Raw genomic sequence first — 72089 nt, 5'->3', positions numbered from 1 at the left:
AGTCTTGGTTGATGGTACTCAGAGATTCGATAGAAGATGCAAGACCGCTGTGAATGTTAATGGAGGTCGTGTTCTGAACTGCAGCAGTACTAAAACCACCAACACCAGCACTTGTCGATGAAAGAGGATAATTAAAAGTCATCAGAGAATTAGAGCTTCCAGATGGATCGAGGGTAAAACAAGGACCAGTGACACCTCCAGAAGCAGCAGCGAAAGTACTCGAAACGTCTCCTAATGAGGAAAACTGGTTGTAAATACCTGTTGTTGGAGGGTGAAGTCTGGGGTATGATAACCCACCAAGCTGAAAATCCATCGCCGGGGATAGACCATGGAAGAATTTTAATCCACCGATCTCTGAAGATGAGATCACTGTGTCTTTGGAGTCCCCGGAGAGCCTCGAAGATGACTTTACCTTCTTGTTTTTCCGGCAACCCCCGCCGATGGGAACGTTGCGCAAAGCCCCACCATTTGTCCAGTACCTTCTACAAGTCTTGCAGAAATGCCTTGGCTGCGTGAGGCTGTAATTGTTGTAGTAGCAGAATTTGGTGTTAGGCGAGTCGCATCGTGGGCACTTTGGGCCTTGCTCCGCTGGCCTTGTGGACGCAGTTTTGCGGCTACCTGAGCCTTGGCTGTCATCTTTCTGGATCACAGGCTTTGCCGGGATGTTATCCGGTGACATCAGAGAGAGAGCGATGTGGGGTAAAATTAGATGTGGGTGTTGCGGCCGGGTTGTTCAGTTTCCTTTTGCAGAGGCAATGGTACCATTCAATGGTTTCATGCACGGGAATGAGAAATGGAGGGAGCTAGAGATGTTGATGGATGGGTGCTTGTGATCTTCATCAAAGAGAGGGGATTGGGACTACAGAAAATAATATATATATAACAGGAGGGTTATTAGAGACTTCAGAACGTTGCGCAAAGCCCTTAGCTAGTACATGAGAGAGAGAGAGAGAGAGAGGCTAGATGATCTGAAACTGAACTGCCAGAATGATAGATCCACAATTACAAGAAAACGATTAATGGGTAGAAATAGTACTAGTTCTTCGTGGGTGATGATAATGAGAGATCTATGACGTTGGTCATTGATGAATCATAATGAAATAACATCTACTGTAGTTCTGGAAGCAGAAAACTGGACTAGAATATATAGGCTAGGAATTGTGGATTACATTTTTATTCCCTCTTCAATTTATACAATAGTATATACAGATTCTTAAATTAAGCAGTACTGTACGTTTAGGTGCTTTAGAAAAAAAAAAAAAGAAAAAAAAAAAGAAAAAGAAAAAGAGGAGTGTATATATAAATCATGTAGTGGAGAGGTTTGGATAGTGGGTTGATCTGATTAGATGAGATAAACGTTGAATAAAATATTATTTTTATTTTTGAATTTAAAAAAGTTGAATTAATGTTTATTGTATTTTATGTATTTTATATGAGAATTTAAAAAAATATATAATGATTAGATGAGATAAGATGGGTGGAGAGGTTTTTTGTATCCAAACCTCCCCTAAAAATAATTGCTAAAATTTAATAACTATATGGTATAATTACTGTAAAGAAAAAACTCAAAGATCTAGAAATTTCAAACTAAATGTTTTTTTTTACTAAATAATTATAATAACAAAATTCCATATTGGGTAATTGTTTACAATTTATGTTGATTTGAATACTTTTGGATAAAATTGAAACATCTAATATAGATTCCCCTTTTGAAAAGATTCTCTCAATTTCTAGCTTAAACTCGAGAGTCTCAAGTAGGAGAGAGATACACATAAATATCTTCAATTTTAAAGTTCATTATTCCAGTGGTAAAGCGGATAAGAAGAGGGTAAGTGGGCACAGCCCCACCAGCAGCCCTATAACATTCCAATGGAAGACTCAAACCACATGACTTATATTCTAAAAATACTAGTCAATGATACAATTAGAATTACAGTAGAACATTATAAAGAATAAAAACTTCTCATTTTCAAATAATGTGAGATCTTATACTCTACTTACGTACCTTTATCACTTTTCAAAAAATGGGGAAAGAAGCGCCCTTGCTTACTTTGTATGTCTTCGGCTGAGCAAATATATTCCCTTCCCACTACATCTTCACGTAATCTAAACATTATCACCATGCATGGCTTTGAGTTTTAATGCCGTTAGACTTAAGTTTATCTTATATCCAATTCCCGCATCAGCTAGCTAGCTAGCTTATCCTACAATATTGTCTTTGATCAATATTAACTACAACAATTTTGAGTTTTTAGGACGATTTTTCTTTGGAGCGAAATTAAAATCATCCCAAAATGTAAGATGTAAGGACGAAATTTTGATTTTGTTCCAAAAAAATTTTGAAACATGCTTCCCGTTCGAACGCATTTGAACGCTATACTTGGGGATGATAAATTTTGTGCCTAGTGAAATAATGATTCGTGGTTGCGGGAAAAATTGGCGGGTAATTTGCGGGAAAGTAATTTGTCGTTCAAACGTCCATTATAATCGTTCAAACGTGTAAATCACTAGTTTCGAACGGTCAGTTAATGTTCGAACAATGACTCTAATTTAATAAAAAAAATTAATCAATTAAAGAATTAATAATAGTAATCAACAATTAATTTATAAAAGAAAGATATAATGCATAATTAATGAAATTTGAAAACATCAATATTGTCCATATAAAAAATAAAACAAAATACAAATAAAAGATATAAAATACTATGTCCCCAACTCTTTGAAGATATCCTCGATTGAATCTACTTTTGCCTCTATCTGTGTCAATTGAGTATATATCGTCTCCTGAGTCTGAGACATGCGATCAATGGCACTCATGAACTCTATACATAAGCCTCCGAAGGCAATTTGGATCTCCGTACGTACTATATCAACAATCTGATCAGCAGTAAGAGTGCGTGAAGCTTCGAGCTGCATGGATGTCTGACCGACCGATACTTCATGATCAGTCAGGTGTGCATCTCTGGTCTGAGTATCGACTGGCTCTATAGTAGGAGTACGAAGACGAAGTCTCGAGTGCCCCATACTCCGTGACAGGGTGGAGGCGTTGATCGATCCAATCGACTCCCGAATACGCTCATCAACATTAGGTAAGACCCCAACTGACAATAAGATTCATGTGATCAGGAGGCCGAACGGCAAAATACCTGTCGTAACGTATGAAACATCTGATCTCATCCTAGTGAATATATAACCCAGTAGGTTGTCATACGAGTGACACGTATCATAAATCTCGCCCTATCCATACCAACATTCGTCTTGTGTTGCAGAGGGTCAATGTTGTGGGTGATAATTAAGTTCAGAATCTTGAAAAAAATATGATAAATGAACCTATTTTATGCTCTTCATCCCATCATAAGGAGGAGCATCTGGACCAACAACCAACTGTCTCACCTCTTCATCCGAGAGGCCATAAAGTCCATCAAGATCAGTGCCCTCGTCCTCAATTGTCAGCTCACCAACTGTAGACTCCCTGGGCACTACGTTTAGATATGTAGTCTCCAAACGTGTGATACCAATAAAATCAGCAAGTATGTCTTCCGAGAATGAGAATGAAATACATTGCATGCCGATAATATATTTATCCTCAGCATCTAGACTGGAGGCACCAAGCCCTCTATAGAAGTAAGGTGACAAGATCAATATATTAAACGAACTGGAACGCCTTGTCCCTATGGTCCAAAATCGGTGACCAACTGCACTCCACGAATACAGATGTCAAGGAGCGGCCCTCGAAGAAAAGATCCTGAAAATTGTCGATCTTCACTTGACGCTCCAGTAAAACTTTACGGCCTAACAATGTGTCGACCTACTACTAGAAGAACCTAGTTCCCCTGTTCTGGCATGCTTTGACCTTCTCCTAGTAGACATTTCAACCTGAAATTTAAATAATAAAATTAAAAAGATTAGTTGCAAAATATAATATACAAAACAATCATAAAATTATATAATTAATAAAACAATATAAATCCATTTTCTGTGTTCAACCGTTTGAACGCTGCAAATAGCGTTCGAAATGTTTTGATTTTGGGTTATAAATGTTTGAAAGCTTACAAAGAGTTTGAACGGTGTTGTATATAAACAGTCAAATGGTAATGTGTATAGGCAGTCGAACGATTGAGACATCGTTCCCAAGAAAATCTTTTCGATTCTAATCATTCGAATGGTATACAACCGTTCGAACGATAATGCGTATAGGCAGTCGAATGGTTTAGACACTGTTCCCAAGAAAGTCTTTTCGGTTCTAATCATTTGAATGGTATACAGCTGTTTGCGAACAGTGTTATATAGGCAGTCAAACGATTGAGACACTGTTCCTAATAAAGTATTTTCTGTTCTTATCATTCGAACGTGATTTAAAACGTTTGAATGGTAATTGGATCGAGCTCAGCAATGGATGAGTGGACTCAATGGCCATTGAAACAAAAGGAATCCACTGATTCGTTTCGTTTCTTTAACAAAATAACACACATGCAAGGCCGAAATGTTCATAGAACCATTTCGACCTTGTGTTTTGCAGCCCTAGAGTACTAAATCTAAACTTAGAATAAGTTTTATATAAATTCTAAATAATAATGAAAAATAACAACAAAAATACGAAAGAAAAAATGTATCTCTTTGATAGTAGTAATTCTGGTCGACGGTGATAGTGATTCAACGGTGAAATGGCGTCGATACGACTATTGTTCATAGGTTTTTAATGTTTGAAAGGAAATGAGGCGGTTCACGGTGCTGGGTCCCTTTATAGTGCAGTACTGTTTGAACGGTTTTATATCTTGTTCGAACGTCCATCCTTCTAAATTCCCGGTCGAACGCTCAGTTGTAACGTTCAAACTTATATACACTATATTATTACATATTACTATATAGTTTAATATATGTTACTAATAGCTATATAGTAACTATATATAATATTTATACTATAGTAGCTATATAATCATGTTGACTATATATATAGTATTTATTAATATATAGTAATTATATTAACTTATATAGTAATTATATATAAGTATAGTAACTATATAAGTATAACTATATTGTAATTATAGTTATCATAACTTATAATAGTAACTAGTAACTATACTTAGTGTTATATTATCATATGACTTAATGAGTATAGTTATCATAATTTATACTGTAAGTACGTTTGAATGTGATATAACACCGTTCGACCATATGTAATATAGTTCGAACAGTAATATGCATAAAGAAGAGAGTTCGAAGCTTGCGCCAATTTTTCGATTGCGGGGAAATTTTGACGCTCATTGAATTTTATCATTCAAACACCACAACTAACTTTTCGAACGCTTCAATCAAAATTTTTCCAGTAGGGAAACTTTGGCACCTACTGAATTTTCACGTTCGAACTTCAAAATTAGTCGTTCGAACGGTAGGTGACGACCCATGTGACAACTTATTCCGCTGTAATAAGTTGTATTTTAATTAGAATGGCGTAGTTTCAAGGTGTGGGGAACTTATTACAATGACAAAAGTCTCTGTAATAAGTTTTAAAACCTACTTTCCCTACAAAACCCCTCAACCCACCAACTTCTCTCATTTTCTCATTTCTTTTTCTTCAACCAGCTCCTAAAACACTCTTATCCACAATCCTCCACTTTTCTCTCTATATAAATCCTTCATTCTATCCACAAAATCTATAAACATTAGCACGTTATTGATTCAAGGTAAGTTTTTTTTTAAAATTTCTATATAAATTAACTCATTTTCTTCATTATAGTGATACTATTTGTTTAAACACCATTTTGTAGGTGTTTCTTGAGTTATTTCGGTTTGCACAGCTCAAGGTATGCACATATTATGAATTTATCTTCATTGTGAACCGTATATTTGTGTGTTTATCTTCATTGTGTATTGATGTTTGTGTATTTATCTCCATAATAGTTTTCATCATCGAATCTATATATTTGTGTATTTGTCTTCATAATATTTATCTTCATCGAATTGGTGAGAAAACATCTGTTTGTCAAAGGTATTGACCAAGATTATACCGATTGAGTCTTACACGGAGAACCATATCCAACATCATTTGAACTTCGAGATGAAGAAGAAGACATCGATGAAGATGTACATCCCGAGGTTGTTGGTGATGATCCTGAAAAGGATATGGAGCAAATGCTGGGCGACATTGGTCCGAAAATGTTTATGGATGAAGGTGATACGGACCCATCCAATTCAAATGATCCGGGCCATAACACTTTTACCCGTTTGTGGAATGATTCACAGCGTAAGTTATATCCAGGGTGTAGAAGGCACAATAAGCTGTCATTTACATTTAGACTGTTTCATATAAAATCTATGTGCCGAATATCTATTAAGGCTGTCAATATGTTGCTCGAGCAGTTTACAGAGCCACTTCCATCAGACAATATTTTACCCTGTAAGTTCTACGAAACAAAACAATTGAAAATAGGACTCGGATTTAATTACAATGTAATGCATGCATGTAAGAATGATTGTATTATTTTGGCGAGAAAATTGAGAAGCAGAATGTGTCGCGGAAGGTAGTACGTCACTTTTCATTGATACTTAGATTACAACGGTTATTTATGACACGCTCAACGGCTGTTGACATGACATGGCACTCATCATTTAGAGTCAAGAATGATAATGTTTTGTCACATCCTGGGGACTCTCAAGTTTGGAAGGAATTTGACCTAGAACACCTATGGTTTGCTGAAGAACTTCATAATGTTTGACTTGGGTTAGCAAGAAATGGATTTAATCCGTTTGGGAACATGAGTACTAGTCATAGTACTTGGCCAGTTGAACTTATATCGTACAATTTACCACCGTGAAAGTGTATAAAAGATCCATATTTCATTATGAGTTTGCTCATTCCAAATTTGAGATCACCGGGAAATAATATAGACATATACTTACAGTCACTAATTGTATAATTGAATGATTTGTGGGAGAATAGGGTCTTAACATTTGATTCATCAACATGCAAGTCGTTCACTTTGCATGCTGCGGTGTTATGGACAATAAATGATTTTTTCACTTATGGAAGCTTATTAGGTTAGAGCACTAAGAGGAAAATGACATGTCCGACTTGTAACAAACATACATAATCTGAATGGCTTACGTATGGGAGGAAACTATGCATCATGGCTTATCGTCAATTTTTACTTGGTAACCATAGATGGTGTGGAAATGGTAGGATGTTGGATGACACTGTTGAATGGGGGCACCCTCCACCATTCTTGTCTGGCAAAGATGTTATTGCACAATTTGTGGATGTCGAAAGTAATGATTTTGGTAAAAAACAACGGAAGAGAAAACGAAGCACAAATGAGTTGAATTAGATAAAGAAGAGTATATTTTTCGAATTCCCCTAAGGGTTGACATTAAAATTGTGGCATAGTATCAATGTTATGCATACTGAGAAAAATATATGCAAGTCCGTGTTAGAAACATTGATCTCAATTGAAGGCAAAATGAAGAATAATATAAACTCATGGAAAGATCTAAAGCAGTTGGGAATCAGACCTGAAATGCACTTGCAACAAAGTGGTTCGTTTGTCTACATGTCGATTCAGTGGTATACATTGTCAAGGAACAAAATAGTTACATTTTGTGAGTGGTTGTAGAAGATTAAATTACTGGATGCGTATGCATCGAATCTAACAAGGTGTGTGTGAACAAATGACTGGATTAAAAAGCCATGATTATCATGTATTTTGAGGCTGAAATAGTTGTGGATTTGAGACAGTATGAGATGATAATATTACATAGGGAATATATTGAGGCTGAAATAATTGATGCGACAGTTGATCAAAGTGTTGAGTCATCTGAAGTATCTACAGATAATGAAAGCGAATCTACAGATAGAATTGATACATATGATTGATCGGTATTGTGTTCACATTACACAGTATCTTGCAATTCTGCCACCAAAGAGGAAGGAAGTTCGATCCCATCTCCACCTATTCCTAGCTCTCCGTCTAACTCACCATTAGAGACTGATTCTATGCAACAAGATAAATAGCTAATACTCATTTTTTTCAATTAAGATAATTGATAATTGATACAAGGTAAATAACTAAATATTATTTTTTAGAGATAATAAGCTCTTTCACATATTGCGGAACTTTATGCCATAAACTCGTTAAGAGAGGACCGTAAGACTGTCAATGAGTTGATGTGTAATGCATTCCTAAAGTATAAGGCGAGAGGTGTCATGAGCATTACAAGAAGTGCAAGAACAAGGAAGATGCAAACCAGCATCCTTTTTAGGATGTCCAACCTGAAGATAGGGAAAAAATTTACGACAAGTTTGAGGAACCATTATATAAGGTAAATTAAATGGATTATTTATGTGTCCTATTTAGAATTTTTACCTACTAATTCTTACAACTTCTATGCAGGAGCGAAGTTCTATAAACAAAACAAATAGATCGAAGTTGAAGATTCATCATCATACAGGATCAAGACCTTTCCATCGCCTTTCTCTGAAATTGGTAATTTACTCTTTTTTTTAATATTCTGTATAGTTTGTTTTTTGGAGGTACGAATTTTAATATTGACTTTATAACTTAACAATGTCTCTTGTAGCAAGAGTCAGACACCAAGTATGATCTGACTAAATTAAATGCTGCATCACACACTAATAATAATGGAGAGTTGGCTTATCCCGATACTCATGAGAATTATGTAAGTATTATAATTTGTTTTAATTAAATACATTTAAATTATTGTCTAAATATTAATTTTTTATGTTGTGTGTAGGATAAAATGGTTGCCCTCTGTGCTGCAGCTGCATTAGTTAAGAATTTATCAACAAGTGATGTTGAATTTTTACACAAATTCTGGGTTAACGTTCATGATATTTGAGGGGTTTGGGTCACTGTGTAAAACCTTTAGCCTCTTCATCAAAGTCAAGTACTACTGTCATTGCGTCAGAGAATGCGAATTTTAGGATCGAAAAATTGATTGTAAAACAGCATGAGTTAAAGGCTCAATCGACAAAATAAGCAGACATGAAGATGCGCATAAACCAGCAAGAAGATTAACAAAGAGAAATGCAACTCCAAAGGCAGATGCTTATGCAACAATTTAGCCATCCAAGCAATTGATTTTCGTGTTTTGCATAAATTTTAGGATTTATAAAATTTTGTATTGATAATATTATTAGTATTATTACTATTTTATATATTTAGTTCTGACTTATTAGATTAGTTTTATTTATATTGAGCAATTTGTAATGTATTTTTGAAATATAAATATCTATTTAGTTTTAAATTAGTATACTCCATGAAAATACTAACTGTTCGAATGATCATTAAACGTTCAAACATATATACATCGGATATAACTGTTCAAACACGTTTGAACAGGCAACTCACTCTTACCTATCCAAACATGTTCGAATGACTTGTTCAATTATAAAAATTAATATAATTAACTTTCGATCATCAATTTTTTTGTTCAAACGTTTTTTCATGTCTATTTGGTCGAACAGACTGATATCGATCGACCAGCAATGAATTAACCATTCTAACAGACATATTATTCAAACGATTTTTTGGCCGTTCGAATGACTTCCTGAGACAAAGTTTAATCGTCCTAGAATAAAAATTCTATTCAAACATGATCGAACGGTCCAACAAAATTTCACTCCAAAAGTTATTTTTTGGAACGAAATTGTGATTTTCGTCCCAAAATACCTTTTGCGACAGTTTTATTGGGATGACCTTGAGACGCTTTATTTTCATCCCAAAAATTAATTTGGGACAAAAGTCCAATCTTTTGGGACGAAACTTTTCGTCTCAAAAGACCATATTTGTTGTAGATATTTCTTCATCCTTTTTATAGAACTGTCAATGAATTTAATATAGTTAGCAATCGAAGAAGGAAACTAAGTATGATAAAATGACATAAAATGATAAATTTAAAAGTAAAAAAGGGATCATCGAAGCTTAGTACTCGTTGTTTAAATAAGTATGAAATTCTTCTGACAACGTCTTGAACTTTTTGTTTAGGATAGCTAAACAATGGACAATTGAGGACATATTATCCTCTACCGATTGCATCGTTCAGGGTTAAAGGTTCATAGTATGGACTATGAACGTAATCGAAAAACTCAAAACTATGGTGTGTTGGTCAAGGGCGGTCATGCAGCATAAGATATTGACTACTATGATTTCATACATGACATTATTGGATTGAAATACCTTGGTGGAAATGTGATATATTTATTTAAATTTGATTGGTGGGATCTAGGTGGTGGTAGGGTATCGATACATAGAGATAGCCACTTCATGAGTGTCAACACTATATGTATATGGTATGAAGACGATCTATTTGTTTTGGCTTGCCAAGCGACCCAAGTGATTACTTGGTTGATTCAATGAAAGAGGCCGATGAAGATAGTAGAGAGATAAGTTGGTGAGTTGTAAAAAAAGTTTGTTCATTGGAAAATTTATGGTGCTAGAATGGTAGTGGAGGATCTTAGTGATCTTGAGGATGACACTCTGAGAATAGAGGCCTACCAAGACAGTGGACAAAGTATGAATTTATTTATTGACTTTGGTATGTACGAACTAATACCGTTATGCAGAGATGACGTTCCACCCAGACATCTCAATGCATTTGTATTAAGTGATCATCATGTTGAAGACTCCGAAGAAGAAGAAGAAGAAGAAGAAGACTCCGAAGAAGAAGGCTCCAAAGAAGAAGAAGACTCCGAAGAAGACTCCGAAGAAGAAGAAGAAGACTCCGAAGAAGACTCTGAAGAAGAAGAAGAGGAGGAGGACGAGGAGGAGGAGGACGAGGAGGAGGAGGAAGAAGAAGATGAAGAAGAAGAAGAAGGAGGAGGAAGAAGAAGATGAAGAAGAAGGAGGAGGAGGAGGAAGAAGAAGATGAAGAAGAAGGAGGAGGAGGAGGAAGAAGAAGATGAAGAAGAAGGAGGAGGAGGAGGAAGAAGAAGATGATCCCAAAGATGAGGCGGATGCCGTGAATTATGTTATTGAACAAAATTATGAAACAAGCATGGACAATACGTCTAAGGATGATAGGAAAGAAATGTAGTAAACTATTTGTTTTAAGTAGATTGATGTATATATTTTCCATAATTACTTATACGCTAATTCATTAACAATGATAGTAAATTGCAAGAATATCATCCAAAAGGCAACGAAGAAATGTGTCTCCCCTGCCAATTTCGTAATCGAAGCCAATTAAGGAATCGCCAAGTAAGGACAATACCCCTAATCTATACACTTGAGGCAAACCAATCGACTCCTGATAGTAAGTATATTGTTTATTAAAATTCACTATTTGCATACTACTTAGTGAGAATTATATGTTTTTAATACATTTAAATATATTAGTTGATTCCTTGATACGTTGTGGGTGTGGCATAACACGTGGTCTGACAGGGATAACATCCCTTATTCACGCCTTCAATCTCTCCATCATTCTCTTGCAGTGCACTAAATGGCTGAATTTGTTTCCTTTATTTCCTCTTGTATTCTCTCTCAATTGTATTTATGTTAGTTTACATTAGTTTCCATTACAAATGTATATTCCTTAGTTGTTCATTCTTTCATTAAGTCTATATTGTAATATGTAAAGTTTATATATATGGCAATACATAAGCCTAGCAATCTGCAGGCATTTACAGATTTTACATGGTCTGGGGTTGAAAATTTTGAGATGACATGGGAAAGTTGAGGTCAATATCCCCAATGACTGCAATAGAGGTGTGGATGATAGTGGGACGTGGCTTTCCTCCTATATCGGGAGAATAGTTAGAACTCATACACCTTTTAATGTGTGATCTTGGCGACATGTTCCAAATGATTAAGGATCATATTCGAAGTCATATCCTGGTGAGTCTATATACCTCTATTTATTTGAATAATTTATTATTTTATTTGTGTGTTGATGTTATTTTTGGTATATATGATATCTTAAGTATTTACTTCCTAGTATGAATTCAAGCTCAATTTCGATCATAAAGATAATGTACGAACTGTGAATGAGTTGATAACTATATTATTTCAGCGTCACAAGGGTTGGTATCATGAACACTTCAAGAGATCTGAGACGTTGGAGGAGGCTGTTTAGACACATTTTCAACAAATAAATTTAGACGATTGGAGGAATTGATGTGACCTTTTTTCAAGCTCTGATTATCAAGTAATTGTGTTTTCCTATAACTTAGTTAAATATTGTCATGGTTTTATAGGTTATATTTAACATTGTTAATTTCTCTTGCAATACTAAAATTCTATAAATGCACAAAATAGATCAAAATTGACAATTCACCATCGCGCAAGTTCAAGGTCATTCCAACGTCTTGCTGAGAAATTGGTAATTAGTTATTATATATTTTTATGTTTTTATTTAATTAAGTGCTAATATGATTTTGCTAATGTGACTTAATTAGAAACGCGATGATCATGAAAATTTCTCCTTCATTCATATGCTACGATCCATACTGATGCTAATTGCGAGTGGATTGATCCTGGAGCCATAGAAAATTAAGTAAGTTAAATTCAGTTTTCGAAACATTATGCGATTATAGATAAAATTCATTTTGCATGTTTTTTTACTATTTTTTTTTTTACTGATTATAGTTTTGTCATTCTTGTATGAGAAAATGATTGAGCTGCAGTCTGGTTATGAAGAATCATCTCTCAGTGATATTGACATATTTACCTAGGTTCTTGGGACCAAGTCTGGTTTGGTGAGAGGGTTGAGACATTCTTTCAAGCATGTCAGTTCATCCTCCACGGCCTCGAGTTCTGGAGCAAATAATCTTACCAAAGATTTGGACGCTACGCGTCAAGAGATTAAGCAAATGAAGGCAAGATAGCAAGAGTTAGAGGATCTCCTACCTCGACAGTTAGAGTTGGAGACGCATTTGCAGAAGTAACATAGAGAGTAGGAGAAAAGAATATGCATTGAAGTGCAATAACAAATACAGAGGGAGATGTTTGTCTATATGGAACGTGTGATGTCATTGCAGTAGGATCGCAATGGTTGGGATATGAAGAAGAAATGAACTTTAATATATGATTCAAACAATTTTGATCTTTTTCATCTGATTTTATTTTGTAGCCCAAGTCTCAAACAGTTTTTAGAGATTGCCTATTATTTGTGCATGACAGAATTTGGATAATTAGTGTGACATATAATTTCATCTATTTATTGATTTTGATTGAATTTAAGTTGAAATTTAAACCACACACATTCGAAACAACGCCCGAATAGAAATTAGTTGATACGTGCTATAGTAAATGTTCAAATGTATCAATGGTCGAACGTAGAATATCACATTCGAACATGTAGCTAGTGTCTTATAATGTGCAAACGTATCCTTGCACATTCAAACGTGTATCTCCGCACCTTCATATTAGGATAAACTAACATTCGAACTAAAAATATTGTATCATTCTAATGTCACATTGCCAATGTTCGAATGACATAAACATGTGAACGTGCTGTATTAACCCTTCACACAACTATAATCGAACATTAGAAAATAACGTTGGAATGTGAGTCGGCCGGATTCATGTTCGAACGTGAAGACATACATTCGCACGTACTTTCTGTGAAGGAAATGAACCGTCACAAATTGGTAATCACGTTTGCATGAAAACTTGAACGGCAAACTTCCGGCCCTCACAAAAAATGTATTTTTGTGATGGTCGAACAATAAACCAACACAATAGCTCATTCAGGTTTTGATAATCTTATGTGACCGTCACAGAAAATATCTTGTGATGGTTCTTTTTTTTTTTTTTTTTACGGTTTCGTCCGTCACAAAACTAAAATTTGTTGTAGTGGTGCTAGACCTCATTCAGGTTTTGATATTCTTTCCTTTCGATGATTGTCTATGGGAGTTCTCATCGTTCATGTCTTCACACAATGATGTTAAACATAAAACAAGCTTCCAAATCTAGAGGAGAATCTTTAAGTACAAGAGTATATAAAACAAAATTAATATTTTAAGCTCTTTGATTTTAAAATAGCTCAGCAAACTATGATCTACTTGTAGAAAACAAGAAATAGTTGGTGTACGCATCTTACATTAGGAAAATGGTACCTTAACACTTCATTTTACTGCTTTACTACCAAGCTATTTTTTTTTTCTTTTTGCTCTTTGAATTTGAATTGAAAATCCGAGAACATGACTTTCTTGTATAATTTAAAAGAAAATAAATTCAATCAACCAATGTAATCATATAATTTAATTAAAAATAAATTTAATTTTATAAAAATTGACCTTTTTTCGCTCTTTGAGTCAATTTTTATAAAAGTGAATTTATTTTTAATTTAAATTAAGTGATTACATTGGTTGATTGAATTTATCTTCTTCTAAATTATGTAAGAAGATCATGTTCTAGGATTTTTAATCTAGATTCAAATAGCAAAAAAAAAAAAAAAAAAAAATAGCTGAATAGTAAAGGAGGTGTAAGGGTATCATTACCTCTTTACATTAATTAATGTTAGAAACTCGTTAAAAGGAAAGATCAGGCTAATATGTTATTAACAACTCTAACTCTGAATCTTATTCTATACGAACTATGGCTATTAAGAAACAAATATTGTATATATTTAATTTCATTAATGGAATCTACCCACAAATATATTTTCGTATGACTAAAGTAGATAATGGCAAGAAAAGACATTTGCAAGTTTTCAAGACTCTTGCTCTTTAATGACTTTGCAAATGAAACAATTGCAAGTCAAACTCGAAGGCCCCCAGCCCATTGGTGCATTGGAAACTTCCTCCTATATATAGGGAGAATGAAGTTTAATATAGATATTGGTTCATCTATTAGAAATCCAAGACCTGCTGGTTGTACAGCTAGTATTAATCAAGTTACTGGAAAATTAACAAACATATATTATATATATGTTGCAGCTATTTGGCTGTAGCCAAGGAGAAAAGGACAATTGAAGCTTTCTTTCATCACTTCCAATCTTGGTGGTGAGAACGCGCGTACGGCCACCTCTAAGGTGGCCGACTACACCCCAACTTAGGCGGTTAGCCACCCATGAGGTTGATAATGTATCAGCACAAAATCAACCACAGATGAGAGGAAATCAGCAGCATATCCTCCTACGGATCCTCCTTGATAGAATGGTTTCACAATAGTTGAAAAGTCAATTGTATATGTTAGGAAAGTCTAGCTGTACATTCAGATTCTTACCTTATATTTCTTGCATATTGTACAGAGCTATTGATGAGCTCCTTGAGTCCTTATAACTCGTATATAAGCAATACAATACTCTCTATCTTCACCCCCGTGAGATAGACTTTTCTCAAACTTCTTCATAGTATCTAGAGCTTACGAGAAAAGATAGAGATTTTTTTTTCCACAACATGTCGAGCAACTCTTCTATTTCATTCGGTTCTTCTGAGGAATACCCCTACATATGACACAAAACATTTCAAACTTTGTGTCCATTAAGCTCTCATCCACCAACTTTTTTCTATGCAAAACCCAAATGATCAACATCTTTGAAAGTTATGATCTTCAAGGCTTCCTTACTGGTGAGATTTCTACTCCACCAGAGACCATTGTCATCTCTGATTCTAAAGTGCAATCAAATCCTGCGTACCATAAATGGAGTAGGACAAATAGATTGGTCAAGGTTTGGCTTATTGCTATCCTTTCAGAGGAAGTGTTGGGCATTGTTGTTGGCCTAGGCACTACTGCCGAAGTTTGGCATGCACTCTTTCATGCTTTTGCTTGAGTGTTCTCAGATCGAAGCCTTGCACTGAAGCAAAGGCTCACCTCTATTACTCGTGCCACTGATAGCCTGAGTACATATCTTATTTGTTTCAAAAATATCTGTGATGAACTGGCTGCCATTGGCAAACTTGTTCATGACCACAAGAAATTTTGGTAGTTGCTCAATGGTCTTGGCAAAGATTTTGAAATTTTTATTGCTACCATGTTACGTCCTCCTGTTCCATCCTATACTGAAGTCTTAACTCTCCTTGAAAGCTATGTTGAAAGGCACCAAATCGATAGCCCACCAACCCCTGCTATGGTGTTCTATGGCCAGAAAACCTACAAACACAAGAAGGGTAAAAGACAGTCAGGCTTTTTTAATTCGAAGGGGAGAGATTTTGTTCAAGGGAACCAATCTGCCAACAAGACTTCCTGTTCTTCTCGCCAATTTTCTGGTAGCAGCTAGCCTCATGGACACACACACTACACCAAGAAGGATGACATTCCAACCTGTCAAATCTGCAACAAAAAAAATTATGCAACTCTAAAATGCTTCAATCACTTCAATCATTCCTTCACTACAGATAATCTTCCTCAAGCATTTGCTGCGGTACAAGTTGGTGACTCACAGGACTCTTCTTGGCAACCTGATAAATGTGCTACTGATCACATGATAGCATCCACAGGTAACCTACAATCTGCAACTCCTTATACAAAATCTGATGGAGTTATAGTTGGTAATGGACATATCTTACCTATTACACATATTGGCACTGCGACACTATCCTCTGGTTCTTCTTCTCTAAACTTAAAAGATGTCTTAGTTGTGCTAGACATACAGAAGGATTTACTATATGTTAGTAAACTCACTTCTAACTACCCTCTTATTTTTGAGTTTAATGGCCTTGACTTTGTGCTAAAGGACATGATCTCCAACCAGATCATAGCGAACGGGTGGAAAAATAAGGGGCCATACACTTTTGAGCAAGTCTTGTGCTCACACGATCATTCTACCTCTCCAACTGCTCTATTTTCCATAAGGTTCAGACAAGCATCTCTTAACTGTTGGCACCATAGACTCGGTCATCCTCAACAATGTATCTTAAATTACTTACATTCCAAGAAGTTTATCAATTGTACTTCTTCTCAATCTATGATGTTTGTACTAGTTTTCAAATGAGCAAGTCTTTTAAACTCCCATTTACCTCTAGTAATAATAAAATGACCACTCCTTTCTCTAAACTCCATTGTGATCTATAGGGACAAGCCCATGTGCCTTCTCGGGAAAAATACAGATTTTATGCTATATTTATTGATGACTATACTAACTTTCTGTGGCTTATTCCCCTTCGACACAAGTTAGAGTTCCTTTATGCTTTCAAACAGCTACATTCTTATGTCCAATGTCAGTTTGATGCTAAAGTACAAACTTTCCAAAACGATGAAGGGGTGAATTTGCAAGCAGTTTATTTGCAACTTATCTCCAACAACATGGTATTCAACATGAATCTGCCTACCCCAAGACCCCAGAACAAAATGACAAAGCTGAGCACATGCATCGTAGCATCACAGAACTTGGCTTAGCCATGATGTTCCATGCAAAACTCTCGTCTCGTTTTTGGCTTGACTGCTTTTCTACTGTTGTTTTTCTCTTAAACATATTGCCTTCAATCACTCTTGGTATGGATTCTCCCTACTCTTGGCTATATGGAAAGACACCTGACTATGGCATTTTTTGAGTTCTTGGCTCTCGGTGCTTTCCTTATCTTGGTGCATATCGTAGCAATAAATTGGAACCAAAATCTCTGCCTTGTGCTTTTATTGGCTATAACAGTAAACATAAAGGGTACAAATGCTTATATTCGCCTACTGGTCGTGTCTATGTCTCAAGACACGTTGTGTTTGATGAATCTCTGCTGCCATACTCCAAACCCACTGCTTTGTATGGCAATTCTTTTGTTATGGGGGAGTTCAACACCTTTGCCTAGTGTACTAATCTAATACCTCCTTCAGCTTTTGCATCTCCATCAAACTTATGTGACTCGACCTAAATTTCTCTTAGCATACTCTCTCCACCTGCTGCTACATTAGCCTTGTGTCATGAGTCTTCTCAATCTACTGTTGTATTAGATTCAACTCCTGAGTCATCTCAACCTGATTCCTCTTCTATAGAACAAAATCAGCACAACATGATCACAAGAGCAAAAGCTGGAGTTTGCAAGCCAAATCCAAGGTATGCTAATCTGCATATCACTCACATGATTTAAAAAATGCTTCCTTTCATTTCAGTACCACTGTGTACATGAATCAACCTCCAGGATACACTGATCCACACTATCCTTCACATGTATGTCAACTCAGTTGAGCACTTTATGGTCTTAAGCAGGCTCCAAGGGCCTGGTTTGATCGACTCGGTGATTTTCTCCTTCAAATGGGTTTTTTCTGTAGCATTACAGACCCCAGTTTGTTTATCTGCCAGACATCTTCTAGCATTTTAATTCTTCTTTTATATGTCGATGATATAGTGATTACAGGAGATAATAATTAGTAGATTAATGACTTCATCTCTCAGTTGGCTCAGCAATTCTCCATTAAGGATCTTGGACAACTTCATCACTTTCTTGGCATTGAAGTCCACAAGTTCGGAAGTGATATGTTCTTATCTCAGCATCGGTATGCTTTGGATCTCCTCAAACGTGCAGACATGGCTGATTGTAAGCCAATTGCTACTCCAATGCCTTCTAAAGGACGTCTCAAATCCGCTATTGAAGCTCTATTTTTTGATCCAACAATGTACCGTAGCTTAGTGGGTGGCTTGCAATACCTGACATTCACTCGACCTGATCTCTCCTTAAGCGTCAATTATGCATGTCAATTTATGCAATCCCTGACCATTGCTCATTTTCAGCTTGTCAAATGAATACCTCGGTACATTCAGGGCACTGCTCACTATGGCATGCGCATCCTTGCTACAAGCACGCTTGATCTCTATGCTTACTCAGACGTCGATTGGGTAGGGTGCCCTTTAACTCGCTGCTCAACCTTTGGTTTTTGCACATTGCTAGGGAGTAATTGTGTTTCTTGGAGTGCTAAGAAACAAGCTACGGTAGCACGATCAAGCACTGAATTGGAGTATCACTCCATGGCTACCATTGCTGCCGAGTTCACATGGCTTTCTTTCCTATTACGCGATCTTGGTGTCCCTAAGCATACAACTCCTACTTTACATTGTGACAATCTCAATGCTTTGTACATGACCGTTAACCCTGTCTTGCATGGTCGAACAAAGCACGTCGAGCTTGTTTACCACTATATTCGTGAGCGTGATGCTCTTGGATCTTTGGAAACTCGGTTTGTCACTTCACCGAACCAACTGATTGACCTCTTCACCAAATTGCTGCCCAAACCACTTTTCCAGAATTTTCGTATCAAACTTGGCCTTTGCCCAGATCCACGACCATGTTTGAGGGGGAGTGATAACGTATCAGCACAAAATCAGACACATGATGAGAGGAAATCAACAACATATCCTCCTACGGATCCTCTTTGACATAATGGTTTCACCATAGTTGGAAAGTCAATTGTATATGTTTAAGACTATTGTATATATTAGGAAAGTCTAGCTGTACATTCAGATTCTTACCTTATATTTCTTGCATATTGTACAGAGTTATTGATGAGCTCCTTGAGTCCTTGTAACTCATATATAAGCAATACAATACTCTCTATCTTCACCCCAATGAGATAGACTTTTCTCAAACTTCTTCAAAGGCTTGGTGCATCATGTGGTGGTTTCAGTCCACCCTAACCACTCTTGATCTTTAGGTGGTTGGACCATGCATCAGAGGGATAGATATGAACCACCTTTATTTTGTACTTCCAAAAGAAAAATGTTGACTAGTCAGTTCTTTATTAGAGTTGTAAAGAATTTGGTGTACACGAGGTCTGTTTAATGTTAAATTGTATAAATGGTAGTTAGATAATAAATGCTAATTATCCAAGTAATTATAAGGGAGGTATGTGGATTGACAACTCGGGGTCTAACAACTGGTATAATTAGAGTTAGAGGTCATGGGTATGAACTGCGGGAGCATATATCATAAATGAGAGATTGTTGGCATTTGTTCACAACACCGATCCCTACAACCGTTCTTAAAAAGTATGATGTCAAATACCATAAAAGCTTTTAAGCACCAATTAGTTTTAGGTAGATAAACATTTCATGATCCAATAATTAGTTTTATAATTGGGGAACTCCAAAATCTATCTTTAACTAATTACTCTTATTTTTAACCACAACTTTGATACATGTAAAATAGTCTTATTTCCTGACAATGTAGGATCTACGTATAAATGATCACTTGAGGATGCTATGAAAGAAATAAAAAATAAAAGGCTTCGAGGAGTCTTTTTAAGCAAATATGTATTTCCTCGGGCTAAATCATAAAATTCTTTGGGTTTGGAAAAAGAAGAGATCACATGTCATTTTTAGTCGACAGGTCGTGTTGATGTCGTGTTTCACGGCCGAGGCAACTTCACGCTGTTGAGCTCGAGACCTGGTTCCTGTTGAGATAGAGAATGGGGGGCTCAGAGGTCGTTATACCTCTGATGCTTAAGTTATTGGGAATGAGAGAAAGAGATAAATATTCAGTTAAGGAGAATGAAAGCTGGAGTATTCAAGAGTGTGAACCCCTCCCTTGGTCGGGGTGATTCCTGAGGCAGAGGTAGTGGGTGTGCACCTCTGTACAGGGATCGGGTGTCCCTGCCAACTCTTTACTGTCCTGTAGAATTGTTAGGCCTGATTGCGGCTATCACTGACATAGGAAGCACGTCGTGGCTTGTCGACTCCTGGAATGCATTAAATATTGCGTGGCTCCTGTCATGGCATGCTCGTCCCCGTTCCATTAAATACGGCATGCTTCTGGTCAGGAATGTCCATCCTTCTACGTCGTCAGGACGCCAAGGTTCAAGGACAGGGATGTACCTGACTGTCGGTTAGTTGTGGTTTTAGACTGTCCTGCCCTACCACCTGTTTTTTTGCCAGCGTGCTCTGCCCAATTACTTCTCTTCTTGGGCCTACTCGGCCCAACCCAGGTCTTATCCTTGGACTCTGGCCCGGCCCTGGAGATTACTCCCCTCACAGTACCCCGTGAATCCCTAGCACACGTGTGGTGGGCATTTAAAACATCTCTGCCTCTCCCTGTCATTAGTGCGCGAGGGCACTTTAGGCTTTTGCTGTCCTTCCAACTTCCCGACCATTGAACTCGAAAGGTGTCTTCTTTGTCCCGGGCCATGCATCGGCCCGTGCTCGTTACACGCCTGATGTGACTTCCCACATCTGCATAGCCCTGCGCTGTTTGGGCTTCTCGAGATCACCTACCCATGTCATTCAATGCGTGTGTCACATCGATTTTTGCAGCACGTCTCCCAATGGTTGGATTGGCTGGGGCGCGTCTACTCACGCCTCGTATAGTTCATTGGCTCGTGCTCTCCATGCGCTCGATGTGGCTTCACACGTATGCACAGCCCTGCACCGTTTGGGCTTCCCAAGGCCACCTACCCGTATTGTCAAACGGAGCCTCGGTTTGTGTGCGGCCCTATATAAGGCCTCTCTCCCTTTCATTTCCACCATTTGCTTCACTCCCTTTTAATCGTCTTCATTGCCTTCATTGTCTCCTTCCTTGCTCTCAGTTCCTTCCCCATTCTCAGTCGAGTCCTTCGTCCCTATTCTCAGTCCCTTCGCCATTCTTAGTCAATTCCCAATCCGTCCCACCTCCATCTACTTAAAAACAAATACTACATTTTACTTGGTTTAAAAATTATTTTTAAGTCCAAAAGTAATTAAAAATACATTTTTAGACCAAAATTATAAATCTAATTTTTGTAAATATGACTATAATTTAAAAAATATGTAATTTTTAAATTTACTAGTGCATATTTTGTGTAAATTGTAGTATATTAGTTTTAAAATTTGCCAGTGCATATTTTGTGAACAAGTGTAACAAATTGTTATATATATTTATATATACACAATTTGTAAAATAAATATATATATATATATATTTATGTTTATATATGTAAATATATAATTATGTTTACATGTAAGCGGGGGTGGGGTGGGGTGGGGGAAATGTGGGGCGGGGTTGGGCCCTCCCTACCACCCGCCCCTGCTAGGGGCCCTAGATGGGGGGTAGGGCCCCGATACCCACCCCTACTCCCATTCTGCCGTCTTGTTCACGATGTTCTCCACTTCTTGGGGTTGGTCCCGGCACAGCTCCACCCGAACGCCTAGCACCTAGCTCCTTTTAGTGGCCAGCTGTATCATCTACCAGAGGGTGATTAGCGCCAGTTTGGAGGAGTACCTCGACTTAACTACTCAGGAATTTTTATCGGTGTACTGTGTGCTACACTTGGACAGGAGCTTGTGCAACTTTCAGGCGGGTTCACCTGGGAGGCATATAGCCTTGAGTCATAGTACTCGCACATCAAGGACTGGTCTCGTAAATTTTTCTTTGTCTTGTGCATAGCATGGGAGTACCCTGAGGGAGAGAAGGATCACGAGTTCTCTATTTAGGTCGTCTGGTCATATGTCCCCCTGTCTATGAGCCTGATCATCGACCTGTCTCGGAGGGAGGAGGCCAGGCTAGCAGCAGTGCTATCCTGGGTATCGGCCCACCCCTACAATGCAGAGACAAATGCGGTGTTGTCCGATGTCAACATCAGGAGCTACTTGACTGCTCCCGACCGCTCGTTCGTGCTAGGGCGGGACTTCTTGATGGACCCCACGTCACCTTGGGGTCAGAAGTGTCCCTCAAGCTCTCCTGCAGCCAGTGGCAAGGGAAAACGGCTGAAGGTGGCGCATGACAAAGAGGGCAAGGCTCCTCGAGGAGATGCAAGGGGGTCGCGAAGAGGAGAGAGCTCATCATGGAGTGGTGCCAAGGCACTAGGCTTCCCTCCCCCTATAAGGCTTTAAGGAGCGAAGCTAGGGGGTCTCAATGCGCTCGTCCCAAACACCTCGAGGTCCCAGCTCCTTTTGCTTGAGGGTCCTCCAAGAGCGAGGCCTGGGGATCCTAGCGTGCGCACCCTAAGCCCCTAGAGGCCCCTACTCCTTCTACTTAGGGATATGTTTCCTTTCCCAAGGTGAAGCTTTCGACGTTTGCCTCGACGTACATTTCGCTGGCGTTTGTCATGCTGGCATTCCTTGTCGAAGAGGAGGAATATGACAAAGTTTTTCTGGTCACCTTCCTCGATACCTTCACTCAACCGGCCCCCCGTGGGGCCGTGACCATGGAGTCTTCCATCTCCTATGAGGAGTCGCTTACTTGGGAGACCATTCTGCCCGTTCTACCCATGGTCGCAACTGAGTCCCTGATCTCTCCTTCTCTCCCAGAGGTTACTGTCCAGGAAGATGCCGCCCCTTCAATCTTCCTAGACGCTGGGGCTCCCTCTTGTTCCATGGTCCCGATGTCGGATGATAGGGAGGAGGTGGGCCCGAGCTCCCCCTTGGTCGTGGAGCTAAGCGACAATCGGGTGTCGATCCTGTCACCCTGCAATCTTCCCTGGAGCTGGAGGTGAACTCCTACTTTATTTCACCTGAGAAGACATCTTTGCCAAGCCCCCCAATAGACAGACCAGGCTCGGCCGAGGAGGGGGCTTGGACAACGATCGACGGGGGGCCCCTACAAACTGAGGAACCCTTATTGGGGACCGAAGTTCTCGAATGAGTTGAGGCAGGCATTCTAGAAGCCTCCAGCATGGGCACTTCCTTGGAGTCCGTCGAGCACGTGCCGCAGCTCTTGCAGCCATTGGTAGGCGTGGCCTCTTCTTCCCATGCCAGTCTAGAGGCAAGCCAGCCTATCGGCCTAGGTTTCGCCTGGGTTAAGGCTATTGAGCGAGAGGCTCAAAAGTTGAGGCCTCTCTTTGCACAAGTATGTCTTGCCTTTCACTTAGCTTGCCTTGTAGGGAATTCCCTTTCTTCTTTTGCAGCTGCGGACCAGTTGGCGGGCATCATTATCGAGGAGTGCGGGGAGCTCGAGGAGGAGGCTCAGGCGCTCTGATCCCTATCTCTCCTTGCCCGCTCGGAAGGCCGCAAGGCTCAACAAGAAGTCGAGTCCCTCTCCATAGAGCGCAATGGGCTGATAGAGGACCTTGACTCCTTAAAGAGGCGTTATGCGAGCTTGTGAGACAAAGTCCAAAAGTTGAAAAGGAAAAAGTTCGAGCTGAAGGTGGAGCTAGCCGGAGTCAAAGTGGAGTTCACCTGAGCCTCTCTGGAGATCTGACGTCTCCAGGACGTGTAGAAAGACTTTGAAAAGAAGGAGGTGGAGTCCAGTCACTCCAGAAGGAGAGGGACCAGCTGGCCCGGGAGCAAGCCTCAGATATCAGGCGACGCTTTCGGCTTTTATTCAAGCACTTCTCACTTGTCCGAGAGGTCCAGCGTCAGAGGGCTGAAGTGCAACTAAAGGAGACTCAGATCCATAGTCTCAAAGTCCAAGTGCTGTGTGCGAACAACATAATCTTGGCTCGAGACACGGTGATCTCGGTCATGGAATTTGGCTTTAAGCGCAACACCAAGTACATGGGGGAGATTAGGTCCCAGATCTAGCGCACAGGCCATTCGAAACATTGCTTGGGGGTACGGTTACAAGGAGGGCCTTAAACGGCTATGGGACCATCTACAAGAACACCCTAAGACTGACCTCAACACCTTCAGGTTGTTGTCCTTGGAGCCAATCCATCAGGCTTATGCATTTGTCACGGACCTCGGGAAGCCAGGAATGCCCCCATTCCCTTCGGATGCTCCCTCTTTGCCCTCTTAGTCATTTTTGTACGGGCTCCGAGCCCCTTTTGTTTTGCTTTCCTTTTCTTTGTAGCCCAAGTTTTCTTGTGAACTTGACTTATATGTATATATGGAGCAGATTTCCTTCATTGCCTTTTGCATTCTTGAGCTTGTTTTCTTCCTCTTTTTTACCTTTCTGGCTCACTTCGTCGCTCTGGCCAGCGGCTTTCTTGTCTGCCATTTCCAACTCAGTCTTTCGGGGGGTCATTATCACACGAAGAGTATCTTCGGCATTGATGAAAATGTCAGCTCGGTCCATGAATTCCCTCAATGAAGTTGGGGTCTTTCGTGTGATCTTGGTCATGAAGGGATTACGAGACCAGAACTCCCTAACAGAGCCGCCAGAGTAATCTTTTCATCATGGTCGTCTGTTGTCATACGCTCCCTATTTAATCGAGAGAGGTATGACTTCAGACTTTCATCGTCTCGTTGCTTCAAGATAAAGAGGTAGGTAGCAGGTCGCCTCCATTTTTGGCTCGCCATGAACTATGTCAAGAAGAGTCAGGCTAGCTCGGCGAAGCTGTCGATGGTCCCCGGTGGCAGGGACTCGATCCATGCTCTCGCCGTCACCTTCAGAGTGAGAGGGAATGCCCTACATGCAACCTCTCTCGGGAACCCGTGCACGGTCATTTGGGCCTTGAACATTTCCATATGTTCTAGGGGATCCTTGGATCCGTCGCACGCTTCTATCTGCAGGACTTTGAATCTTGGGTGAAGAGGGACTGCCATAACTTCAGCGCTATATGGCAACTCCGCACTGGTGAGCAGTTGGTCCACCGTGGACGTCGTGCCTACCCCTTTGACCATCTCAATGTATTTGTCCCCAAGTTCCCGGAGCTAAAGGTGCATCCTACGTCGTTCTTCTTCGGCTATCGCTGCCTTAAGGGCTCGACGAGACTCAGAGTGGTGGCTTTGCTCACCTCCTTCTAGTTTCCCACTGGAACTTCCTCCATAAGCTTTCTTATCATCTCAGCTTGTTCGTTAGTTCTTGCTTCCATCGCTTTGGATTGTTCTTCTTCACGATGTGAGGTTTGGGAGTGCGTTGTTGCTGCATGCAAAAGACACGCTACTATAGGAAATAAAGAAATTCCATAGATGGGGCCATTGTTGATGTCGTGTTTCACGACCTGGGCAACTCCACGTTGTTGAGCTTGGGACCAAGTTCTTGTTAAGATAGAGAATGGGGGGCTCGAGGGTCGTTGTACCCCCGATGCTTAAGTTAGTGATTGAGAAGGAGAGAAAGAGAGAAATATTCAGTCAAAGAGAATGAAAGCTGAAGTATTCAAGAGTGTAAACCCCTCCCTTGGCTGAGGGAAGGGGTATTTATACCTGGCCGAGGTGATGCCCAAGGTGGATGTAGTGGGTGTGCGGCTCCGTATAGGGATCGGGTGTCCCTGCCAACTCCCTGTTGTCCTACAAACTTGTCAGGCTTGATCGTGGTTAGGAAGCACGCCATGGCATGCCAACCCCCGGAATGCATTAAATACGGCATGGCTCCTGTCGTGGCATGCCCGTCCCCGTTACTTTTAATGCGACATGGTTCTGGTCAAGCATGTCTATCATTCTATGCCGTCTGGACGCCAAGATTTAGGGACAGAGGATGTCCCTGACTGTCTCACCTTGGTGTGCCAATTGTGATATCAGACTGTCCTGCCCTACCTCTCGTCCTGTTGTCATCGTGCTATGCTTGATTGCTTATCTTCTTGGGCCTCCTAGGCCGACTCGGTCCAACCCAGACCTTATTCTTGGACCCGAGCTTAGCTCTGGGAATTACTCCCCTCACAGATCGAATCTGAATTTGGGTATGTCCTTACCCAAAATTGGCCAATTACTAGTAAGATTGAAAACCTTACTATCTGATGTAAGATTGAAATGTACATTAATATAAAATCATATGTAAAGATAAGGAAAAATAATAATTATAAAAAAAATAAAAATTAAAAAGGAAGACAAAACTGAACGCACTAAAGGCTAAAATAGAAATTATGAGAGTGGGCTGGTGAAAGGTCAAGACCAGAAGAAGCCGAAAAGAGTGACGGGCATGCATGAATGCATTTTTCTCGTTTTGTCGATGTGTGAGGCGCTCCCACCGTTTAAGCACGTACGTCATCACACACTGATCACAACCAAACAAAATCTATTTCATGAAGTTATTATGCGATGATGATGACATCATGCAGATGTTTGGCTACTTACTTAATTGCACAATATTGGCTATATATTTTAAGCATGCATGTGTTTAATTCTTATGATCACCGGATATTGATCGGTTTGGGCGTTGGCGCTACAAGATGATCAATCGATCTACAAGGTCGATCGACCGTTACGAGTAAGTAAATAAATAAACAGGACTGCTTGATTATGAGATTACTTCAACAGAAATTAACTACATGACCTCCTTACGATTACCATTCCCTTTTCTTAATTATTTTCTTGTCTTGCTAAAAGAAATCAATATTCCACTGCTAATCTATCACAGTAGTATTGCCTGCATGATTTTTGTGGCCATTTTGACATGTGTAAGTACGTACGGCCGCCAGTTGGAATCCAGGCTGGTGTGGCCTCGATCTGCAGATATGAAGGTTGGCATGGGGATCAGTAGGGGCCGAGATATATACGAGGTAGCTTGGATGGGAGATGAGGAGCACCGTACCATAGAGTTTCCCAATAGCTAGGGTCATGAGCTTCTTGCATGCAGGGTTTAACTTGTAAATGACAGTAGACACCAAACACATGATACACACAAGCTGTCATGAGCAAAAAGTTCAACTCCCACCAAGTCTATCACGTTAATCACGCTACTTCTTGGACATCTCTCTCTCTCTCTCTCTCTCTCTCTCTCTCTCCCCAACAAAAGGTTAATTATATATAATATCAGAAGGAAAACTTTGACTTCAAATAATTATATTTGACACCGTACTAATTCATTCAATTTGGAAAGAACCTAATATATTCCGGTATACCTAAGCAAAAGCTAGAGAGGCTCTAAAACAATGTAATATATATACAAGTTGCAAGGATAAAACAAAAATAGAAATGATTCCCAAGCTTTTGACGAGGTTCTGGATGTCTACATTGGAGAGAGAGAGAGCGAGAGTTATGGGTATGAAAATGGCCATTTGTTATTGATCACAACATAAGCTGAAGCATATAGTTGTTATGTGTGATACTTTATTTTGATAAGTGATAAGGATAGATACTGGTGTATAGGTCAGATCCCACATTGCTTGGGAATGAGAAGCAAAGGCGGTTCAATACAAATTGAGGCCTAAGGCGAAATTCAAGTGAGTTATTGTAATTATAATACAATAAAATAGAAATTATTATATGGAATATTTTCAAGATTTCAATAAAATGAGATTTTATTTAAAATCTTTAAATGTAATTTTTGTGAATTTATATTTACAACAATAACTTGAAGTAAGGTCTCAATGTAGATTTTGTGTCTCAATTTAACAAGATCTTAAAAAAAATTATTTAAAATATAAATAACTCATTGTATTACTTATAAAAAAATTCATTGTATTAAATATTAAATTTAGTATTATGGGGCCTTGCACACATTGAAAACTATAAAAATTATTTAAAATTTTATTTAATGAAATGGTTTTTATTTTTTATTTTTTTAAAAAAATTAAAAAAAAAACCACCTCATTTTTATTTTTGAGGGTCTTACATAGGGTGGGAGCCTTAGGCAATAACCTAAATAGCCTTACCATTGAACCGGCCCTAATGAGAAGTTTTTACTTTTTATAATATTCTAATGGAGTTTCAATTATATCATTAACTAGTTCTTTGGAATATAGGTTATGTGACTGAGGCATTCCATTGAGGTTTTATAAATAGTATCATGAGAACCTATCCCAATAAAAAAATGTGAGACTTGAGTCATGCCACTTACAATGAATTGGCCAATGATCATGTCGGGAATATAAGAAATACTAATTATAAAGTGATAAAGATAGATGTTGTACGAGATTCCACATGATTGTTTAAGAATGAAGAAAAGTTATTATTCTTTATAATATTTTAATGTGACTTTAATTGCGTCCTTTTGGAGTTCCATTAATAGAGCATTATAATATGCATAGCACACACTGTATAGAATGTTAACTTCAATTCTTTCAGTTTGATGGGTATATTCTAAAAAAGCTTAATACTAAAATTAAATGTATGATAATAAAAAATATTATTAATATGGTTCCAAAACTTCTTGATTATAAGATACTAAAGTTTTTTAATATAGAATCTAAAGTGAAATAAATACTAGAAGAATTATTTAAGATTGATATTTTGTATGAAAAAATAGTTGAGCTTTAGCCTTTAGATTTCATTAAAGTAAGAAAAAATTTATTTGTGGCCGGCCTCAATTGTAGCATTATATAATGGATGTGGCACTAAAATATCCAGATGATACTGCATGAAACTTGTCTAAACATTAATCTTACGTTCTAGAATGAAAGATGAGTTCAAGAAAAATCACTTGTTAGCTGTTCTTACTGAGAACAAAGTTTTTAAAAATATCTTTACAAAAATTCTTGTCTTTAAAATGAAAAGTCTCTTTAAAGATGACCTTATAACCGAGATTAAGCTTTTATATATAGTTATAATTTTACAACTAATTACTAAGGAATTAAACTTCAGATTTAATTCTTTTTATTTTACATAAACATTACGTACACGTATTTAGAAAATTGACCCCACAGATAAACAATCTCTGATTCCACCACTGGACAAGCTAGAAGAAATATGGTAAAGTTAGGAGAGGATCGCAGAAAGCCGTCTATCGAATATGTGACAATCTTGAGCATTGCAAGAAGTTGAAGAAGTATTCTAGAGCATCCTCATTGGCTTGGCCAAATAAGGAGGTTGGCTAAAATTTGCATAACTGATGTAAAAAATATCCCACATTGAATTAGGCAAATTTAAAATAATTTAGATTTTTACTACAGTGGTTGATCAAATATGGAGAACCACAATTGATTCACCAAATATTAAAATACTAATTTCTCACTCCAAAAAAAATATTAAAATATTAGTTTTTCACTCCAAGCAAAAATACTATTTGGTTTGTAATTAAAAAATTTAGATAGAATTTTAAATGAGTTTAATCAAATATTTTTTTTATTAGTATTAAATGACTTTTGAAAATATGATTTTTTTAATATTAATTTAATTAGAATATAATTATTATTAAAATTTAATTGGTAGAGATATAAAATGTGATAAAAATAAATTAAATAAAAAAATTATTAAATTAATAATATTTTATTATTATATAAAGAGTGAATAAATAATTTAATGTGAGATTAAATTTAAATGGAATAGACAAATATAAAAAATATGATATTGGTTAAATTTTAAAAATAAATTGAAACAATAAAAATGCTCTTACTAGCGGATGACCCGAGAAATTAAAGCTTTGCCTCGTTCTGTACATATAAATTACGAAGGAATTAATAATGCTTGAGCATCCTAGTTAGTTTATCGATAGACACAGAAGGATCTTAATGCTACTCTTTTTTCATGATTGTGGCTGTTTTTTTTCACGGAAATGGTTAAAGTAAAGAATAAAGATGACAAAGGAATCTAGGGAAAAGCAAACCTCTCTCCCTCACCGGTCATAGAACAGAATCACACTGAGATCAGCTGATGCTCAGTAGCAATTAGCACGGAGGAGGGTTCACTCTCCAAGACACTGAAAAGTTACACATAAACAAGCCCTTGGATAAGAAAAACAAGCCCTAAGATACCACATTTCTCTCACCTCTTTCTCATTCACTCAAATGTTGACAGTCTTTCATTCAATACAGTTTCAAATCACCACTTTTTCAGACACAACAAAAGCACATCACGATGCCCCTAATAATTACGGAGAGCCATACGTACAGAAAAGGGTGAGATACTTGCTAAACACTGCAGGCCTAGGAAGAGGGCTGAACAGCGAAGGCCTTACCCAGCCACTGCTTCTGTTTTGCTTCATATATTGACAAATTTTGTTCTGCAGTTTAGCAGCCAGAGACTCAGTTCCTTGATAGAGAGAGGGAGACACGCAGAGACAGTGAGAGTTCTGGATACAGACTGAACATAAAACAGATCAACGATATGCTATTATGCCCCATATAATAACAGTCCAAAATCAAGCACAGATCCCAAAGTGGTTTTTATAGAGGAGGGAAGCGCATAATCAATTCTTCAAGAATGTAGCGAGAATAGAGATAAATACATCAAAACCAGTACTGAAAGACGTGGTTAAATAACAGTAGCTATTTTTCAAATCAATCATGGTAAACAAAGCTAGCTTGCTGATGGCTTACGGCTGCTTAAGTTGTTTGCTGGTTTGATCCAAGCTACTGATCTGACTTTGCTTATTGTTGTTTCTATTTGTTGGCTTACCTTGTTTTGCCACTATTGGTCAAGGTTTTGTTTTGTGTTGTGGGTGCTGCGCACTTTCTTCTGTTTTGTAGTTGGCTTGTGTTGATCTCTTTCTGGCTTAAGTAGGAATATTTGTAAGCAAGTAGTAAATTTAGGCGACCTACTACAAACACGAAAGAACCATAAAGTTAAATCTACAAATTGACTTAGTTTCGTGGATTTGTTATAATAAAATAATATCACTCTTTAGGATATCACATCCGGTTTAGTTTACTTTTATTAATCCCATTAAAGTATTTCACATAAACTAATAGATGCAGTTAGCAGCTTGCTGGTGCTCGTATGTACGGGCTAGAAGTATTGAGTGTCATCCTACGATTGTAGTCTTTTTTCTTTACCCAAAAAGCAAATTCAGCTACAGACGTGTTTGTATATATACTTAGAGATTCTCCAACACCCATTGATCCTTTCGCTAAATCTAATACTAGTATATATTGTACGTGTACTATAATCACCATGGTCTTGCACTTACATGCAAAAGAAATGGAGAGCACTACGATTGACAGCATCGACATTAGCAAACAATGAACTCATGAGACGACTGATCAATATCCTAACATATAAAAATGAAATATAAACTTGAATTTCAGAACCAAACACCCTCTCTTTTTGACAAAGTTTACAACGTTGATTCGCAATCACAAAGGAACAATAAACAAAGATATACCTAATGAGTTTTACATCATCTGTGACGTTTTCCCTAGCTACTTTCAGAAATCTTTAAGGTCTATCTCTTTGTGCTGTTCACCTAGCGCTAGCTAGCTAGGGCAAAGCACTATATTGTTGCAAGTCACCCCACGCTTGAGCCCCATTCCAGCTATTCGCGTTACCTTGGCCGGCGTTGCCTGCACTGTTGGTCGGAGTAGCGGTCACTGGGCCATAAGAGTTCCCAAAATACCTCTCGGTCCCAATCTGATGGCCCGTACTTGTACATTCTTTTATTGAATTACCAACGCTGCAATCCTCTGATTTGGAAGTCTCCAGATTCTGAAATACAATGGGTTGCGGTTTCTGCGTATGGTTTTCAAGAGGAACCGAAGAAACGCTGTTGTCTTTTTGAATTTCTCCACCAAATAGCGTGGCCAGCCTCCGCTGCTGAAGCTGCCAGTGCAAGTCCTGGTTGATGGTACTCTGAGATTCGATAGAAGATGCAAGACCTCTGTGGATGTTCATGGAGCTTATGTTCTGAACTGCAGCACTAAAAGGACCCCCACCACTTGTCGAAGAAAGCGGATAATTAAATCTCATTAGAGAATTGTAGCTTCCAGATGGATCAAGGGTAAAGTAAGGACTAGTCACACTTCCAGAAGCCGCAGCATAAGTACCCGAAACGTCTCCAAACGAAGAAAACTGGTTGTAGATACCTGTTGTTGGAGGGTGAAGCCTGGGGAATGAGAAGCCACCAAGTTGGAAATCCATAGCTGGGGATAGACCACGGAGAAAATTCAACGTCCCACTGATCTCTGAAGATGACAGTGAGTCTTTGGAGTCCCCGGAGAACCTCAAAGATGACTGCACCTTCTTGTTTTTCCGGCAACCCCCACCGATGGGAACGTTGCGCAAAGCCCCACCTTTTGTCCAGTACCGTCTACAATTCTTGCAGAAATGCCTTGGCTGCGTGAGGCTGTAGTTATTGTAGTAGCAGAATTTGGTGTTAGGCGAGTCGCATCGTGGGCATTTTAGGCTCTGCTCTGCTGTTCTTGAGGACGCAGTTTTGCGGTTGCCTGAGCCTTGACCGTCATCTTTCGTGACCTGCTTTGCTGGAATATTATCCGGCGACATCATTGCTAGAGCGAGATGTGGGGAGCAAATTAGATATGGGTGTTTTCGGGGTTGTTCAGTTTCCTTTCACAGAGGCAAAGATACTATTCAATGGTTTCATGCAGTGGGGTGAGAAATGGAGGGGGAGATGTTGATGGATGGGAGCTTGTGATCTTCATCAAAGAGAGTGGATTGGGATTTCAAAAAAATAAAACAAACACACATATAGACATACATATAAATATATATATATATATATATATATATATATATATATATATTATATCAGGAAGGTTAGAGGCTATCTGGTGGAATAATAGATAGAGAGAGAGAGAGAGAGATCTGAAACTGAACTGGCAGAATGAGAGATCCACAACTACAAGCTGAAAACGATTGGATAGAAACAATTGCTAGCTGATCATCATGGTCGATGACGAGACATCGATGCTGGTCATTGATGAATCATTATGAAATTTCATTTACTGTACTGAAAGCAGAAAACTGGATTAGACTTTTGTTAGCTTTTACTTCAATCTACACTACAGTACGTAAATAAGCAGATTCGACCTTGTCCTTTAAATTGGGCAGTGTACGCATATTGCTATTAGCATGTAAAAAAAAAAAATCATTTTAAATTAATTAAACGATTAATAACTATATATTCACTAATAATTATCTACCAACACAAAGTAATTTATCTAACATCTATGCAACAGTGTTTGCCAAACTTATATATGGTCTCGTCGTCATATTTTATTACAAGAAAATTGTTTATTTGAAATATTGTAAATAATTACTTTAAGCTAAAATGAGTATGTTTTTGTCGCAAAAAAATAGTTACAGATATCCATTTTTCTTGTAGTGTCTACGTTTTGTTTAAGATATATAGCACGTAATTAAAGACTGTCAATCGCTTTGACAAACCTATTTAGCACTAAAGTCTCTTTGATCATCATGTTTTAACACTTTAAATTGACAAACCTATTTAGCACGACTGTCTCAAGAAACACTTGCTACAAAAACTAAACTAAAGGTCCAAAACTAACAATTTGGTATCCTAAACTACCAAATGTCCATATGTCCATATGTGTCTTCTTAAAAAAATGTCCATATGTGTCTCTCACATGATTAAAAGAAATTTATATATGAAAGTTTAAAAGATTGAAAGGAAAATTCCACCAACTCGGTTTAAGAAATTAAAATATGCGCATGAAAAAATCGAATCATTAATTAAAATTGTCTTTAATTTAATGATTTTGCAATACAATAGTGGTATTGCAAAAAAAAAAAAAACTCACTTTTATAACAATAGTAATGCTAGATATAGTCTTTATAAGATATATAAGTCTTGCATATTCCCTTTAAAAAAAATGAGATCCATCATTAAAAAAATAATTTTTTCATGTGAATCACAGATTTATTCATTTTTTTAAAATGAGTGTACGAGACTTACACACTCTAAAATTGTAAATATCATTTCTCTTATAACAATCATTTTCTAGCTTCCTTGAGTAATTCGAGCTCAAATCATATTACTAGTATCATTGTTCTTTTTCATTTGTATTCATGCACTATGTTTGTTGAAAAGAGATGTTTGTCGGGACTTAATACTTCCTCTTTTTATATTTTTTTGATTAATGAAATATTTACTCATTAATAAGAATTATGTTACAGAAGTTTAAGGTCTAGTTTGGATACAGAAACGATTTTATCTCATCTGATCATTATAATTTTTTTAAATTTTTACATAAAATATAATAAATCATTAAACTTTTTTAAATATCAAAACAATAAGAATATTAAAAAATAATATTTTAACAATATTTTATTTAATTTTTAATTTTTATTTAAAATTATCTCATCTCTTATCACTATCTAAATATAATCTTAACGAATCAAAAACGAGAACTTAGACTATATAGGATGGAAAGATTGAATCAATTTTTACTCATCAAATGATCTATATATATATAAAAAAAATTATTAAATTTACTTATATGTCTTTATATGCTTTGTCATTTACGATGAGCCCCATTCGTCATATGAAACATCACTATCAGAAAATTACGTCCGATATTTCTTACTCAAAACATCAAAAGAGTGATTGAGAAAATAATTACTGCAATCACAAAAAACAGATGGAAGATGATTTCTTGTTCTCTCTCACTCACTGTCCTTCTCTCTGTCTGAAGAAGCAGCCCTCTCTGCTACTGTCTGTACGGCTGCCATAGCTCTTCTTTAGGGTCTCGATAAAACCACCACTCTCCTGCTGCTGCTGCTTCTTTTTTGTACCGGTCCTCCGGAGCTTCCCCCGAGGGTACTGCATCCTCTCCTCCATTTTCCCCCTGCAATTATCTCTGAGGGCTTGTTCTCACGTCACTTTCATAGTTAGTTTTTTTTCTTTTTTTTAAACACGAATGCCAAAGTTTGACATTGGAGAAGAGAAGTTAATATATATATATATATATAGCTATTCTGCAGTGCAGAGGCAGTGCGTACGATCCCCGTGCAGTAACAGTTCATTGGGTAAATGAGGCTAATGCTGTTTTGTTTGGAACATTTGCCCCCACCAAGCCTCTCTAGCTACCTCATTTGCAAGCCTTTTATTTATTTATTTTTTGTTGATTGATTTCTGATTAATCTATACATTGCCATCCGTAACAGTCATTGTCATGATTCTAACGAATTTGGCTGAATTAATTCCCTATGATCACATTATTGTCTTATCCATTAATCTATACATTGATTGTGTAGGCATCACAATTGATATGATCCACAATTTTTTTTTTTTTTTAAGAACAGAAAAGGCAAAGGCGGTCCTATGCCAATTAATTAAATATACTAAAGACATTCGACAAAAATATAATGTTTTTTAGAATAAATATCTTTATACATCTTTTTATAGTTACATTGTCAATGGTAACAAGAAAAATAATATTTATTTTATTTTATTTTTTTCAAAATATAATAGATTTTATGATAAATAGTGTGGTACACACCAATTTTGTAAATAACATATTTTTTTATTTAAGAAAAACATAAAATAGGGGTAACAGAAGGTAGTTTCTCTGCGTGGATGTAACCATAGTAGCATCATACTTATTGTAAACCAGACAAAAGAAGCCTATAAAAGTATTCGCATTCGATGCTGCAAAGTATGTTTTTCCTTATATTTTGCGGAAAAGTTTAGGGTTTTCATCCCAAACTCTCCTCCAGCCAAATCCCTAAAATGAGGATTAACTATTCGAATTCTACAATAGTTTCCCATATTTGGGGATTCACTGTATATCCCCAAATATGATTTCGTGCTTTCCATGTTGTTAGTCCCGCGTCTCCTTCTCTTCGACCGTTAGCTGCCCTCATCGTTTTCTCCCCTCTCTCGCATCGTAGCCACTGAAATTACTTACCCATTTGTATGCTTTGCAGTGAGATATGTTCTTGCTTGTGTTTTTTTCAAATTTTTCTTGAAATTTACATACATATACTCATAGATTGAGATTTGCTATGCAATGATTTGAGGCTATTTGGTGCACTGAATTGTTTGCTCGAAAAAAACCCTACCTTTTTACAAGCCTCTGTTGTTAGATTGAGACTTGCTATTGTTGTGATTTTGGTGACTTGGTGCACTGATTTGTTCTTGCTTGTGATGTTTTTGGTTTTTCTTGCAATTTACATACATGTGCTCAGAGATTGGAATTTGCTATGTACTGATTTGGGACTATTTGGTGCACTAAATGCTTGCTTGAAAAAAAAAAACCCTAGCTTTTTACAAGCCTCTATTGTTCAATTTGGATATGCTATTGTTGTGATTTTGGTGATTTGGTGCACTGTTTTGTTATTGTTTGTGTTGTTTTCAGATTTTTCTTGCAATTTACATACATGCACTCAGAGATTGAGATTTGTTATGCACTGATTTGGGGCTATTTGGTGCATTGAATTGTTTGTTCGAAAAAAACCTCTAACTTTTTACAAGTCTATGCTCACTGCAGGAAAACTGCTTATTTGTGGCTAGTTATTTCATACGAAAATGATTATTTTCTGCAGAAATGAGTCTGTTTTCGTCGTAAATAGTCATTTATTGTTGCAAATAATCTACCACAAATATTTATTTTTATTGTAGTGGTTGTTGGATTGAGATTTGCTATTGCTGTGATTTTGGTAATTTGATGCACTGATTTGTTCTTGCTTGTGCTGCTTTCAAATTTTTCTTGCAATTTTCATATATGTGCTTAGAGATTGGGATTTGCTATGTACTGATTTGGGACTATTTGGTGCACTAATCTATTGCTTACTCGAAAAAAAAAATCATAACTTTTTACAAGCCTATGACGTTGGATTGGAATTTTCTATTGCTGTAATTTTGTCTATTTGGTATATTGATCTGTTCTTGCTTGTGTTGTTTTCAGATTTTTTGAGGAATTTATAAACCTATGCTGTTGGATTGAGATTTGCTATTCTGTGATTTTGTCTATTTGGTGCACTGATTTGTTCTTGCTTGTGCTGATTTTGGACTTTTCTTGCAATTTACAAGCTTGTGCTCAGAGATTGAGATTTACTTTTTCTGTGATCTTGCCTTTTTGGTGCACTGATATGTTCTTACTTTCTCAAAAAAAAAAAAAAAGCCTAGCTTTTTACAAATACTCCCATCAGTGAATTAATCTATCAATGAATTAATCTGTGAGTTTGATTTTTAAATAAAACTGATAAAAACATCGGTTCGTAGCTTTCTTTGTTCTTTCTTATTTGTTATTGCTAACTCAAAACCTTAACTTTTTTCGAGATTGGAATTTTTGTGCAGTAATCTAGTTGGGTTTTCAGTGCTCTGTTTGCACTAAAATTGGTTTTGATGGTGTTATTTTTGCACTGTTTGTGCTATTGCTTTGTTTTTTTGCATGTGTAGTGCTATTACTAAAACTGTTTTTGCATGTCTAGTGCTATTCTATGGTGCTATTTTTGCACTGTTGGTGTGTTGTTTTTGCACTAAAATTGGTATTCAATGGTGCTTTTTTTGCACCTAAATTGGTATTGGTTTACTGTTTTTGCACTGAAATTTCAACTAAGGGTGCTATTTTTGCACTATTTGTGTTATTGTTGTGTTTTTTTTTCCATGTGTAGTGCTATTGCCAAAACTGTTTTTGCACTAAATTTGCTATTTCACTTATAAGAAAGTTGGCAGCCAGTCTAGTGAGCATGCTTTATAATTTAATTCCCCAAAAAGCATGTTTTATGCTGATTTTCATGTTCATTTTCAGCTTTATCTTCTTTCATTCTGAATTTCACCTCTGTTGGGTCTTTTGCAGCATTTGATACTGATAAATAATTATTTCTCGAAGGGGGCTGCATGTCAAGTGTAAGGCTGTAATGATGGTTGTAATTTGTATTTGGGAGAGGGTTAATTCACAAGTGTTAATGGGGCTCGATCGATATGGCAGGGTAATCCTAACCTGAATGACCATATTGCATTTTGTGATAGTTTTCACAAAAGGCAACTCGGGTTTAAGGTTTTGCAGCCATTCGAGGTTGGGCTCATGGCTTACGCATGCTATAAATAGAAAAAAACATTCTGAGCCCCATGGAATACACATTTGATATGTGGCACCGGATGCGAATGCTCTTATTTATCATGATGATTTTTGCTGATTTTGCATGCTGTTTGGATTTGCTTTGGTTTCTTTGTTTAATTTTATAAATTAAATTTATTGGTGTTATGTTGTGATAGAGAAGTAATGTGACTTAGTTTTCTTTGTTGGATTAACCCCCTCGGCTGTTATGATGACAATGCCTTGTGGGGACACAAGAAATTTAGTACATATCTCCATAGCATGGTAACCCGGACGGCCAACAAGTAGTGGCAACCGGTTGTTGCAGCCATTCAAGGGGGCCAAATTTCCTATATGTTACCATTTGATTCCTGAGTCGGCTAGTAAAATCACGTTCTCTATTTTTCTTGTTTGGTATGATTTTGGTTGTGTATCTCTCTACTGTGATCATCACATAGTTGAGTGAATGGTTTGGGGCTTCACAAGAGAAAGTTGAGTGTCGAGAATGGAAATGATCATTGTTTGTCTACAAACCTGAAGCAAAACAAAAGATAACACTATCTAATGCCTGGGTCAAGTAGTAGTACTAGCAATATCTCACGCTCAGCAAACTATTGTCAATATGAATACTCAGTATATTATTGTGGTATTAAAACATCTTGACGAACTGCTCATATTGAGGATAATGAGGGGTGCCGATTTTTCGGTTGTGTAAACTATGAGGTAATTTTACAAATTATTGATGGTCTGGTTTTTATGAATTATTGTGGTACCATCTCATTTACAAATTTCAATACTTGTCAATTGTGCAGGCTGGGCAAGCTTGCAGGTTTTATGTTGGTATGATCTTGAAATACTAGCATATGGCCAAAAGATAATTCATCAATTAAAAACTGAACTTCATAAGATACATGCCTCAATGGACATTCATACCATTAGACATCGAGTAGAAATTGATTTAGAGAGGCTTAAGAGAAAACTGGAGAAAACGAGTTTGATTATTCTAATTTTGATGTCATGGTTATTTGTTTTGGCAATTTATTTTGGAAAACTCTGAGCAATGTGTATGTAATTATAATATTGTTTCATTCACGACACATGCAATTTGTGTTTTGGAGCTAGTGTGAATGGGCAATAGTAATATTTGTATGTCGATATTTATTTGTTACAAATACAATACCGATATTATTATTTATACTATTACAATTATTGTCATTTATTTATTGGTTACAAATAAAATACCCTTTGAAAATGTGAATATTAATTATTTTTAAATCATAATAATTTTGTCACTATTACCGTACCGGGATAAAAAATTAGCTAATTCATGTTCAATAATTAAATTTATGTAGAAACTAATATTTCTTAACCTTGGAAAAAGATAAAAGAGGTAGTAATTAAGATTATAAATAAAAGTGAGAGAAAAAAAGAATAAAAAAAGAATAGAGAAATAGTATTTTAATAGAATAGAAAATTTATAGGGAATGAGATATAGGAGGTTTCCGAAAAATTAGTAAAATCTAGAATAAAATTTATGGAATGGTATATTTAAGTTAAAATTTTAAAAATTTTATAGAAAATGAGACGTGAATGTTCTAAAAAAAGAAGACGCAAAAGCTTTCTCAAATCGTATTTGAGTCATATATATAGTAATCGAGACCCAACCCCAATAATTAATAGGATGTTAGTTTGTAATAGAAAAAGTGGTTTTCTAATTTTCAACATGTAGTGATCACCTGATATATTATCTTGAAATTAGTATAGTTTTATTTTAGTTTTGAGATTTGTTAAAATTAAGTAACTATTCATTATTAAAATTGAGATATTTTCTTCTTAAAAGAAATGGTAATTCTACTTTTTATAATGGTTAATTAAATTCAATCTAATTAAGAAATCATCTCAATATTAATGTTCAGTCAGGACTATTAATTCTTATAACCAAATGAACTTTGCCTTGTTGAAGTTGAAGTTGGAACTTCGATATTGTTACCCTAACTGACAGATTGATGTTCTTAGAGTACCAGTTGTTGCGTCCGTAGTGGATGAGACAAAAACAGCCATTAATTATAGGCATCTCATATTGATGCGGAAAAATTCGTCAGGCCTGGTCAATTACATATATATATATATATATATATATATATATATATTTATATAGATATATGCTATCCTTGAAACGTACTACTTGATAGATAGCTATGTGAGCCAGTAATGTTTAGTACATCACTGCAAAATGGGAAATCATGGGGTCATCATTGCAAACACCATGACTTTTCTTCCGGCTTCCAACATTATAAGGTTAGCTTGTTCCGATTAGTTTCAAACGTACGTTTAGAATTTCAAGTTTTCAATATCTTCTATCTTCTATCTCCTCCTCGCAACCTACTCCTTTCTTTATGTGCTATGATGGTGGGACCTAAATTTTCTTGTGTTTGTATATATAATATTGATAGGGATCGAGTAGCTTTGTCCCTGTCGGATTAGTGTCGATAGAGTAAATTATTATCTTTAAACTTTTAGATTAATTGTTAAATCTTTGACATCATTTTATATATTTTTCAGCTGTGCCATTTTTCGTTTTAGATATTTAGGTTGTATTTAGATGTTGAGATAATTTTAAATGATTTGAATTGATCTATAAATAGTTATATTTTGTGAATCCGATTGAGATGTATTTGAATATAAATAAATTGAGATATATGTGTTTAAATGTATAAAATAGATTAATTTAGATGAGTTTAACTTTTCATAAAAAGTTAAAAAAATAATGAATCTCATTTTCATTTACAGACATGACAATGTGCTCCACATTATAGATATATATATATATATATATATATAAATGACAAATTAAGCCCAACAAAATGCACTAATCCAAACACTAATTACTTCACTAGATCTTAATCGTACCGATCGAAATCCCCACAATTTAAAAGTCATTGCTGGCCAGGCCATGCAGAAGGCTACACTAGGCCAGCAAAGATAGACTGATCTGATCATTAATTTCTATAATCAATATTCATGAAAGCGGAGGCTTTAATGTACTGTTAGCCACATCAATGACAAACCTGTACTTGACATCACCTTTGGCAAGTCTTTCCATGGCAGTATTAACGTACTCCATAGGAATAACTTCTACATCTGCTGTGATCTCGTGCTTTCCTGCAAAATCCATCGTCTCTTGGGTTTCTTTCATTCCCCCACTTGCATGCGCTACCCCCAACAATCTTTCTACCTTTTAAATCACATGCAATATGTACATTAATAGTAGTCTGATTTACTCTTAATTAGGAATAGATCAATTATATATAATAAAGGAAATTAATTATATTTTTTGTACTTTGATTTTATTATCCTCAATCACATTAATTAATTAATGTGATATATCTAAGTTGATTTCCAATTAGATTACGCCATATTAATTAATGTGACTAAGGATGACAATTTATAAAGTAGCAAATTGGCCACTTGATCAGTAATATAAATGACACTACAAGAAAATTGTTTATTTGTGGTCATTTAATTCTAGCGAAATGACTATTTACAGTCAAAATGAGTCTGTTTTGGTCACAAATAACCCTTTCGCCTCAATTAAATGGTCACAAAAACCTATTTTTCTTGTAATGTGAGGACGATCCTACATATACAAAACGAGACAAGAAAAGAAAAAGAAGAAAAAGAAAAAGAAAAGAAAGAGAAGTGGATTAAGTTACCAGTGATGATTAAAGGAATATGTGGTAGCTCAGGAGGCTGACTTGGAGCACCAAGCAATATCAGTTTTCCATTGGTCTTCAACAAATTAATCAATGGCAGGAGAGGGTGAGGGGCTGAAACAGTGTCGAGGATACCGTCCATTGTGCCCATTGCACCTTCCTGATAGAAAACAAATTAATTAAGGATATATAATTAATATAGTACACGTAATTTTATCCCCACACACACACACACACATATATATATATATATATTTGCATGAAATGTTCGATCGTGCTCTCGACTTCAATATTTGTGTGTGTTTTTAATTTAAGATCAGACTTTTCATGATATATAAACTATATAATAATCTTTATGTTGCTTTGAAATCGAAAGTCCGGTCATGAAAAATCAAAATTCAGAATTTTATTATATATTTTCAACAAAACGTTTAATAAAATCCAAAACTACATGATCACCAAAAAACACACAAAAAAAAATATATATATATATATATATAGTGAATTTAAATAGTAGAATTTTTTACTGGCATATTATATATATATATATATATATATATACTTCGCATTAGTACATAATTATATTAAGATACAAAATAATTTCCCTCATATATATTAACTACTAGTACTAGTACTACACTACACTATGTTATCATTTAGTATTGATATGTTCATATGTACGATATTATCAAATTATATGAATAAGAAGAAATCAACCTTTATAAGTTTGTAATGACAAGATTAACACACAGGCGGCCTAGCTCTAATTAACGTTGTCGAATCACCTTTAATATCATGCCTGGCCCCCTTTTTTCACTTATGCATGTTTGGACACTTGGAATATCTCTTCTGTCAATAATAACAAAATAATTTCAGTAAAAATATTTTATTGGATTTTAAGAAATGAGAGAAAAAAAAATTAGACAAAAATATTATAAAGTTAAATTAATTTTTGAATATAAATATTTTTGAATATTCTTTTTATTTTTAAGTTTGTAAAAGTTGTATTGATTTTTATATTTTAATAATAATTAGGTAATGATTAGATGAAAAAATTGAAATTTTGAAATTGAGAATGTTTTGTGATTTAAATGATGTAATTTGAGGATGAAATTACGAGAAGTTTTGAAAATTTTGAGTGTGTCAAAACAAGCACTAAATGTTTCCTAATTTCAATTTTAATTTAATTTCTTACATATTAAAGGAAAAACTCATTTTCTTATTTGTTATCTGAAACCCAAATTAAATATTGGCAATTAATTAGTACGTAATTAATTAATTAATTACTTACCTGCAATATTTGCTCTTGGTCGTCATGACTCGTGACCAAAAAGTGATCCGCACCGAGGCGGTCCAACGCTTCCTTGTGCTTGTTTGGGGAGCTGCTTATTACAGTGACCTTCATTCCCAGAGCTTTGGCAAATTTCACGGCCACATGACCCAGGCCACCCAGCCCCACCACCCCCAAATGCTGACCTAGGCATAATAATAATTATTTTAAAATTAGTTGATCAACAAAAATTAAGGATTGAGATTGACAAAATATGCAAAATAGAGAAACAATTTTGAAAAATATTGATTAATAGTAAAATTAAAAATTATTTAATTAAACTTACAAGCCGGGTTTAAATAGTTTCAAAATTCAAAATTATGATAATCTTTCTGAAAAGAAAAAAGATAAATTATTTCATGAAAATTAAATACATAATTAATCAATAATCCTACAAAAAATTTGGCCAAAATCGAAATCAAAATCACTTTCAAAACTTGAAACGGAATATTTTCAAAGATTAAAAAAATGAACGTAAATAAATGATTTGTTGCGATAAGCAACGGATATTGCCCAAATCCAAGGAAGATTAAGCTTTCTTGCCATATTTATGCAGATTCACATTCTTAAAATAGTTCAACATAATCAACGTAGAATTTGACTTGGATCCTATCAATTTGGATTTGCATCATACATACATACAAATATATATATATATATATATATATATATGTATATACACTACAAGAAAAATGAGTTTCTGTGATTAATTTATTGTAAGCAAAAGACTATTTACAATTAATTTTAGTTACAAATAGTCATTTTGCTGGAATTAACTAGGTCACAAATTTGTTTTGTAGTGATATAAATATCCAACATCTATACATCTATCTATATATATAAAGCGGCTATCAAACGGTACTAAACGGAAATTCTTGTTTTAATGGAAGAAATTCTTGTTTTAACGTCTACCAAACGGAAGTTCTTGATCCCATTCTCTCGAAGCTTCTCCCCCTCCCACTCTCTTGCTCTCTCTCAATCCTCTGTATATTTTCCCACTCTGTATATCCTCTGTGTGCTCCTTTCGTTTTTTCTAAATGAGAATTTCGATGATTCGTCCCTCTGAAGATTTCCTTTATATTTCAGTTTTATCTTTATGAGTTTGATTTTCTCTTTGGTTTGGATTCACTTCCGTAAGTCAGTCTGATGATTCTTTGATTGAATTGCTTCAAAGTCTAGTAGACATGGATATAACATTTCAAGCATTCAAGGTAAATTATGCTACCAAATTTTTCTTGGGATTTTTAAATTAATCTCTTCGAATTATAATGATCCTAATTTCTTGATGAAATTTACTCTGTTTTTTTTTTTTATTCATTTTGATATTTCCTCTTCGGTTTCTTTTCGATTTTTCGGTTGCCTCTTCGTGTTTTACATTCATTGCACCGTTCGGGAACCAAACTGAATGTTAACGATGCGACTATCTGTTGAAGTTCTTGATCGTGTTCATTTCTGTTGTTGATTCTGATTTTTTATCTCCGCGAGTAAATTTATCATTTATACACTCATTTAGTTTTCATATCTTTCTAATGTTTAAGAGCAGAGCAGGCAGGGCAATGATCATAATTTCTTGATGAAATTTATTATTTTTTTTTATTCATTTTGATATTTCCTCTTCGGTTTCTTTTCAATTTTTCGGTTGCCTCTTCATGTTTTACATTCATTGCACCGTTTGGCCATTTTGTTTTAACTATACAGACAAACTATGCAAATAAATGGTTTGCAGCTTTGCTAGTTCATTCACCATTAATTGCACCGCTTGACCCTTTGTGGGGGACACTTGCTGAATGCAATAACAATTGAACACTTCATTTTGAGACTGACTTTTCATTTGAAATTTGTGAGTCATTGTCTCAACTTAATTTGTATGGTTCCTGGTTGAATTTTGTTTTTCTGTGTCTGGCAGGATTGAAATTACTTATTTTTCATTCTTCTATAGACATGCACAAAAGCTGCAAAAAATGATGAGATGAAAGCACGCAACATATTTGGATTTGAATGGTCTGAACCCTTGGTTACATTTGCACTCTTCTGTGGAAGCTGTTCTTCTTCTCCTGCTATAAGTTTGTATTCAATTTGGGAGAAGTCCCAAGTTTTTTTTTTTTTTAATATTTTGGACCATGAGAGTATAATTCATGGGTTCACAGACTGTTCATAAGGTTGTTTTTTAATTGGAGAAGTACCCTTTAAGTATAATCAGTTTGTTTACAGATTCTGTTGATGAAATTATGCAGACAACGACGCTTTATTTATATACTCAGTGAGCTTCGTTGGATAGCTTTATTTATATACTCAGTGAGCTTCGTTGGATATCAGATAACAATAATAATTAATACCCATATATTTAAATAACATATATATACGTATTTGATACTGATTTGAATGCATGCTTATGAATATCTACACATAGCCCCACCCTATCAAGATGGTGGGTTCTTTTCAGATATGTGATAAGGTTTTTATCTGAAAGAGGACAAGAAAAATGAAATCTTAATGCACTGATTGTGCTTCCTTCCATTCATTATAGAGAAATGGAGTTTGAAGGAATAGTCTGTTGCTCTGTTATAAGTTTCCTGATCGTGATCATAGGTGATGACATCTTTTATGGATTATATATATATATATATATATATATATATATGCATGTATCAATTGCTGAAATTCGGATGTCTTATTATATCATTAGATTTTGAATAATTGAGGACAATGATGGATAACATTATTGCAAAAACTCAACAAAACTAAGTTCCATCCGTTTAAGAAGTATAGCTGTACAGGTTCAACATATGATGAAAAGTTTGTGAAAGTGCTCTTAGAAAGAGATGAGTTCACCTGCTCTTAGGTAATATTTACTCCTTTTGGCTTGTCTATTCTATTATTATGTTTATGAGTGGTTGACAAATTCTACCTGAAATTTATTTTATAAAACAAAGTTAGAAAGAGATGTTGATGAAGAACAGATAAAGTTCGCTTACAGGCGCTTGGCCAAATTTTATCATCCAGATGGTTTGTCCTTTATCATGATTTCACTTAATCGAAAGTTCCATATGCATTATATCTGGGTTTCTTTTGTCAACTAACTAGGCAAACGTGCTTTGCACATTGATACTGTCCTAGTATATATATATATATATATATATATATATTTATATACATATATATAGACACAAGAAAAGATTACCCGGGGACGATCGGAGAGTTGGTGATTCCTGCCTCATCTTTAAGGAGGATAAGGTCTGTGTAGCAAATTCCACAGTAGATTATCTTTATGGTGATGTCGTTATCGATCGCCGTTAATCCTGTACATGAAACGCAAGCAATTCACTGTAATTTGTTTGTGCACAATCTTGTTTTGAGTTTCCAAACTACTTTTAGAGAGAAGAAAGAACATCGTCATGATCCAAAATTATCAGCGTACCTACCTCCTAGAGAAGTGAAAGGGGGAGAGAATTCCAGAGGAATCTCTTGCTGCCCAGCCATACGCCTTGATCGTTGGTTGTTCTTTTTCTTCTTCTGCTGCTGATGATAATGCTTCAGACATTTTTTTTCTTCTTTTCGTAAGACAGATTCTGGAGAGAGATGGATCGAAGTGAAAATTGAGATGAATTAGAAAAAGCTTCTTGGTGGTGATCGATACTAGTCGGTGCTTTCAGTAGTCTTATCAACTCCCGAGTCAACAATGATCCAATAAATTAGTAAGGGATAATAGTTGTTTTACTGATCTTTCTCTTATCTTGAGTATATTAAGTGCTTTCAGTCTTCTCAGCTAGTTGTTCTTGAATTGTTAGAACCGATAATCCTGCACACTTTTGTGAAGTAAAGTTATTGTATTTGACATAATAGCATACAATCAATCCCCAGGCAGTTAATATTGAAATCGTATAATTTAGATTTGATACCTGTAATGACCCAAGCCCAAATTTTGAACCCAGCCCGCTTAGAAAACAAAAAAACAAAAGTACCCAAGACGACGTCATTTGAGGCTTACACCCGACAACACTCTCGTCTCGAGTCTCTTCCCCAGCCACTGCCCAACGTCTCTCCCCCTTTTCTCTCCACCTGCGCAGACTGCCAGACAACCCCACGCTTCTCTCTCTGCCCGTTTCCCTCGCTTCTCTGTGATTTCCGCTTGCCGCCGTCCATGCCTTCCGTGTCGGTTCATGCCGCGCCGCTCTCTACAGTTCCGATCACCGAAACCGTGAAGCTCCGCTGCACCGCGTGCGCCACAAAGCTCCGCGTCACCAAGCCTCTGTTTCCCTAGCCCGACACCGTCCTTCTCTTTCTCTCCTCTGCACCTTCGCTCACCGTGGAACGTCCAGCGACGCCGCTCCCGCTCTCGGTTTCCGACACCGGCAAGTTACTACATCTCCATCTCGTTCACTCTCTTGCCGTTTCTCTCTCTCTCTTTCTCTCGCTCTAACTCTCTGTCGGCGTCTCACAGTGTCTCGGTATTAGGCTGACCGCGGTGACCAACGAAGGCCATCGGAGCCTGCGTGACGCCTCCACGACGCCCATCTCCTCCGCCACTGACGAATTCGTACGAAACCGACGGTAAGTGTCTCAATCCTCGTCTCTCTGTCTCTTTCTCCCTCTCTCTCTTTGTGCATACAGTTTCGGCTCTCTTTCTCAATAACTCTCTCTCTCCTTGCTATGCCCGCCACCGCAACCAGTGGAGGCTGCAGCACCACAAGCCCAGGAACACGGCACCATTCAATTCGTGAGGTTCCATCACCGAGTCCAGTCGAACACCGCTTCAATGGTGAGGTATCCCCTTTACCCGTCTACTTGTCATTTCAACTGTGGTTAGTTTGGGGTTTGTTAATTAAAAACTAAAATAGACTATTCTTGGAGGGTGTAGTAGTGTTGAATGTGCTGTTGGTTTTTTGTTACTGTTAAGTTGAGGTATTGGAGATTGGTCGCAAGGGTATCCCAATAGTGGGAGAATGATTCTGTTGGGTCATTTGCTATGGTTGTGCTGAAATGAAACGGAAAATTTGGTATTGCATGTCTCTGGTGGTTGGAAATTTAGGTTGGATGTTTGGAGCATCGAGATTAATTGTAATTGGTTAAAGGAATGGATTCCGGCTCTTATTGAGCTATCATTTGGGTTATAGAATTTTGTTAGGTTGGTCTTGTACTAGTATGAGTTATTAATGTTTGTGATATTTTTTTGGATTGGGTCGTGATACTGGTTCTGTTCGAGTTCAAAGCTTAGATAACATATTGCAAAGGTAAGTGGTGCTCTTATGCTAGAGTGTAACGCCCCAATGGAAGGCCCAAACCACATGGCCTATACTCTAAAAAGACTAGTCAGTGATACAATTAGAGCCCTATTGGAACCTTATAAAGAGCAATAACTTCTCCTTCCTAAGCAATGTGAGATTCCATACACCACCTATCCTTATCCATATCATATGAGGTATAACAATCTACCCTCCTTAAATTCCTGACGTCCTCGTCGGGCCTGTCCATTATAAGTGGCACAGCTTAAGTCCCATATTTCTGGTTAGGATAAACTCTGATACCATTTGTAACGCCCCAATGGAATGTCTAAACTACATGACTTATACTCCAAAAGGATTAGTCAATGATACAATTGGAGCCCTATTAGAACCTTATAAAGAGCAAGAACTTCTCCTTCCCAAGTAATGTGGGATCCCATGCACCACCTACCCTTATCTATATCATATGGAGTATCACATAGACCATGCCTAAAATTGATTGAAGTTAATTTTGTGAAGAACTTGCATATTTTGTTATGAAAACAGCCTCGGTTATATGCAGTAGTCTTTGTATCTAAACATTTAAGCATGACGTTTTATCACGATTGGTGTAGACATGAACAATTTTTGTGCTTTATTTCTCTACTGCATAAAATGTGAATATGAAGTTTTTAATTTTTATACGATTATATGATATTTATCTGTTCAGTACTCTGTTATGATATGGTATTGCATAGGAAAGCCCTGAGGCATAAGATTCTGTTGTGCTTTGTTTACGGGCCCTGCCACAGGCTATAATAGTGGCCTTTGGCCCTACCACGGATAATAATAGTGGCCTTCGACCCTGCCACGGCTAATAATAATGGTCTCCGACCCTACTATGGGTCATAGTAGTGGCCTCTGTTCTGAATGCCGTCACTTTGGTGACAAAGTGATTTGAAATAAGTGCCAAAGGGTCTGAGAGACTATTGAAGGATTTTATTTAGGAAATTAGTTACTTTACTTTTGAATAGTATTTTGAGATAAGGTTGCATTATTTGAGACTTTGTGGAGTTTTTTTTTTATTTTATATGTTGGAGAAGTTCATTTACGTCTCTGTGGAGGAAAATATTTTTTTGGAATAAATGAGTTTTACATGTTACAAAGTCTCTCCCTTCATTGTTGGAGTCTATACTTGTATTGTTGGAAATCTGATGTTAAGTCGTAGGAACTCCCTTCTTGACCCTCTAGGTACGGGGCGTGACAATACCATCCAAAGGGAAAGCCCAAGAAAGAGTTGGGGTGTGGGGTTGTTCCTTTTTTTTTTTTTTGGGGGGGGGGGGGAAAATTGAATTTTTTTAGATTAGTTTTGTGACATAAGGATGCCCAATGAAGGTAATGCGGAGATGGCTACTCTAATGAAAACAATAGCTATCAGTGAGCTTTGCTGTTGAATTACTTCTTTTCTAATTTTGCACATTCAAAATGTTGTAGAGAGTTTTAATGTAGTCATGGCTACAAGCAAGTCTCGAACAAGCAGCTTCTCTCGCAACCTCACAGCCGTACCCTCGTCTAATACGCCCGGGCTCAAGTATGGTCCCAATGGCACGATCTTTATCTCATCTGGGATACCAGACCTCGACAGTAATTCTCTACATTTATCAACTTTCTCAGGATCAAAGTATTGTACACAATGATATCATTATGGCTTTAACAATTACTTGTGCAGTCTGCATCTCAGGAGTTTTTTGACTTATTGTCTTATTTATAGAGATTTTAGGCGGTGGGTTTGCTTTGGGAAGCCTAGTCATGGTGATGGAAGATGCAGAAGCACCTCATCACATGCTTTTGTTGAGGAACTTTATGTCTCAAGGACTTGTTCACAAGCAACCCCTTCTGTATGCCAGTCCATCCAAAGACCCAAAAGGATTTCTGGGCACTTTGCCTAGTCCAAGGCCATGCAAAGACGATAAAGATAAGTCTCGTGATCATGATCCTGAACAGGTGCTCTGCTTCTTCCATTTACTTCATTTGTTTATTTATATGTTTCTAATTTGGGTGACCAAAAAATCTCGATTTGTGTATTTGCTCAAATTGCAGGAGGGTTTGAGGATTGCTTGGCAATATAAGAAGTACTTTGCTGAACATCAGCAGACTTTTGATAATACTAGAGGTAAGCTTGTCAATAACAATTCTTTTTCTTTTATATTTTATTTATACTTCAAATGTGCTGCTACTGCTTATATTTAGCCGCTCCGGTATAAAAATATATCTACCTCCCGGCCAGGAAGTTTTAATTGTTGCAATCTTAGTTTGCCATCTATATTCCCCAGCATAAATAGCCTAACGAAAAACAATTTTTTTTACCTATAAAAAAAAAAAAAAATTGTTAGTGGTGGGGGCATCACAAGTGAATCAGTCCATTATGAATGAATCTTGTTGTTAATTAATACTTGGAACACGTTTACAAGTTTCTCTGTGTGTAAGATCTCATTAGCTTATTGTCATGCAGATGGTAAGCATGAGTACTGCAATGACTTTGACTTGCGGAAGCCTCTAGAAAGGCACTTTCTAACCGGTCAGCATATAGATTGTGTCAGCATTCTACATAATTCAGATCTTGTTGCTCTTCGTGACCGTTGTGCTACATTTATCACTCAATTTCCAAGGTACTGCCATATGCTCTCATTATCAGAATTCTACTTTTGAAGTTTGGCTTTCCAGATCCATCACACTAGTTTGGCTTCTTGTGCTAATTTTGATTAGAATTTGTTCTCCTCTTTGTGGGCAAAACACCCAACCCTCTCTCTCTCTGTCCCAATTGAAAATGGTAGCCCGACCAAATACCCTGAAACAAAGTCTAGTGATAGAAATTTTGGCATCTTATATGTCTATGTATCTAGACAGGAGGACTTCAATTTTAGGAGTGGGGTTGAGTACCTTGAAACGAAGTTTGTTAATAGAAATTTTCCCGGCATAAGTTTCTCTAGCTAGACAGGACATCTATATGAAAATTGTTCTTGTGCATTCTAAATTAAAGAGTGGTAATTGTTTCAGAATGCAGATACTGAAATGATTGTGACATTTGACTCCATTGGTATAAACCTCTTGTATCCTGTGATAGATAGCGGCATTCTTGATGTTATATAATAGATTGCATACGAACATTTTCTCTCCCAACAATGTTTATAGCTCCTATGACTTCAAAAATCATTTTACCTTGCTGCCAAATAAAACTTATGTTTTCTTTTATGTATTTTGGTTGTCAGGTTATGTTCATCTGTCTTTGAGCTATTTAATGATTACATTAAAGAGCCCACATTTTTTTGTTTTTAGTGGGTCGTAAATTTAGTTTCTTTGACAAAAACCCATGGCTTGACACAAAAATAGTTTTTTAAAACCCACCACTTGAGTGGCTCCAACTAATTTGCGTTGCCTTTTTAATCCTCAAGCTCAATTCTCACATGGAATTTTTACCTTTGCATGGCATCCAAGAAATGATGGCAGCATCGCCTCCGCTGGTCGTATTGCCATTCAGTCGTTTTGTGCTCCACAATGCGAATATTCCAATGTGGTAAGTATAGTTATATTTTGCTGTTAAGCTCTACTTTAAAATTCTCTTATATTTCATTTGCTTGACGTCTCTGTTGTATTGCTAAACTTGATAAACACATTTTGTTATACCCTAGAAAATCATGGTCACTTTTCAAATCTGTTCTTTTTGACTTATTTTGATTTTGAAATTTAATGCTGAGTATCAGTATATTTCTGTAACATGATGCCATTACAGGAATGGGATATGCTTTCCTTAATCAGATCTCTGAGAAGCATGATCCGGTCTTCTAATGCAGTTGCTGTTGTGACATTTCCACCTTCCCTTCTTTTGCCATCAGTCTCTAAACGATGGCAGCACATGGCAGACACTTTGCTGTCTGTCAGAGCAATCCCAGGTTGGATGGCAGCTTTCATGAATTCTTTTAAACTATTATAATTAGTTACGTGTCAAATTTTTTTGAAGAGGGTGCTTATTACAGACGAGGACAAGGAATTGGCAAACCTGCTCACTGGTTATCAAGACATGGTCGGTCTTTTGAATGTACACAAAGTAGCGCGCATTAATACACAGGTGCCACAAAGACATGTTTCTTCCAAATATTTATATAAGCGGTAGCACTACTTGCATCATATTTTTCTACTATTAATTTGATTCTCATACACACAAACCTGCAATCCTATGTTTTTTTATGTCGGGGAACCTCTCCAAGACGGGGCCCTTCGGACCCAGCCCTGCAAAGTAAACCCCGGTCCCGTGTACCGTACCCTCGGAAGTTTCCCTACACAGAATTGGTTAAATCGCTGGCTTTGTGATCTCTGAATCAAATGCATGTCTAGTTATATATATTGCAGTAGCCTATAGCATCGTCTTAGTTGTCATATATCTACTCTTATGTATAAAACCATCTATCCACGTGAATAGTAGATTTTGTTTGATGGAAAAATTACCTTTTTGTCCTTAGATTTGTTAATAGTTTGTGTTTGATGGAAAATTACCTTTTTGTCCTTGAGGTTTGTTAGTAGTTTGTGTTTGATGCAAAAGTTATCTTTTGTCCTTCAGGTTTGTGTTTGGTAAGCAAAATTACCTCTTTGTCCTTGAGGTTCTAATGTGTTTGATGGCTAAAAGTACCTCTTTGTCCTTGGTTTGTGTTTGATGGGCTACATTTTTGTCCATGAGGTTCTAAAATATTTTTTATTTGACAGGCAAAATTACCAAGGTTTTCATTTAGATGATTAGTGCTTGTTTTTTTTTTTTCATCTTTTTCTTACTGTCTTTTTTTCCTCAATTAAATTTTATTGTCTTTTGTAAATTTCATTTTTAACCTGAGATTTCTTTTGGGCACAATTTAGGTAAATTTGGTCATCCCCTTGTGCTATGACGCTCTTAGGATTAGGTTCATTTGCGATTGTTTATAGGAATAACACCATATGGTATGAGTTTTTAGAAGTAAGACCATCTAATAATTTTTCTGTCCATTAACATCTACAAAAATGTGGTCCAATCGTCAGGGTTAGCCTACTAAAGAATGTCAAACAGTAGTTCTATTCTTGTTCCTTTCTGTTTTACATTTTTATTAGTTTAGTTCAAAACATTCAACTTTTAAGATGATCTTCATATATACAAACAATGTAGACATAGGCATGAGCCTTGCAGTAAAAGAAAACTATACATGAGTTGGGAAAATCAATTTTATGAACAAAACAAATTCTATTTCTGTAAAACAAAATAACTATCTTCTTAATAGCCTAATCATGTGTAAAACAAATACATGCCCGTAGGTAACAAACACTACACTTTACAATGGTTGTATATATGCCTCTTGACTTGTTCGGAAACCATGTTTTAATTCACATATCTATCTTTGGTGTGCTATCTTTGCTACTACCAATTTAATAATTCCTTTTTATAATTGAAAAAACTCAAAACACTTTCACATAGTTCATTATCATATTAACAATTATTATTTTTCTTAATGATTCTCAGTTTTAATGATTATTTCTAATTAATATGCATTTTGAAGAGTATATTTTCCCATATAAAAACTGTAGCAACATTTTCACCTAGACATTCATGCCTTGCTCAGTCTGACCAACACATTGTGCAAGAAATTTAGTCCTCGAGCAAGGCCAGTCTGAATGACACATTGCTTGGAAATTACGCGCATTGCTAGAAAATAAACTTACTTGGGATCACCAAGCACTTCCAAACCCATCGACACATTACTTGGTAATTCCAAGTATCAGAAGAAAATAAACCTTGCTTAGTACGACCAAGCAAAACCATTCTGACTGACACATTGCTCTGTAGTTCCGAGCATCGCAAGAAAATAACCTTTGCTCAGGATCACCGAGCAAGTTTAGTTCGACCGACTCATTGGTCGGTAATACCGAGCAATGCAAGAATTTAACCTTTGCTCGCGATCACTGAGCAAGACAAGTCCAACTGACATATTGCTCGAAAATTCTGAGCATCACAAGAAAATAACTATTGCTCGGAATCCCCAAGCAAATCTAGTCTGACGGACACACTGCTCGAAAATTCCGAGCATCGTAAGAAAATAACTGTTGATCGGGATCACCGAGCAAGATCAGTCCAACTGACATTCTGCTCATTTATGCCATCCTCAATAGGGCATATGTGCATTTCAATTTTCATGTGAAATCTTAACTAGTATATATATATATATATATGTATATATAGGTATATATATACAACGCATAGCTCATCATTGATTTCTGTTGTGGTATGCTTGATCAAATCTGTTGAACTGAATAGACGATATTTGTCCATCATTGTTGCTTATGTTCTTGAACTTTCTTGTTTTTGGCCCTTCATTTTTTGTTTTCTCGTAATGGTTGATAAAAGTTAAACAACCAGCCCAATCAGAAAATTATTTTCCTGAGAAAAATACTGCATAATTTCCCGTCTGCTAGTTATCTTTTGGATATTGTTATTTACCCTTACCTTGTTGGTTCAAACTTGTTGTCAGGTCCCTGTGATTCTTGACGCAACAACATTCTCAATAAAGTTGCAAAAGCGGAGGTTTTTAGTTTTAGAGTGTCTGAATCAAGCCCCAATTGATGGTGCATCTGGGAACTCATATGGCACTTCTGCAAGTTGTTCCGCGTCTTCAAGGACTGGGACCCTTGATTTCTAGGTCCTAACATGATCTCACTGGTCCCAATCACCATTAAACATTTCTACTTAGTTACTTCGAGAATGGTTGAGACATTGCCAGAAGAAATGATGGTCTGTGCTTCCAATGTCCTTCAGGTTTCCCATATTCAACTGACCTTAAGTTATATATACTTGGTAGCAAATCACAATAGAAAGAAGTGACTTCTTCCATTTGGTTATTTAATAGGGAATAATTTTTTCTTTTCTTAAAACCAAACTAAATAATGAAATAGCTATTTCATGTTGAACAAAGCAAATATATCCTTAAAACTAGTTGTATTGTATTCTTTCATTTGCTTACAGTGTGCTCTTAATTACTTGATGACCTTTGCATAATTTATTTATTTATAGTTTTATGAACCTTTCAATTCGAGTGGCAAGGTTCTTGTATTAGCGTTTCTTTCCGCAATTCCCCTCTCTTGACAGGGATTTTAGGTTCCTAAGTCGGGATTCCATGTTTCCCAATTATTCTAAGTTGATGATAAAAATCTCTTAACTATTCAATATTTTCACTCAAACAATACTAAAAATATCTCCAACTAATAACTTCATATCGCTCAACTAATAGTGTAACATTCCGTAATTTAGTGTATTTTTAATTGAAGGATTATTTGTTATTAATTTAAAAATTGATTCTTTTGTTTTAAAAATTGTTTCCCCAGCCCCTAAAACCCATCTATATACCTTCTGTGTCTGAGCTTTGGCCCCGCAATAAAATATTTCCATGGCATGCATATCTCTGTCGGATACTACACCTCTTGGAGCTATGGATAATTTGGTTTTTGTCGAACCAAATAAAATCCATCTAACGCCAGCAATTAAGCTGGCTCATACATATGGTCTGCAAATAATTCGCGCAAAAGAGTGAATGAAAAATAAGGTTCGAACATTTCATGTGCTAAGTTACATAGGTGGCAATGAGCTTGGAACTCTTCTAACTCAGTGATCATTTTATTAGCTAGCACAAAACGAGTTGGCAATACATTACAAGCAATTTCCATAAGAGTAGCTTTACTTAATTCAGTCTTATCATTTCTTTTCAGTTTCCACATTTGTTCCCACTCTTTGATCCTAGGGCCCCCAAAACCACTGGAATTATCAGGACCCGGGACTTTATAAGCTAATTTGACAGAAAATGAACCTGAATTTCCGAATATTTTAAACTGAAACTGACAGCCCCATGTGAAATTAATGCGGATATGAAGGCATTTTCTACGGAGTAAGATGTGGGTGTTAATATTAGTCCAAGTCAATGTGGAAATAGAAAGTCTTTCACGCGGTCTAGTTAATGCTAGCATTTTCCTTTTCCTTTTTAAAAGTCTTCCCGACGTATTCATGTGTATATATATCTATATTAGAAAAATGGAGAAAATAAGAGTGAGTATTTTGTGCCTAGCTGCTATATACCAACAAAAAACAAGCTGATTAATAAGCAGGAAATCATGAATCGAGGTGTGCGGCAATGTTTTCCAGTCGGGCGGCCGTGGTCTTTGGTGAAGTGTTTGATGTGGGCGTTAGTAATTTTTGTGCAAATCCATGAGCACAAAGGTTGCTTGGAGGAAGAGAGGATTGGTCTGTTACGACTTAAGGCGTTTCTGAAATCCAATGCTACCATTCGCGACCCTCTTCCCACCTGGATTGAGGACGCAGATCAGATGAGCAGTGACTGCTGTGGTTGGGAGCGAGTCTCGTGCAACTCTGCCACTGGTCATGTCATTGGACTCTCCCTCCACGATATAAGGCAAGGCGATGCAACTTGGTTACTAAATGTGTCCCTGTTTCGGCCCTTCAAGGAGCTAACGAGTCTTGATTTGTCAGGCAATCAAATAGGTGGTTGCATAGCTATTGAAGGTTTGGTTTTTAATTTGTGTCCCTTGCTGCTGCTTTAACTTCCACACTAGAACATGACCCCCCACCCCACCACCTTGCTCTCTCAACAAATTAAACCAAAAAAAAAAAAAAATGGAGGGTTGTGTCCGTACGTAATTAGTAGTAGAGATCATGAGTCAATTTACACCCATGCTTTAAATTAACAAATCGGTTTAAATTGATTCATCCCTCGCAAGCTAGGATTTAGTTGGCAGCCTGCTCTATTCCGCTCGTTTACAGTTATATCACATCCTTTTTTTCTGTAACATGCAGCATGATAGTTTGTTTAATTTTGGCTAACGAAGTAGTAGTTAATTTCCTTATTCTTTCTCATGTCTCTTTTTTATAAATGAAGAGTTTGGTGGAATGGAATAAACCACACACACACACACACATATATATAGAAAGCGGAAATCTTATCAAAATTATATATATTATACACACACACACACACACACACCATCATTAGAATTTATTTTGATTTTCACTTTCTTGTTATCCTTTTAGTCGTTACATTGTGATAGAGCATGCATGCTTTCATGAGTTATGCTAATACTGACATTAATTAGTCAGTCTAGCTTTTGCTTTTAGTATGCACATGTTTGAATCAAAATATGTGCTGGATCATGATCTTGATCCCCCGGTACTATGAAATGTGTTCGTTCACTATGTGATGTAGAAATGGCTAAGTTAGGCTGTTAAGATATAAAATAAAGAAAAATTCTAGGTATAAGCCTCACACCTTGTACACCCACTTAAAAACATATTATTTTACTCTTTTACCCACGTAATGAAAATGATTCCTGACATATTTGTAAGTAAAATATGATATAAAGGTAAAATGACATATTTTTAAGTGGGTGTGGAAGGTGTGAAGCTTATGGGTAGCATGGCTCTAAAATAAAATCTACCATCAGGTTAGGTTTTTGGGATGAGTAATGCTAGAGAGAAGTCACTATAGCAGTGCACACTTTGCATTCACTACGTGGCTGCTTCAAGTTGATTTTTCCCAACACTCACTTGGGGAGATGTGTGGTCTAGATCATGCCACATAATGTGTGCAAAATGGATGCTCCCAATAGTGACTTATATTTATATTTATTCTTTTAGGATAAGTGGTGATTTCATATAGTATCGAGCAGAGGTTTCGAGTTTGAATCATGACTCTACATGACTTTAGCCCATTTAATTAAATATTCCACGTGTTGGGCCCACTTATTGAGGGGGAGTCTGGGCTACACATGAGATGAAGTGTTAAGATATAATACAAAATCTATATTTTTCTATTAGCTTAAACTTTTGGGATAAGTTGTGATTTCACATAGTATCACTTGGAGGTCTTATCTTGCGAAATAATTCGTGCTTTGGAAGATTACCAATCCACGATAATAACTCCACTATCCAATTAAGGCTTAAATAAATTATTGCAAGTTAGTGAGAGGAAATTTAATTTGTAGAGTTTCTCTTTTAATATCAATCTTTATTTTTTACCTTTCTAATTTTTTTTTTTACACTTTCTATTTTCACATCCCTTGATAGATTTGGCAAATTTAAGTAGGCTGGAGATTTTAGATATGAGTGGAAATCGCATCACTGGGAGTATTTCTCCATATATTGGGGCACTATCTTTGGCGAAGGCTATATCGTTATCTGACAATGATTTCAATGGAGATTTCCCAACTCAAGGTACGTGAGTATGAAAAACAAATTAATCACCCATCTTCAATTAATTCATTAGGATCGAATGCGTAAACAAGTGAAAGCTAGCTAACATGATTTAGCTATTCTAATTGGTTCCCACTAGAAAACATAGCAATTAATTAATCATTCACTTCTTTTCCGCTATATAATACACACACACACACACACACAATTTGATTTGTTAAAAAAACTGAGGGAACTGGCCATGCATGCAGTTTATGCCTCCTACTAATTCTATTTGTTATGATAGATTTGTGCAGATTGAAGAAACTTGAGGAGTTGGATATTTCTGGCAATGACTTTGAAGGGATCCTTCCTCGATGCATAAACAATATGTCATCACTAAGAGTGTTGGATATATCTGGTAACCGTTTCATTGGAAACTTATCTTCATCTCTGGTAGCCAGCTTGAGTCCCACATCTATTGAGTATATTGATCTTAGTTATAATCTTTTTGAGGGTCTGTTCTCATTCAGCTTATTCGCTAATCATTCCAAGCTTAAGGTGGTTCGATTTTTGAATGTCAACAACAAACTTGAGATTGAAACTGAAAATCCAGTGGGTTGGACCCCATTATTTCAGTTAAAGGCCCTTTTATTGCGGAATTGTAATCTGAACAAGCTAACTGGAAATATCCCCAAGTTTCTCTTTGATCAGCACGCATTGGAAGTGGTTGATTTATCTCACAATAAGTTGAATGGAAGCTTCCCCTTTTGGTTGCCAGAAAACAATACAGGGCTACGACAACTAAATCTTCGAAATAACTCTTTTGAGGGTCGATTTTATTTACAACCAGAGCACCACATTAATGTTTCTTGGATGGATGTCTCAGGCAATCACTTAAATGGACGACTTCAAGAAAATATTGGAATCATAATGCCATATTTGAAAACTTTGAATCTTTCCCGAAATCATTTTGAAGGCGATCTTCCATCTTCAATTGGTGACATGAGTTATTTGAGGAGATTGGATTTGTCCTTCAATAGATTCTCAGGAGAGGTGCCAAAGGAATTGGTTTCCAAATGTACCTCCTTGTCTAATTTGAATTTACGCAATAATAGCTTTCAAGGTGAAATCTTCTCCGAGCATTTCAACTTGCCATCCTTGATTACTCTTCAATTGAACAGCAATCAGTTCACAGGTACTCTATCTAGAGTATTATCAGTTACCTTTGGCATGACTTTGTTTGATATTGGGAACAACAACATGTCAGGTACAATTCCCAAGTTGATGGGAAGATTAACATCGTTTCCGCTAGCTGTCATCAGGATGAGTAATAACTTTTTCGAGGGTCTCGTTCCTTGTGGATTACGTTCAACATCTTTAATAGATCTTTCTCATAACTCACTTTCGGGACCTTTACCTCCTTGCTTGGAAATACAGACTAATGTACTTTTGCAAGGGAACAAGCTTACAGGATCTATACCGAAAGCTCTTTTCAACTCATCATCTCTTGTGACATTGGACATTAGAGAAAACGACCTTTCCGGCACCCTTCCTGTTGAAATCAGTACACTTTCTAACTTAAGAATACTTTTGTTGCGAGGAAACAATTTTAGTGGTATGATTCCAAACCAAATATGTTTGCTAAAGAAAATAGGCATATTGGATCTTTCAAGGAACTCCTTTTCTGGGACAATACCGCATTGTTTTCACAATATTACCTTTGGGAAGATAAATCCTACTGATCTTGCATTTTCAGAAACTTCTGTTACTCCTGTGTTATTCCCCATGGAACCCGAAACTCCAACATATGAAAGTCTTCTAGAGAAATATCTTCCAGAGGCGGATACAGATTTTTTATCATATGATAGGAAAGATATTGAGGTTGAGTTTGTAACGAAGTATAGGTCTAGCTCCTACAAGGGTGGCATCCTTGATTACATGGCTGGATTAGATTTGTCATGCAACAAACTAACAGGTGGAATCCCAGTGGAACTAGGACAACTATCTTCAATTCGTTCACTAAACTTGTCTTACAATCAATTGACAGGTTCGATTCCGGAGGAATTTTCGAGTTTGGCTTCGATAGAAAGCTTGGACCTTTCTCACAATAGTTTGAGTGGAGAAATTCCCTCGACATTAGTTGATTTGAATTTTTTGGGAATATTCAGTGTTGCATTCAATAATTTATCTGGTAAGGTTCCTGATATGAAATATCAATTTGGGACTTTTGAGAAGAGTAGCTACGAAGGAAATCCATTTCTTTGTGGACCACCGTTGGAGAATGGTTGCACCACAGCAAAACCAAAAGAGCCTTCAAAAGAAAGTGAGAGAAAATGGTATGAAGTAGATCATGTAGTCTTTTTTGCAAGCTTCTCAGTATCTTACCTTATTTTCTTTTTGTTGGTAGTTAGTATCCTTTATATTAATCCTTACTGGAGGCAGAGGTGCTTCAATTTGATTGAGGATCTCATGTACTGGAGTTATTTTACAATTTTGATACCCCTAAAAAGGTTGGCAAATCGACGATGTCGACATTAGATATCTCCTGGTTACATGGACATCTTTAAAGGCAGTGATGATAGCCAATTGTGTACTTGCATATGTATTTGATTATCAATAATGGTTGTTGCGCTCTAATATTATGAATCAAGGAACTCAATTCCCCTCTTTCTATAGAAGACTGGTTTTTAATTGAATTTGATTTCCTATGCTTGTCTTGTATTGAAGTATAATTATTGAAGATATTAATCAAATGGAGGTACGTATTGCTATTTTTATTAGTGAGGACTATTTGTATAAAAATATATTTGCAAGTGCACAGAATCGTAACAAGTAGTAAAGTGTTTTAAAGAAAACGGTTATCGAACCCACAAGTAATAATTATGCTATCGAGTATTGAAATTGACTAAATTAATTACTATTTGAACAACCAAAATTTGAAGAATGGTTTATCTAAATTAAATAGAGGAAAAGAACATTAAAATTAAAATTTTAAAAATAATAAAAATAGATCTAGAGCATTTGACTTCACCTAGCAAATCCCACATAATTTATTATTCCTTGTTATAGAATCCCAATTATCTCAAGTTAATGATAAAAGTTCCTTAATTATTCAATATTTTCTCTCGAACAATACCAAAAATATCTCAAAGTAATAACTCCATATCTCTATGTGAATTTAACTAATTAGAGACTCATTAAGTTTTTTAGATTTTTCTTGAAAATCACACTAGTCTTGGTAAGATATCTTTGTTTTCGCTCTACTAATGATGTTTAATCCTAGAGCTTTAATCATAAATCACCTCTCGGTCTCATTGAAATCCAAAAGATTAAAAAATAGTTAGCTGGAAAATTTTAAACATTAAGAACAAGAAATAAACACTCAATCATGAAAATATTGAAAATAAAATAACTTGGAATATAAACTATGTGTTTAATGCTAGACTACATCAAAACTCTAGAAAATAGAATTAGTTCATAATGTAATTGAAAAGAAAAAGAATAAAACTGGTATTTTTCGTTGAAGTCGGTTGATGAAGCATGCGACTCTCGTCTTTGCCCTCTAGTTCCGCCTTATTGAAAGAACACTTATAGAATAAATTCTGGAACTCTAAACTCAGACTCAGCCTCTAAAACATAAAAAATTCTCGATTCCGATTCAGAACTCTCTCTATTCATCTCATAAGTCGAGATTAAATAGATGTTGAAACTCATATTTGGAAACAAGATAACTGCGGCTACAATCTAGCCTAAAGATCTGGAAAATAGTTTCTAAAGATAAATGTTAACATAAAAAGAATTATCCCAAGAATAACTGGATTATCTAAAATAGAAGATTCAGTGATATGTGGCTTGAATTGTGGAGCTCGAAAGGATTTTGTCGCCAATAGATTGATTGCGGAACTCGGATTTGGTGGTCAGCAGCAGATTGATCCCAGCTAGGATGAATGATCTCACTGAGTAAATACTGTGTGCGCTGAATATAATTGGCGTAGAGGTCACAAATGAATGGGCATGGAGGTCACAAAGACCACACGGCCTCTCCTCACCTACCGAGTGAAAAGACTCCCAACCGGGATGAATGACTCCTCTTGCATTTTCTAGTTTTTGCCTACGATGTTTTTTAGGTTGGTCTTTTAAGTTGGTCGTTTAAACTAGTCGCCCAATCTAACCACCTAGAGCCTTGTTGCCAAGTCTTCACGCCTTCTAGTTGCGACTTCTGGTCGCGAGTCTCCTCTCCTACCGAGAGGTAAGTCTTCTCGCATTTGGATGAGAAAAATCTCTTTGCTGCCCACAGGACAAGGTTCCTCGCCCAAATCTCACTGGCTCTCTTCATATCTCACTGCCTCTCATCGGTCTGGATCTGTAGTCTATTCTTTTGTACCAAAATTCTCTCATTTTGCACTAAATTTTCTCATTCTTTCAAATCCAAGAAAATAAATAAAAATATGTAGAAATAAAATAAAATCAATAGTCTTGAAGGGAAAATGACACTTTTTATAAATAAAAGAGTGATAAAAATCACACTTATCAAGGACAATCAGCTTTCAATTTCGTTTTTTCAAAAAAATGTAAGTGGTTAATTCGTACAGATGTTTTTATGACTTCTTATCAGTAAGAGGATCATGACTACAAATATTTTAAATTGTATTTTTAAAAAGCGCTAGGCAAGTAGTGTCCTCATTAGCTAGCATGCACATCAGAAGAAAATAACTACCATAAGTTTCATTAATAATCACTGTACAACAATCTCCAATTGTGGCTGAAGTTTTGTACATTATAACCGAAGTTTCAAATTGATATTTGGATGTATATTGTCGCTGAAGTTTCAAACTGAGATACAAAACACCTAAATAATTGGTAGTTGAGTGGCAAAATTACAAAAATGTTTTCCAAATAGGGATTATAAGCGCAATTCTGATACCTGCAACTAAAATTAAACCTAAAATACTGACGCATGCACAATATTGTTCCAATTAGAGGAATCTTTACCATTTCATGCAAAATTTATGTTGATCTCCCTTCTCAAGGCAATCCAGCGACATCAACGTGAAATCTGTCAGCTCAACATTGTTGAACCCGGACCCCCTACATTAGAGAGCCACGAGCTCGGATCACATTTACTTGAGAGAAAATTTTAAAAAAGTTGGATTTAACTATCTTTGGGCGAGCAAGCAGGCAATTTGGGCAAGCTACAAGTAGCTGAGCAAAAAGTAGGGCGAACACTAGAATAGGATGGACAAAGTATTAAGGGTCGGTTTAGATAGTGAGATGTGATGAGATGATTTTAGATGAAATTTAAAAATTAAATAAAATATTGTTAGAATATTATTTTTTAATATTATTATTGTTTTGAGATTTGAAAAAGTTAAATTGTTTATTATATTTTGTATGAGAATTTGAAAAAATTGTAATGATGAGATGAGATGGTTTCTGTATCCAAATGGGGCCTAAATGGGCGAAATACTTCACAGGCACGATTTAGGTGAGCAAGTGCTATAAATGCTGACCTAAAGCACAGAAAGTATGTTTCCCCATGACTTTCGACCTAACAAACATGGGATTAGCTATCTCCAAGTCAAAATTTGGCTAATATGATGACTTTTTGGCTTTTGATTAATGACTCAAAACTCTCACTCCACATTAGATTACCCATCCCATTCTCTATAATAATAAAATAATATTATTTTTTAAATATTTTTTAATACAATTTTTTTTATTTCTTTAATTTTTTATTTATTTTTTGTTTCATAATCTCCAACTCTCCCCAACAAACTCCAATAATTATTTTCATTTTTATTTTCACAACTCTCCCCCACAAGCATTTCTAGTTGAGCAACAAATTGTGCCACTACTATTATCATTTAAATACTACCGCTATTGTTCACCATCCAACAATACAACAGCCTAGAAAATATCATTCACAATTAAAACACTATCATTTAAACACTACTATCATTTAAACTCTACTATCATTCACAATACAAAACCACAAGGAGAAAGATTCATATAGTTTACCATACTAGGCCAAGCATTTGTGTCAGTAGCATTGGCTGAAATAGAGGTGGAAAGCAAAGGATCTTTTGTTGTGAAAGATGAAGATGTTCATTTGGTTTGTAATGAGATCAAACCATAGAGGACAACCCAGAGAGAGAGAGAGAGAGAGATCGAGCAATATCAAACCAAAAACTTCACGACAATTCCTATACAACTTCGAAACAGCAATTCAATCCAAAATCCCCACGATTTTTTTTTGTGAAATGTTGTGCAAAATACACACACACCAACGATGACAAATAAAGTAAAAGCAATCATGATCAAGCACACGACGTACAATATACGTGGTTCAGTAAATTACCTACTTCCACAGAGCTGCAAAAATCTTATTAATCAGAGGAGATTACAATTACTCAATTTCAACTCATAATCTCTAGGGTTTTTTGCTCTCTTACACAATATGCATTTATTTGACAATTGTTGTCTCTCAAAATATGCTGAAAGTCGTGCAAAACAAGTGAAATATGACAAATATATAGCAAATGGCGCTGGAAACCTTAATTTGGCAAAATCTGCGTTCTTCGCTCGAGCGGCGTGTTGAGCGCAAATCGAGCGAATAACATTGGCTTGAACGAGGTGTCGAGTAGTACTCAAGCGAACACTAGGGTTTGTGTCTTACTCGAGCTCACTGTCGCACGGGTTAAGCTTCGCTCAAGCCCATTGTCAAGTGCATGTCGAGCGAACTTTGCTTGAGCACACATCAAGCAAACACTCTGTTTCTCGATTTTCAACTCCAAAACTAGTCTCTACGTAGACCCCAACATTTCTAAGAGCCTGTAATTCCTATACACAACATATAAATCAGAGAGAGAGAGAGAGTGAGTGAGCAAGCAATATCAAACCAAAAACTTAACGACAAACGTTCAAGAAAAATAAAGACACGGATAAAAACCCAGATCTACAAAATTTCCCGAATACAACTTGTTAAATGAAAAGGAAAAATCAAACAGTGGAACAACCCAAATCTGAATGTTTGAGATGGAGTGCTAGGGCATATTATTTTACCTATTGCTGGGATCAAATCTGGACCTCACCGTTGGAGATGGAGCTGTGGGAAAGGCTTGACAAAAATTGCTAGGCAGTGGCTTCTGGAAAGAGATGCAGTGGCCGCTAGATAGAGACGTGCAAAGCAGAAGGAGGTGCACAAGTTGTTGGGTAAGAGAGCCGTGCGATAGAGAGGGCGGGAAAAAGGAGAAGAGTCGCGGGAAGGAGAAAGAGGAAGGAGCCGTGGGACTGGAAAGAGAAAAAATTGTTAAAGAATTCATTTGACTTAGCTACAATTCTCTTCATATATATGACTTGAAATATATATATACTGTAACAAATACCTAGGATAACTTTTGTTTAACTAATACAATATAGATGAAATTTAAGGGACATTAGTTAAATACAGATGAAATATATATAAGCTAACGACAGTGCTCTAAACGTGTAAGCTTTGCATAAGCTTTCCACCTCTCATGTTTCTCTACATTACACCTCACACTGAACCTTTTGCAACTCACAACTTTATTGACAATGAATAGGACACTCGTCATTGTTGAGGAAGGCTCATTATAGATGGATGTCCCTTAATTCCTTTCACTTGGTCGACTGCCTCACCCGAGCACCAGAGCACTTTGCCTTCATTCTTCTTCCTCATACCTGTGAGTGAACTCGAGTGACACAAAGAGAGAAACCTAGAGAGAGAGAAACGTGTGTCTGAAAACTTATCCAACATGTCATCTAGGTGGGGAATTGGAAATATATACTTCACCGTGATCCTATTAATAGGCCTGCTATCTGTCAATGGACGACAGCAACCTTGTTTTAATTAGTGGACAACGTTTCTTTAATGTATAAGATTCTTTGTATAGTTTATATATAATAAACAAGAAATCTGAAGGGTAAGCAATTCGGCAATTTCATACGATTCTAACATGGTATCAGAGCTCTAAATTTTTTTCTGGGCAATTCCTTCACTGTGTCGGCACTCTCTGTTTTTCAGAGAGGTGTTTCTGTTTTTTGGAGTCTTCGATTTGTGGGTCAGTGAAGATTGACATTTTCGGCACTCTCTGTTTTACAGAGAGTATTTTTTTTTTTTTTGAATTCGGAACACACTATTTTCAGAGTGGTGTGTTCTACGATTTTTTTTTTCATTTCTTGGTGGGTTCCTTATTCTCGGTGCCATCAGAGTCGAAGTCTGTCGTCTATCGATGCCATCTGAGTGAGTCTGGTGGACTATCGGCGATCTCTGTGTGACTTCTTTGGGCTTCTTCTAAATTTCGGCGTCGTCGGTAGTGTTTCGGTGGAAGACTTTCTTTTCGGCACCATCTGAGTAATTCTTTTGTTTTTTGGTGTTTTCGGCACTTTCCGGAGCATCCATTACTTTCCGTGGCAGAATCCATTGCTTTCTGGATCACTTTCTGTAGTTACTTTTATTCCTTTTTTATTTCTTTTGCTTCCCACTTGAGTGAGTTGCTTTCGGCGTTAGTGCAAAGCTCTCTCTTCTTTTCTTTGTTGCCGTAGGTCCCGCAATTCTTTTTTCTTTCTTGGATCCCTTTTTTTTTTTTCTTTTTCCGAGCGGACAACTTTGCTCCAAAGGTGCGGACTCCAACACACGCGATGTTGGGGATAAGGCTGCTATCTCGGAGCAGTTATTCAATGTTCCAGTCCTTGAAGAGGAGGCATGTGCGAACGTGATCGAGGCTGGCAATGCGGAGAAGTGGAGTCCGAGAAATAAGTTACGTACCGAGGCTGAAGGCATTGTAAAAGATTTGAATGAGGTCATGCCTAATGGTTAGAGTTGGGACACCACAGAAAAGGCTTTTACAAAGTTTCCACATAGGCCTCCCTTGGGGACGAGGGTGGGCCCAACAACAAAACCTTCTGTGGTCAAAGCGGGGCCCAAACACACCCAGAATCTTAAGCACAGTACACACAAACTCTCCCTCGCTCCAGATGGGGAGATTCCTGCGAGTTCTCTCAAGGCAGTACGGAAGAGGAAGGCTCCATTTATAAAGAAAGATGATGGAAGGAATGCGAAGCGAATTTCCTTATGCTTACCAGGGGGTTTGTTGGAGGAAGGTGACCAGCTGGAATCGGCGGAGGCTGCAAGGCAGCCCCGTCGGGACCAATGAAACTGCTCAGTTGGAATCCTCGTGGGCTTGGGGACCCACGGGGATTTCGAACACTTCTTGATCTATTCAGGAAGGAAACTCCCGAAATTGTCTTCTTGCAGGAGACGAAAATTACAACCGGTATGATGAATCGCTACAAATTTAGGTTAGGTTTTCCTAATTGTTTTACTGTTGATTGCTCTGGACGAAGTGGGGGGTTAGTGCTCATGTGGAGTGCGGAGGTGAACTTGCAGGTGCTGAATTACTCGGCAAACCATGTACATGCTATGGTTATAGATAGGGTAGATAGCTCGGTGTATTGGTATCTTACAGGTCTCTATGGCCACCCCGAAACTTGTAAGAGGTACCAAACATGGGATTTACTCCGTTCAATCTCTACATCCATCGACAAACCTTGGCTTGTATACGGAGATTTCAATGAAATTCTGGATCACAATGAGAAATGGGGAGGTAGAATGAGACCTCAGAGTCAATTAGAAGCTTTCCGTTCTGTTCTGTCTAACTGCCATTTAATGGATTTGGGTTTCTCTGGTCCTGCTTATACCTGGTGTAATAACCGAGAGGAAGGGGATAGAATTTGTGAAAGGTTGGATCGCTGCTTGGCATCATACAGTTGGGTAGACTTATTTCCTGATTCTAAAGTCCAACATTGTTCGGTGTCTTACTCTGATCATCTCCTAGTGTGCCTCAACACTAAGGGAATTTCTAGTCCCTATAGAAGTAAAAGGATGTTCAGATTTGAGTCCATGTGGGTGGGCCATCCTGACTGTGAGCAGATTGTCCAAGATACATGGCGAGAGGAGCTTAGGGATAACTTTATGCTGGATGTCATGAAGAAGATCTCAACTAGTAGTGGTAAGTTAGCTGTTTGGAATAAAAACAAGTTTGGTATGGTCCAACAAAGAATTAAACAATCCCAAGTACGGCTGGAAAAGTTACAAGTGCTGGATCCTACTGGTGAGAAAACAGAGGAACAAAGAGCAGTGCGGAATGAGGTTCAGAGAGAGAGGAACTCAAGTGGAAACAGAGATCAAAGGCTCAGTGGCTATGTTGTGGCGACCAAAATACAAGGTATTTCCATCAGAAAGCTTCCCAGAGAAAAAAGAAGAATTTTATACAAAGGTTGAAAGATGAGAATGGGGTTTGGCATGAGGGGGTTCATCGAGATATACTAATTAGAGAGTATTTTGACTCTCTGTTCACTGCTTCATCTGCAAGAGGCTCCATGGATATTTTAGACGGAGTTGAATCAAGGGTCACTGCCGATATGAATTCTGACTTGGGAAAACCCTATATAGCTGAAGAGGTTTTTGCCGCTTTAAGGCAAATGCATCCTAGCAAAGCTCCCGGCCCAGACGGGATGCCACCAGAATTTTTCCAGAAATATTGGCACATCATTGGAGGAAAGGTTACAGCGGCTGTCCTTGAAGCACTGAATACAGATCAAATCCCTACTAAACTCAACCATACTTTGTTAGTTTTAATTCCCAAGACACATTCACCTACTATGGTTTCTGACTTTAGACCTATTAGTTTGTGTAATGTTATTTACAAACTAATAGCTAAGGTTATTACTAATAGACTGAAAAGTGTATTGCCTGTTATAATTTCTGATACACAATCAGCTTTTGCGCCAGGAAGACTAATTACTGACAATGTCCTTGTTGCATATGAGTTGGTCCATTATCTCAAACAAAAAAGGAAGGGGAAAATGGGCTTTATGTCTTTAAAATTAGATATGTCTAAAGCCTATGATTGAGTGGAGTGGGATTTCCTTCAATGTGTGTTAATTAAATTGGGGTTTACAAGGGGTCTGGTGGACCTTATCATGAAGTGTGTTACCTCAGTATCTTTTTCGATTTTGGTGAATGGTACTCCTACTGAGCCTTTTTTGCCTTCTCGAGGTATTAGACAAGGGGACCCTTTGTCTCCATATTTATTCCTCCTGTGTACGGAAGCTCTTATTGGCCTATTGAGAGCTGCTGAGATGGACAGGTCTGTAAAGGGTATTAAAATTTGCAAGGGAGCCCCTGTTATCAACCATATGCTTTTTGCGGACGACTCTGTTATATTTTGCAATGCGGATGTGGTTACTTCACGGAATATCCAAGAGCTGTTAAGGAAGTATGAGCTGGCTTTTGGCCAGCTGATCAATAAACAGAAAACTGCTATGATATTTAGCAGTAATGTGTCGGTAAGGGAAAGGTCTACCATCATGGATATGTGGGGAGGGAGTTCAGTCCAACAATATGAAAAATATTTGGGTTTACCCCCTATTGTAGGAAAAGGAAAATCTGCTGCCTTTGTAGAGATCAAAAGTAGAGTGTGGCGAAGATTAAAATGTTGGAAGGAACAATTTCTGTCTCAAGGGGGTCGAGAAATCTTAATCAAGGCGGTTGCTTGTTCTATCCCAGCTTTTGCTATGAGCTGTTTCAAGTTGCCCATTACTCTATGCAAGGACCTCGAAAAGATGATGGCTCAATTTTGGTGGGGACAAAGAGATGATGGGAGGAGAATTCATTGGGTAGCATGGGATAAAATGTGTGTTTCCAAGTATAGGGGTGGAATGGGATTTAGAAACCTCAAGGTTTTTAATATGGCTTTACTAGCCAAACAAGCTTGGAGGGTACTTAAACATGAAGATTCCTTAGTCCATAAACTGCTCAAGGCACGTTATTTCCCAAACACTTCTTTTTTTGAGTCTAAGATGGGTCTTCATTCATCTTATACTTGGAAAGGAATTTGGGAAGCTAGGAGTTTGTTGATTAAAGGGTGTCAATGGAGGATTGGAGATGGGGCTACTGCTCGTATATGGCAAGACAACTGGGTACCTGGTCATCAATCTTTGCTTAGGGAGTCCGTAGGTAGTGAAGAAAAGGATCTCTCAGCTAAGGTAGTTTCTCTAATAAATTCTGAGACAGGTTGCTGGGATATCTCACGTCTTCGAGCTCTCTTCAATCCAAGGATAGTTTCTGAAATTACGAGGATTCTACTCAGCCCAGGCCAACATGAAGATGTGTGGATGCGGAGGTATGAGAAGAATGGGGCCTATAGTGTGAGAAGTGGGTACAGATTTTTCAACTCCTTGTTTCATCCAGATGCTGCTGAGAGTTCAAGATCATATGTAGTGAGGAAGATGTGGAAAGCTGTTTGGAAGATGCGGGTTCCAAACAAGGTTAGAGTGTTTGCTTGGCGCGTGTGTCTGGAGAGTCTTCCATCTAAACAGAACTTGTTGAAGCGGAGCGTTGTTGCCAGTGCTGCATGTGATCTCTGTAGTCACCCTACTGAGGATGCCTTTCATGCTGTGTTGAAGTGTCGTGATGTTAGAGTTGCTTGGGGATTGTTAATGCCTGTTTTATCAAATTTGCATGACATGAACTCAGTTATTGATGTAGTTATGTTTTTATTACATAGAGCGAAGCAAGGTTTACTGGAAAGGTTCTTCTTAATTGCATGGGCTTTTTGGTACAGGAGAAACAAATGGACTTTTGAACACTCTCTGTTGGATCCCATTACGGCTGCCAATCATGCTATCAGTCTGAAGATACCGACTTTCCCAGCAGCAGCAGTTTCAAGTTTTGCTATGAAAAAAGTTGGTTGCTGGCAAGCTCCTCCATCAGGTTACTGTAAGCTTAATGTAGATGCTGCACTTTTTTTCGACCAACACAAAACTGGGGTGGGTGCGGTATTAAGGAACGAGAAAGGGGAAGTCCTATTGGCTGTGAGTAAGGCTGAGTGTGCGAGCAGCGAGCCAGATTCAATGGAGTTGCTAGCTATGTTCCGTGGTTTGCAATTCTGCTTACATCTGGGTGTTATGAAAATTGTGTTGGAAAGTGATAGTTTACTTATGGTGGAAGCATTGTCTGTCAATGAAGAATCACTTTCAATTCAAGGGAACTTACTCAAGGAAGTCAGAAATTTGCTGGGTCGTTTCGAAGATCACCAAGTTCAACATGTGCTTCGTGGTGGAAACCAGGTTGCTCATTTCCTTGCAAGACATGCATGGGCCATCTCAGATGTGGAAATATGGATGGGGTCTTTCCCTGCTTTTCTATCTCAGTATATTTGGCTAGATCTTTATAATTTGTAAGCACTCTGGTTTGTAGTCTGGAATGAAGTTCTTATTATCAAAAAA

The 72089-nt window shown here is 36.9% G+C and overlaps 4 protein-coding genes and 1 pseudogene across 10 annotated transcripts in view; 2 read left to right on the top strand and 3 right to left on the bottom strand.

Moving 5' to 3' along the window:
• The window catches only part of LOC108983984 (dof zinc finger protein DOF5.7-like), a 1903-nt gene extending 807 nt beyond the window's left edge, over nt 1-1096 (bottom strand). Inside the window, exon 1 of the mRNA XM_018955785.2 lies at nt 1-1096. This exon is cut by the window's left edge and continues 807 nt beyond it. Coding sequence (XP_018811330.1) covers nt 1-679 — 679 coding nt within the window. The 5' untranslated portion in view covers nt 680-1096.
• Nucleotides 1097-31595: 30499 nt separating this feature from the next.
• Nucleotides 31596-32916, bottom strand: LOC108983988 (dof zinc finger protein DOF5.7-like). The gene has a single exon (XM_018955788.2). The coding sequence runs from the start codon at nt 32767-32769 to the stop codon at nt 31747-31749; it is 1023 nt and encodes a 340-aa protein (XP_018811333.2). The 5' UTR covers nt 32770-32916; the 3' UTR covers nt 31596-31746.
• An 8234-nt stretch (nt 32917-41150) lies between these two features.
• LOC108983987 lies at nt 41151-46899 on the bottom strand (annotated as a pseudogene).
• Nucleotides 46150-55554, top strand: LOC108983989 (elongator complex protein 4). 5 transcript variants are annotated; one of them, XM_035695760.1, is made up of 12 exons: nt 46923-47023; nt 47261-47680; nt 47770-47879; nt 47999-48092; nt 50024-50173; nt 50301-50533; nt 50630-50702; nt 51042-51198; nt 52025-52103; nt 52320-52479; nt 52564-52655; nt 55075-55554. In XM_035695760.1, exons 5-12 carry the CDS (start codon nt 50041-50043, stop codon nt 55240-55242), a joined length of 1095 nt encoding a protein of 364 aa, XP_035551653.1. In that variant the 5' UTR covers nt 46923-47023; nt 47261-47680; nt 47770-47879; nt 47999-48092; nt 50024-50040; the 3' UTR covers nt 55243-55554. The 5 variants fall into 5 exon arrangements, with proteins under 5 accessions (XP_035551654.1, XP_035551653.1, XP_018811337.1 ...); XM_018955792.2 differs by lacking the exon at nt 46923-47023 and having other exon boundaries at nt 47308-47680; nt 47999-48087; XM_018955790.2 differs by lacking the exon at nt 46923-47023 and having other exon boundaries at nt 47308-47684.
• Nucleotides 55555-56639: 1085 nt separating this feature from the next.
• On the top strand, nt 56640-61474 carry LOC108983983 (receptor-like protein 15). 3 transcript variants are annotated; one of them, XM_035682741.1, is made up of 4 exons: nt 56651-56714; nt 56828-57113; nt 58671-58817; nt 59083-61451. In XM_035682741.1, the coding sequence occupies exons 2-4, from the start codon at nt 56918-56920 to the stop codon at nt 61314-61316; spliced, it is 2577 nt and encodes an 858-aa protein (XP_035538634.1). In that variant the 5' UTR covers nt 56651-56714; nt 56828-56917; the 3' UTR covers nt 61317-61451. The 3 variants fall into 3 exon arrangements, with proteins under 3 accessions (XP_018811328.1, XP_018811329.1, XP_035538634.1); XM_018955783.2 differs by having other exon boundaries at nt 56640-57113; nt 59083-61474; XM_018955784.2 differs by lacking the exon at nt 58671-58817 and having other exon boundaries at nt 56640-57113.
• Nucleotides 61475-72089: the final 10615 nt, after the last annotated feature.

The sequence above is a fragment of the Juglans regia genome, chromosome 11, assembly GCF_001411555.2.
Source record: "Juglans regia cultivar Chandler chromosome 11, Walnut 2.0, whole genome shotgun sequence".
Classification (NCBI taxonomy): Eukaryota; Viridiplantae; Streptophyta; class Magnoliopsida; order Fagales; family Juglandaceae; genus Juglans; species Juglans regia.
The sequence above is the reverse complement of the archived record's forward strand: the minus strand, read 5'-3'. Positions and strand labels throughout refer to the sequence as shown.

Excerpts from the sequence above, each read along its gene's own strand:
- LOC108983989 (XM_035695761.1), top strand. The coding sequence starts at position 50,041 with ATGGCTACAAGCAAGTCTCGAACAAGCAGCTTCTCTCGCAACCTCACA. Across the intron at positions 52,480-52,563 it reads GTCTGTCAGAGCAATCCCAG|ACGAGGACAAGGAATTGGCA; the intron begins GTTGGATGGCAG and ends TGCTTATTACAG. Across the intron at positions 52,656-55,074 it reads TAGCGCGCATTAATACACAG|GTCCCTGTGATTCTTGACGC; the intron begins GTGCCACAAAGA and ends ACTTGTTGTCAG.
- LOC108983983 (XM_018955783.2), top strand. The coding sequence starts at position 56,705 with ATGAATCGAGGTGTGCGGCAATGTTTTCCAGTCGGGCGGCCGTGGTCT. Across the intron at positions 57,114-58,670 it reads TGGTTGCATAGCTATTGAAG|ATTTGGCAAATTTAAGTAGG; the intron begins GTTTGGTTTTTA and ends ATCCCTTGATAG. Across the intron at positions 58,818-59,082 it reads TGGAGATTTCCCAACTCAAG|ATTTGTGCAGATTGAAGAAA; the intron begins GTACGTGAGTAT and ends TTGTTATGATAG.
- LOC108983988 (XM_018955788.2), bottom strand. The coding sequence starts at position 32,769 with ATGATGTCGCCGGATAATATTCCAGCAAAGCAGGTCACGAAAGATGAC.